This window comes from Triticum urartu, chromosome 4A (assembly GCF_056163025.1).
Source record: "Triticum urartu cultivar PI428250 chromosome 4A, HENAU_Tu73, whole genome shotgun sequence".
NCBI lineage: Eukaryota > Viridiplantae > Streptophyta > Magnoliopsida > Poales > Poaceae > Triticum > Triticum urartu.
Window position 1 is genome coordinate 462,584,846 of NC_141876.1, and position 72,089 is coordinate 462,656,934.

A 72,089-nucleotide genomic window follows, 5' to 3' on the forward strand; every position below is an offset into this window, starting at 1 on the left:
TGCCGAAGAAAACCCCCTCTAGCAAGATTTAGCACAAGAGGATGGAGAAACCAGCCCTCATGAGAGAGCGGTAGACAGAGAGGTCGAGGACGATAATTATATGCCTCCCTCCGAAGACGAGGCAAGCCTCGAGGACGACGAATTCGTCGTGCCAGAGGATCCCGTCGAGCAAGAGCGTTTTCAACGCAGGCTTATGGCCACGTCAAGAAGCCTCAAGAAAAAATAGCAACAGCTTAGAGCTGATCAAGATTTGCTAGTCGACAGATGGACTGAAGTCCTTGCGACCGAAGAACATAAACTTGAACGCCCCTCCAAGAGCTACCCAAAGCGCAGGTTGCTACCCCGATTAGAGGAGGAAGCACTTAAACCTACATCACCGGCACTCGATACGGCTGATCGGCCACCTCGCGGCCGCGACAGAGAGGCCTCTCGGCCCTCCACTCAAGCCGCACCCCGTACCAAGGCACGGGAAAATGCGCCGGACCTGCGAGATATGTTGGAGGACAAGGCAAGGCAAACAAGATCGATCTACGGATCGCGTGGGCGCCCCACGACTCGAGATGGTAACCGTCACGTCGGCCACAAATTCGGCAGGGCCGAACACATTAGACAAAGCTCATTGGAGCTACGTCGTGATATAGCCCAGTACAGAGGCGTCGCACACCCACTATGCTTCACAGACGAAATAATGGATCATCAAATCCCCGAGGGTTTCAAACCCGTAAACATCGAATCATATGATGGCACAACAGATCCTGCGGTATGGATCGAGGATTATCTCCTTCATATCCACATGGCCCGCGGTGATGATTTCCACGCCATCAAATACCTCCCACTCAAGCTTAATGGACCAGCTCGGCATTGGCTTAACAGCTTGCCAACAGGATCAATCAGTTGTTGGGAGGACCTGGAAGCCGCATTCCTCGACAATTTCCAGGGCACTTATGTGCGACCCCCAGACGCCGATGACCTAAGTCACGTAATTCAGCAACCAGAGGAATCGGCCAGGCAATTCTGGACACGGTTCCTAACAAAGAAAAATCAAATAGTCGACTGTCCGGACGCTGAGGCCCTAGCAGCCTTCAAGCACAATATCCGTGACGAGTGGCTTGCCCGGCACCTTGGACAGGAAAAGTCGAAGTCTATGGCAACACTCATGACACTCATGACCCGCTGTTGCGTGGGAGAAGACAGCTGGCTTGCTCGTAGCAACAATATGACCAAGAACCCTGGTAATTCGGATACCAGGGACAGTAGTGGCAGGTCACGTCACAACAAGCAGAAGTGCCGCATTAACATCGACAATGCTGAGGATACGGTAGTTAATGCCAGATTTAGAGGCTCTAAATCCGGTCAGTGGAAAAAGCCATTCAAAAGGAATCCTAGGGGCCCGTCCAGTTTGGACCGAATACTCGACCGCTTGTGCCAGATACATGGCACCCCCGAAAAGCCGGCCAATCACACCAACAGGGATTGTTGCGTGTTCAAGAAGGCAGGCAAGTTAAATGCCGAAAACGAAGACAAGGGGCTGCATAGCGATGACGACGAAGAGCCCCGGCCGCCGAACAATAGTGGACAGAAGGGTTTTCCCCCACAAGTGCGGACGGTGAACATGATATACGCAACCCACGTCCCCAAGAGGGAGCGGAAGCGCGCGTTAAGGGACGTATACGCGGTAGAGCCAGTCACCCCAAAGTTCAACCCATGGTCCTCCTGCCCGATCACCTTTGATCGAAGGGACCACCCCACTAGCATCCGTCATGGCGGATTCGCCGCATTGGTTCTAGACCCAATTATTGACGGATTTCATCTCACTAGAGTCCTTATGGACGGCGGCAGCAGCCTAAACCTGCTTTACCAGGATACAGTGTGGAAAATGGGCATAGATCCCTCGAGGATTATGCCCACCAAAACGACCTTTAAAGGCGTAATACCAGGTGTAGAGGCCAACTGTACAGGCTCAGTCACACTTGAAGTGGTCTTCGGATCTCCGGATAATTTCCGAAGCGAGGAGTTAATCTTCGACATAGTCCCATTCCGTAGTGGCTATCACGCACTGCTCGGGCGAACCGCATTTGCCAAGTTCAATGCAGTACCGCACTACGCATACCTTAAGCTCAAGATGCCAGGCCCTCGAGGAGTAATTACGGTCAATTGAAACACCAAACGCTCCCTCCGAACGGAGGAGCACACGGCGGCCCTTGCAATGGAAGTACAAAGCAGCCTCTCCAGGCAGTTCTCCAGTCCAGCCACTAAACGACCGGACACCGTCAAGCGCGCCTGGAGTAACCTACAACAAGACCGCTTGGCACGATCCGAGCAGGCGTAGCAATGCGGCCCCAACCCCAGCCCTAGCAAAAAGGCGACGCCAGTGCTTCGCATACATAACTACGCTCTAGAAATACCATGAGTACAGGGGGAGGGGCACCATCACGGCACGCCCGAAGCACGGCTTAAACCGCACCAGGGGCTGCCGATTTTTTAATTTTCTCTTACTTTCAGGACTACATTCTTCGGAAGGCCTGTTCGGCAGTTCAATTGCCGCACAAACGATGCAAGAACCAGGGAAGCAGACAAGCCACGCCGCATTACGGAACTCCCAGGTGGTCTCTATCACGAGCAGTATACCTGTTTCGCATACTATTCCACAGCTTGCCCCTGGAACGGACATGTTAAATAGTCCAACCTTTTGCTTATCGCATTATTTGTATCGTTCTGCTTTGATCGCAACCCTCTTTAATAAACAATGCATAGCTTTTGTCTATTTTTGCATTACTTTTTTTATATATGTTCCTTAACGACATGTTGCACCCGTACACTTTGGTACGGCCGAAATACGCCAGGGGCTTCAGTACCCCTCAACATGGTGTGAGAAGTCCGAACACTTTAACAAGTGCGGCACCCCGAACTTATAGCATTATATGCATCGGCTCCGAATCATGTCTTGGGTCAGTAGTTGGGTTTGCTCGGCTCCTATGTTTTGGTGCCTTACGTTCCGCTATATCGGCTAAGGTAGCACTAGGAGAACCACTGCGATTGTGCCCCAGTTGAGCTGGGTCAAGCACCTCAGTGGAGAAAGCTAAAACTGACTGTCATGATGAAGCGAGAGCTGGTCGCTGTTCGAGAGGTTTTTCGAGTCCCTAAAGACTTATGCCGCTTAGAGCGAGGAGTCGGCTTTGTCCAGCCAAGGCGTGGATAGCGCCTCGAACTCGGTCTTCTGAATACCAGGGGCTTCGCCGAAATTTAAAATTATAGAATTCTATGGCTAAGTGAGAGTGTTCACGCATTATAGTCCGATTGCCTTGTTCGTTGGGCTGAGCGCCTCCCTCGAAGGACCCAAACATGGGAAAAAGAGCGCTCAGCTTTATCCCCGAACACCCCAGCACTAGCGGCACGAGGGCAGAAGCCGATGACTCACCATCTCTCAGAATTGATAAACAGCCGCACAGAAGGTAATATTTTAAATTCCAACAGCATTGCTTAGCGCATATGAACAAGTTTTCAGCGCACAGGACAAAATGAGCAAGTTTCACTCAAAAATTACATCCCTAGAACATTCATCCGCCACAAGGCAGGCACCCTTCAGAACATCCTTATAATAATTCTCGGGCTTGCGATGCTCTTTCCTCAGCGGCGGGCCGTCCTTCACAAGCTTCTCAGCATCCAGCTTGCCCCAGTGCACCTTCGCACGGGCAAGGGCCCTACAGGCACCTTCAATGCAGACGGAGCGCTTGATGACTTTGAGCCTTGGACAGGCCTCCACCAGCCACCACCAGCCCGAAATAGCTCCCAGGCAGAGCCTCTCCAGGCCACAGCCGAACTATGAGGCCCTTCATGGCCTGTTCGGCCACCTTGTGGAGCTCGACCAGTTGCTTCAGCTGGTCGCTCAGGGGCACAGGGTGTCCGGCCTCAGCATACTGAGACCAGAACACCTTCTCTGTCGGGCTGCCCTCCTCGGCTCAATAGAATGCGGCAGCATCAGACACACTCCGGGGAAGATCTGCGAACGCTCCTGGAGACCTCCGGATTCGGGTAAGTAACAAGTAACTCACGTTTATGTGTTTGCTTTGCATAAAGAATGCCTTACCCGCCGCTATCTTCTTCACCTCATCCAACTCCTGGAGGGTCTTCTGGGATTAGGCCTTGGCAGACTTGGCATTTTCAATAGCCACCGCGAGCTCGGACGCTCGCGTCTTTGAGTCAAGCTCCAAACTCTCATGTTTTTCCATGAGAACCTGGAGCTCTTGTTGCACCTTGCCAGCCCGGGCCTCGTACTTCTCCCACTCGGTGCGCTCCGTGGCCGCCCTCTTCTCGGCCTCGACCAGCGCTTGCTTAAGGGTCGCCACCTCAGACGTGGCCCCTACAATAGCCACGATAATCCTGTCATTTTTTGCAATTACACCTTTTTATATATATTTAAACAAGGTATTTCTTACCTTCATTGTCCTCGAGCTGCTTCTTGGCACGCCTGAGCTCTTGCTCGGACCGCTCGAGGTTCTGCTTTAGCGTGTCCACTTCCGCAGTTAGTGCGGCAGACGCAAGCAGAGAAGCCTGCATACGCATATTGACTCCTTTTTGTTAGACTCCTGCGAATTTTATTTGATCCTCTATTCGGCTTTTCTTCCCGAACGCCAAACAGAGCATCAGGGGCTACTGTCTATGCGGTAATATTATTTACACATTCTTTACTTACCTCAAAGCCTGTTAAAAGGCTAGTACAAGGTTTAGTCAGTCCGCTCTTGGTGGATTGAACCTTCTGGACCACCGCACTCATAATGGTGCGGTGCTCCTCGTCGATGGAGGCACCTGGGAGCGCCTCCAACAGATTGTCCGGCGCCTCCGGTTGGACGGAGGTCACCGGCATGGTGGGCTTGCTCCTCTTGGAAGGAGGTGCCCCGCCGGACTCCGGAACCTTTGAAGGTTCCAGAGCGGTGTCTGGCCTAGGGCCGGACTTGGAGCCCTGGGGGTTTCATCCCCTTTACTCCTGGAGTCCGGGAGGTCGCCTCGCGGCGCCTCCAGGACCACCTCCTCCCGGCTTGGAACCTGTTGGGTCAACACTTCGGTGTCGTCCGTAGGGCAGGGGGAGGAAGCCGTCGGAAGTGAGTTCACATCCGACGAGTCTAGTGAGCCGCTCGACGATGCGTCGAGCCGGTCTTTGGGTGGGCTGCATTAACAAATTCGACATAAGGGAAAGCTGTGCAATAAACGAATAATATGAATTACTCTGTATCCGGATACTTACAATTTGGCAAGGGGCCTGGCCCTGGGCGGGCACTCCTCTCCACCGCCGTCGGCGTCGGTGGAGTAGTCCGGAGGAAGGGTTTTCCCCTTCTTGGACCCTTCGGCCTCCCCAGCTGGGGCGGCCTTCCTTTTCTTCTCTCCTCCCGCTGGAGGGGGAGAGGTCTATTCTTCTTCCTCCTCGTCTTCACGGGAGGAATGCGCCTTGGAACCGTCGGATGATGGATCCAACACCTCCTGGCGCCGGGCACTCTTTCGAGTCCCCGTGGCCTTTTTCGCGGCCTTCTTCTCCGGCACCACATAGGGTGCCGGAACTAGCAGCTTCGCCAAGCGAGCGTCCGCTGGGCCTTCGGGCAAAGGAGCCAGACAGTTGATCTGTCCGGACGTCACCTGCCAATCCTGTCAAAGGTAAGGGAGCTTAGATCCCGCATGGAGTCAAACTATGAAAAACTGATACCCTGTAAAAGGAAAAAATAGCTTAACGCATGAGCGTGACACTGCGTACTGAATCCGCGATCCTCAGTAGCGGATGCGGGGGCCTCGGTGCCCTTGAAAAGCACCTTCCAGGCATCTTCGTATGTCGTGTCGAAGAGCCTGCTCAGAGTTTGGTGCCACGCCGGGTCGAACTCCCACAGGTTGAAAGCCCGTTGTTGACACGGGAGGATCAGGCGGATGAGCATAACCTGGACTACGTTGACAAGTTTGAGCTTCTTATCCACCAGGGTTTGGACGCATGTTTGGAGTCCGGTCAGCTCTCCTTTTTTACCCCACGATAGGCTCGTCTCCTTCCAGGAGGTGAGCCGCATAGGGGGTCTGGATCGAAACTCGGGGGCTGTGACCCATTCGGGGTCGCGCGGCTCGATGATGTAAAACCACCCCGATTGCCACCCCTTCAGGGTCTCCACAAAGGAGCCCTCAAGCCATAAGACGTTGACCATCTTGCCCACCATGGCGCCTCCGCACTCCGCCTGGTTGCCGCGCACCACCTTCGGCTTGACATTGAAAGTCTTGAGCCATAGGCCGAAATGGGGGCGGATGCAGAGGAAAGCCTCGCACACGATGATAAACGCCGAGATGTTGAGGACAAAGTTCGGGGCCAGATCGTGGAAATCCAGGCCATAGTAGAAAATGAGCCCCCGGACAAATGGGTGAAGAGGGAAGCCCAGTCCGCGGAGGAAATGGGGGATGAACACCACCCTCTCATGGGGCCTAGGGGTGGGGATGAGCTGCCCCTTTTCGGGAAGCCGGTACGCAATGTCGTTAGACAAGTATCCGGCCTTCCTCAGTTTTTTGATGTGTCCCTCCGTGACGGAGGAGACCATCCACTTGCCTCCCGCTCCGGACATGGCTGGAGAAGGTTGAGGTGGGGAGTGCGGACTTGGGCGCTGGAGCTCGAGTGCGCGAGAATGGATAAGCAAGGGAGGAAGAAGGCGTAGGTGAAAAGGTGGATCCTTATCCCCTTATATGGGTGGACGCAACTACGTGTCCCCACCAGCCTGGTAAAACTCGCTTATCTCCAAGCGCCGTAATCAATGGCGCGGTTGGGTTACCCACGCCCGTATTGATGAGAATCCCGGAATAAGGGAACACGATCTCTGCTTTAACAAGACGTGCCAAGAAAACCGCCTCGCATGACGCGCTGAGGTGGGATAATGAAACGACTCGGATAAAGGCTTGGCCGTGGTGTGTCACACTACGGAATATGTTAGCATACTAGATTTGTGTAAATATTATTCTCTCTATGGCAATATGTGGAAACTTATTTTGCAGAGCCAGACACTATCTTTGTGTTCAAAATCTTCTATGAAGTACTTGGAGGAGGAACCCGCCTTGCAATGCCGAAGACAATCTGCGCGCCGGACTCGTCGTCATTGAAGCCTGGTTCAGGGGCTACTGAGGGAGTCCTCGATTAGGGGGTGTCCGGATGGCCGGACTATACCTTCAGCCGAACTCCTGGACTATGAAGATACAAGATTGAAGACTTCGTCCTGTGTCCGGAAGGGACTTTCCTTTGTGTGGAAGGCAAGCTTGGCGATACGGATATGCAGATCTCCTACCATTGTAACCGACTTTGTGTAACCCTAACCCTCTTCGGTGTCTATATAAACCGGAGGGTTTTAGTCCGTAGGACAACATACACAACAACAATCATACCATAGGCTAGCTTCTAGGGTTTAGCCTCTCCGATCTCGTGGTAGATCTACTCTTGTACTACCCATATCATCAATATTAATCAAGCAGGACATAGGGTTTTACCTCCATCGAGAGGGCCCGAACCTGGGTAAAACTTCGTGTCCCTTGCCTCATGTTACCATCTGGCCTAGATGCACAGTTCGGGACCCCTTACCCGAGATCCACCGGTTTTGACACCAACACATGCCTTTCCTTAACGGAAATTGGAATCTAATGTTTCCTACTTTCATATCAATAATTGCACCAATCGTTATATGGAAAGGTCTACCAAGAATAATAGGACATGTAGGATTGCAATCTATATCAAGAAAATGAAGTCTACGGGCACATAATTCCTATTTTCAACAATAAGAACATCATTAATCCTTCCCATAGGTTTCTTAATAGTGGAATCCGCAAGATGCAAATTTAAAGAACAATCATCAAATTCACGGAAACCTAACACATCACACAAAGTTTTTGGAATCGTGGAAACACTAGCACCCAAATCACATAAAGAAAAGCATTCATGATCTTTAATTTTAATTTTAATAGTAGGTTCCCACTCATAAAAAAGTTTTCTAGGGATAGAAACTTCTAATTCAAGTTTTTCTTCATAAGATTGCATTAAAGCATCAACGATATGTTTGGTAAAAGCTTTATTTTGATCATAAGCACGAGGAGAATTTAGCACGGATTGCAACAAGGGGATACAATCTATCAAAGAGCAATTATCATAATTAAATCCCTTGAAACCCAAAATAGTGGGTTCATTGATATGTAAAGTTTTGACTAAAGATCTAAAAACTCTGAATCATTGGGACGCCTTTTAGCTAAAGTTGACTCATCTCCAGTTCCATCATTATCAAGATTCATATTGCAAAATAAATATTTAATAGGAGACACATCAATCACTTTTATATCTTCATCCTTATTATCGTGAAAACTGGAAGAACACGCTTTTATAAAGCAATCTTTTTTAGCACGCATCCTAGCGGTTCTTTCTTTGCACTCATCAATGAAAATTCTCATGGCTTTGAGAGACTCATTGATATCATGCTTAGGAGGAATAGATCTAAGTTTCAAAGAATCAACATCAAGAGAAATTCCATCCACGTTCCTAGCCAACTCATCAATCTTAGGCAATTTTTCTTCAAGCAAAGCATTGAAATTCTTTTGCGAAATCATAAATTCTTTAACACTAGTCTCAAAATTAGAGGGCATATTATTAAAATTTCCATAAGAGTTGTTGTAGGAATTACCATAATTATTAGAGGAATTACTAGGAAATGGCCTAGGATTAAAATTTCCTCTATACGCGTTGTTACCAAAATTATTCCTACCAACAAAATTCACATCCATAGATTCATTATTATTCTCAATCAAAGTAGACAAAGGCATATCATTAGGATTAGAAGAAACACTCTTATTAGCAAACAATTTCATAAGTTCATCCATCTTTCCACTCAAAACATTAATTTCTTCTATAGCATGAACCTTTTTGCTAGTAGATCTTTCGGTGTGCCATTGAGAATAATTAACCATAATATTATCTAGGAGTTTAGTAGCTTCTCCTCAAGTGATTTCCATAAAAGTGCCTCCTGCGGCCGAATCTAAAATATTTCTAGAAGCAAAATCCAATCCAGCATAAAAAATTTGTATGATCATCCATAAATTTAGTCCATGAGTAGGGCAATTACATATCATTAATTTCATCCTCTCCCAAGCTTGTGCAACCTGCTCATGATCAAGTTGCTGAAAATTCATAATATCGTTTCTCAGAGAGATGATCTTAGCGGGAGGAAAATACTTAGAGATAAATGCATCTTTGCACTTATTCCATGAATCAATACTATTTTTAGGCAAAGACGAAAACCAAGTTTTAGCATGATCTCTAAGCGAAAACAGAAATAGCTTCAATTTAACAATATCATTAACCACACCTTTCTTATTTTGCATGTCACATAAATCGACAAAGCTGTTTAGATGGGTAGCGGCATCTTCACTAGGAAGGCCAGAAAACGGATCTTTCATGACAAGATTCAGCAAAGCAGTATTAATTTCACAAGATTCGGCATCAGTAAGAGGAGCAATCAGAGTGCTAATAAAATCATTATTGTTGGTATTGGAAAAATCACACAATTTAGTATTATCTTGAGCCATCGTGACAAACAATCCAACACACAAGCACACAAGAAGCAAGCAAGAAGAGGCGGACGAAAAAGAGGCGAGCGGAAAAGAGGGCGAATAAAACGGCAAGGGTGAAGTGAGGGAGAGGAAAACGAGAGGCAAATGGCAAATAATGTAATGCGAGGGATAAGAGTTTCTGATGGGTACTTGGTATGTCTTGACTTGTGCATAGATCTCCCCGGCAACGGCGCCAGAAATCCTTCTTACTACCTCTTGAGCTTGCGTTGGTTTTCCCTTGAAGAGGAAAGGGTGATGCAGCACAGCAGCGTAAGTATTTCCCTCAGTTTTGAGACCCAAGGTATCAATCTAGTAGGAGACTACACGCAAGTCCCTCGTACCTGCACAAACAAACAAGAACCTCGCAAGCAACACGATAAAGGGGTTGTCAATACCTTCACGGTCACGTACGAAAGTGAGATCTGATAGAGATAATAAGATAAATATTTTTGGTATTTTTGTTGTATAGATTGGAAAATAAAGATTGCAAAATAAAAATAGCAAGTTGATAGGAAAATAATATGATGGAAGATAGACCCGGGGGCCATATGTTTCACTAGTGGCTTCTCTCAAGATAGCAAATTCTACGGTGGGTGAACAAATTACTCTCGAGCAATTGGTAGAAAAGTGCATAGTTATGAGAATATCTACGCATGATCATGTATATAGGCATCACGTCCGCGACAAGTTGACCAAAACGATTCTGCATCTACTACTATTACTCCACACATCAACCGCTATCCAGCATGCATCTAGAGTATTAAGTTCATAAGAACAGAGTAACACATTATACAAGATGACATGATGTAGAGGGATAAACTCAAGCAATATGATATAAACCCCATCTTTTTAACCTCGATGGCAACAATACAATACGTGCCTTGCTGCCCCTGCTGTCACTGGGAAAGGACACCGCGAGATTGAACCCAAAGCTAAGCACTTCTCCCATTGCAAGAAAGATCAATCTAGTAGGCAAAACCAAACTGATAATTCAAAGAGAATTTCAAAGATATTTAAATCATGCATAAAATATTTCAGAGAAGAATAAAATATTGTTCATAGATAATATTGATCATAAACCCACAATTCATCGGATCTCGACAAACACACCGCAAAAAGAATTACATTGAATAGATCTCCAAGAGAATCGAGGAGAACTTTGTATTGAGATCCAAAGAGAGAGAAGAAGCCATCAAGCTAATAACTATGGACCCGAAGGTCTGTGGTAAACTACTCACGCATTATTGGAGAGGCTATGGTGTTGATGTAGAAGCCCTCCGTGATCGATTCCCCCTCCGGCGGAGCACCGGAAAAGGCCCCAAGATGGGATCTCGCGGGTACAGAAGGTTGCGGCGGTGGAAATAGGGTTTTGTGGTGCTCCTTGATGTTTTCGGGGTATATGGGTATATATAGGAGGAAGAAGTACGTCGGTGGAGCTGCGAGGGGCCCACGAGGGTGGGGGCGCGCTCCCTTGCCTCGTGGCCTCCTCGCTTCTTTCTTGATGACCACTCCAAGTCTCCTGGATAACGCTTGTTCCAAAAATAACTCACCCGAAGGTTTCATTCTGTTTGGATTCCGTTTAATATTCCTTTTCTGCGAAACACTAAAATAGGCAAAAAAACAGCAATTTGCACTAGGCCTTTGGTTAGTAGGTTAGTCCTAAAAATAATATAAAAAGGTATATTAAAGCCCATTAAACATCCAAAACAGATAATATAATAGCATGGAACAATCAAAAATTATAGATACGTTGAAGACGTATCATAGTTCAAATTTGAATTATGCACATGAATGCATTGAAAACTCAGTTAGTGCATAACAAAGTACAAACGAACCCCAAAAAATCACAAAAAATCACACAACACTCCTGTTGTTCTATGTTGACACGAGAAAAAATTGAAAGCAATAAGAGGCAATGGATATCGTTTCGTCCACAAAGGTGGGACGTTCCCTACCGAAAACCATCATACTTGTTGTGAGAAGCTCCGGTTTGTGAGAAGCATATACCCAAACCTGCCCCAAATGGGACAAAATTTGTACCATGGCATGTTGATGCCGCTCCATGATAGCATGCCAAGTTTCATGAATTTCAGACGAGTTTTGGATTTACTAGAATTTAAAAACCAGGCATCTCAATGTTTTGCCGGCAATCAACAGTGCCCCGGTGTTACAAATTCATTCCCATTTCTTGCATGGGACCTAAGCATGCACCCAAGGACACATATTTGATTTTTCAACCAATTTATATGCACTGGAGCATGTGCATGTAGTTCAAATTTGAATTATGCACATAAAATGCATTGAAAACTCAGTTAATGCATAAAATGTCCAAACGAACCCCAAAAAACTCACAAAAAAATCACACAACACACATGTTGTGCTATGTTGACACGAGAAAAAAAGTTGAAAGCAATAAGAGGCAATGGATATCGTTTCGTCCACAAAGGTGGGACGTTTCCTACCGAAAACCATCATGCTTGTTGTGAGAAGCTCCGGTTTGTAAGAAGCATATACCAAAACCAACCCCAAATGGGACAAAATTTGTACCACGGCATGTTGATGCCACTCCATGATAGTATGCCAAGTTTCATGAATTTCAGACGAGTTTTGGATTTACTAGAATTTAAAAATCAGGCATCTCAATGTTTTGATGGCAATCAACGGTGCCCCGGTGTTTCAAATTCATTCCCATTTCTTGCATGGGACCTAAGCATGCACCCAAGGACACATATTTGATTTTTCAACCAATTTATATGCACTGGAGCATGTGCATGTAGTTCAAATTTGAATTATGCACATAAAATGCATTCAAAACTCAGTTAATGCATAAAAATGTCCAAACGAACCCCGAAAAATCACACAACACTCCTGTTGTTCTATGTTGACACGAGAAAAAATTTCGAAAGCAATAAGAGGCAATGTATATAGTTTCGTCCCCACAGGTGGGACGTTCCCTACCGAAAACCATCATGCTTGTTGTGAGAAGCTCCGGTTTGTGAGAAGCATATACCCAAACCTGCCCCAAATGGGACAAAATTTGTACCACGGCATATTGATGCCGCTCCATGATAGCATGCCAAGTTTCATGAATTTCAGACGAGTTTTGGATTTACTAGAATTTAAAAACCAGGCATCTCAATGTTTTGTCGGCAATCAACGGTGCCCTGGTGTTTGAAATTCATTCCCATGTCTTGCATGGGACCTAAGCATGCACCCAAGGACACATATTTGATTTTTCAACCAATTTATATGCACTGGAGCATGTGCATGTAGTTCAAATTTGAATTGTTCACCTGAAATGGCTGGAAAACCAATTTAATGTATAAAATGTTCAAACGAACCCTTAATATATTCCAATTATTTTACGACACACATATAATTGCATGTTCACTCCAGATAAAAGGTCTAGTAATTAAAACACCGTCCATTGCCACTGTGACCCCATTATGTAATTCAAATCAAGATGAAAAATCAAGTAGATTGCACACAGTTTATTATCAGCAACCGTGTGAGATGTAGTACAAAATATCTTGGAGCACCGTCGATGTATAGTATGCCTATGGCTTACGCGAGAAGGTGCGTCAGCTACAGTCCACAACTGGCGTCTCAAGCACACTAGCTCGCTCCCCAAATATCATTTCACTGTTCAATCATCGCCGGTGAAAGATGGGCATGTGGACCCGCATCGTGAGGGCAACTTCAGTGGCCCACTCCGGCGAGAACGCAGCCGTTGCCGCCATGCGCGTGCTAACAAGGTGCATGAGTGCGGACGCAATTTGCGACTGGGCGGCAAAGGCAGCCCAAACGGCCATTGTTGCTTCTCAGGTGGCGGCAGCAACATCTGCCTCGGGGATAGCAACTGGCAAGAGCGGCACAGCAGCTGCCCGTTCCGCAGGGGCGGCCTTAGCCCTGATGGAGGCCGCCCACGACCATGTCGAGGCCACCCACGCCCAGCTCCTGGCAGTCACCACACAAATTGAATGAAGCTTCTCCGACAACGGTCGGCAACCCACGACCGAAGAGCTAGCAATCGCCGAGAGCATTCGAGCAGCCATCCGTTCCTCCGCCGCATACCTTGCGACGATGGAGCCCGTCTAAGCCCAGATCGTGTCCGCCCATGCCTAGCTCATGGCGGCCTTTTCCAAAGAGATGGAGGATGCGGATGGTGATATGCTTGCTGAGTATGGTGCGATGGATGCCATGGAGCCCCTTCCCCAGGAGACTGTCGGGCGCGAGCTGGACATGGAGGCGGTGGCGGAGATCGACGAGCACCAGCCGTAGTAGTACTCTATGTTTTGTTTAATTAAGAGTGCCAGTCTTTAATTTGTTAGAGTAATATTTAGGTCAGCTAGCTCTGTTTAATTGCTGAACTTGCTCGATTAAGAAGTGTGGGTATGCTGTAGTCTCCTTTGTGTACCCAAATTATGCAATGACGTGGATGACCACTGTAACCATTGAAATTCAAACAAAAACTTTTTGACATTCAAACTCATCACACACGGGTTAAGCTATCTGAGTCGTTTGTGATGTCCACATATTGTACACCGTTTTGAATAAGGGACCGTGTCTCATGACACTTTGCGCGCCAGTTTTTTGGCTGAAGCGATTCCAAATTTTCGGCTTCTGTGGAAATATCTACCTCCCCGCCCCCTCCCCCTTACCAAAAGACACATTTCCCCTCTTTCCGCCTTCCTTTCCAAGTTGAAACCTTCACTCCTTGCTTGCAGCGCCGCCGCCTCCTCACCGACGACCCTCCATCATGCTGCTCGGCCTCCTCTATCCAGGCAGGTAATCCACACCCGACCCCCATCCTCCTCCTCCTTCCACATCCCACATGCCCTGACCGCCAGCGCGAGCGCGACACCTTCCACCCAAATCACCAACCACGCCACCAAATAAGCGCCGGACTAAGCCATGGTGCACGCAGTATAGCCAGGACCTCAAGAAGCATTTGGCAGTGGAGCAGCAAATCGCGGTCGCACGCGTGGATGAGGTCGCGATGGCTGCCATTCGTGTCGACCCCCAGATCTTGGAGGAGCACCTTGCCAATTGCTAGCTACGTCGGTTAAGCATGCTCGGTTTACCCGTTGCATGTGCTGCTCCTGCCTTTCCTTCACACAATCTAGTGAATTGTGCTATCTAATTTCACCATGCAATCTGTTGATCTAGTGTATATGTTCTATACATCGTGCAGTGTGGTGCTCACTTATTAACTATTTTGTTAATTAGTTGTCGTCTTCAGTTAACTGTTTGGTTCAATTCTGCAAATGTGATGTCCAATTCTTCGGGCTGCAATTTCGTATTGTCTTCCATCTGAGAAATAAATCAAATTTATCTTTACAAAATTGTGGGTGCATTCTGTTATTGTATACCATGTGAGGAATAAATTGAATTTTGTTGTACTAAATACATGAGAAACAAATATAATTGCTACAATTGGCTTTATTTAACTATTTGGTTAACTCTCTGATCTTCTATTAGGAGTATGTTATATTGTGCAATGTGGTGCTCAGTTAATGTTTGGTTCATTTGTTGTGGTGTTTAGTTAACTGCTTGGTTCAATGTTATATTGTGCAATATGGTGCTCATTTAATGTTTGGTTCATTTGTTGTGGTGTTTAGTTAACTGCTTGGTTCAATTCTGCAATGCGATGTCCAATTGTCGTGGGTAGAATTTTGTATTGTTGTGCATGTGAGGAGTAAATCGAGTTTGGCTGCGCTTAATACATGAGAAACATATACAAGTGCTATATTTCCTAGTTCTTAATCATGCTTGGTTTAGGTAAATGGGTTTTCCGTGTGGCTTCAATTAATCTGATGAGTCTGCAATGTGCTTATTTTTCATCAACATATTTTACTGATAGCATGCGAACCCTTACTTAACCTGATGACTAACTACCTTATATGTGTTGCATGGAAACAATGGGAAGCACTGAGGTTTACAATCGAGGTTAGCACGTGCATGGTCCGTTGTCTAATAGCACATTATTGTGCAATTGCAGGAACCATTCTAATATTTTGGTTTTTAACAATTTGGTCTTGCACATGTAGGTCCTGCTATTAGAGGTTTGGACCCACTGTTTGACCCTTTTTGCATATGGGGAAATGAGTTGTCCATGAATATCAATCAAATCAAGAAACTTAGAAAGATTGTTAGGATAAAGAAATTAGTGACAAAAAACAACAAGATCTTTGTCTGCATAATGAAGAAGACATCAGTTCACTACAAGATGGTACTAACTATTATACCTTGCCTTTTTTTATTCCTTTGCCCCATTTCCAATATAGAGAAGATATTTATGCACATCCTTGTTTTCAGGCCTTTCCAAAGCAGTTCACTGATGATTACCTCTCAGACCACCTCTATGGTTAGGAGGCGAGGAAGGTTTTCATAAGGTTCAATATTGAAGTGTTCCTGAAGAGGTCGAAGGACGGACGGTCAATCATCCACAGGCATTGGCCTAAAGTTGCAAAGACCTTCAACATGAATGAAGGCTCAATATCCGCCTTCCGCTTCAGTAGGTTTCCAGATGAGATGCATCTGTCTATATACCGTCTATGATGCTAATTTCGAAAGGTTCTACATGTTGCATGTGGAACTTGCTGCTGGTGCAGTTGTGTAATGGGGTAGCTAAGTGCTGAAGCTATATCATGTTGTACTCTAATGTATTTCAATTATGAAATTCCGCTTCCTTAATATGGAAATGAAATATATTGTGTGCTTAATATGAATGTCAATTAGATTAATAAATGGATTATTAATAATAGGGCAATTAGCCTGCTAATTGGGTTTTGATATTGCAAACGGTTGTTGAAAAAATACCGTGGGCGATGACCTCAGGCAACGCACACAGTTTCTAGGAATAAACCATGTTGGATCAATGAACAATCACACATGACTTTCTCTTGAAAACGGTTTGTGTTAGGCCACCTTGCGCAAACGCTTACCACATAAAAAATGTGTGTCATGGACAGCCTTTGCCACACATTTTCTTCTTCGGACCGTGTGTGCTACATTCAATAATGCAAACGATTTAATGGGAAAATTTGTGTGTGATGTACCTGTGAACGGAAACGTTTTCCTTGGAGCGACTGTGTGGGATGTGCATACGAATGGAAACATTTAGCAAAGACTGACTGTGTGGGATGTACTTGCGACCGGAAACAATTTCGCCGTATAATTGTATTTTTTAGTGCTACTGTATGTATTTCCGTATTTGAGTGCTCGCCGGTCGCACACGACCTCATTTTGCCGAACGTGTGTGCCAGGAGGGCATATCCCCGGCGGTTTCTGGGTCGTGTGGGAAGGACCCCCCCCCTATCACCCACACTCACTTGGCGACGGTTCCAAATGCCGTCGTGGGAAGGGGTAAAAAACCGTTTGTTTAGGACTGACGCGCACCAGTGTGGGGTTGTCTTCTTTTATTTTGGTTCCGTAGTCGGACCTTGATTGTACTCTGGATGGTGTATGTTTAACTTATTATTTGAGTGAAGTGGCGATTGTAACCCAACTCTTTATCCCTTTCTTATTTAGTACATGGGATTGTGTGAAGATTACCCCTCTTGCGACAAAACCACCATGCGGTTATGCCTCTAAGCCGTGCCTCGACACGTAGGAGATATAGCCGCATCTGGGCGTTACATTCTTGGGCATTTGGTTTGTATTTAGTGTCCTGCTTTGTCCAATTCAGTTTGGCTGTGTGGGTGTGATCTTTATATACGGTCACAAGGGATTCAAAAAGGTATTCAATCACAATCATTTTGAAAGTTTTATAAAACTATTAAAAAAGTATCATATCAAAATTTTGTAATCATGCAAGTCATCAAAATTTTATTATAGATGTTAAATTTCATGGAGTAGATAGATATTTTGTCTGACGCTCCTGGACAGGTATATTTTGCTATATAGGATGATCCATTGACAACCATAGAAAGGTTTTGTTTTTAATTTTTCTCAAGTTCAGTTCAATTTTAATTGTACTTAAATTTTCTCCAGCATTATTTTTGTCATTAATTTTGAAATTTATGCCATGATTTTTCTTCTTCAATTTTACAAGTATTGTTAAGAAATCTAAACACTTCTATGTTTGGTGGTGAGTGTTTTTGAAAGTGTCAAGGGTCATTGGTAAATATTTTATGATAGTAACGCTTGGATAGGATTATTTAACCCAGACACTTTTGTAACATTTTTTACTCTTTACAAGACCCAGGTGGCAACAAAAATGGGAAGAGAAAACAATGAAATCCTTGTGGAGGACCTCCAATTCCTAAAAGAGCGACCTCCTTGCTGGATGATACTGGGGAATTGGACATTTGAGTTAAAGATATGAAAATTGAATCGACAAAACTAAAATGCGTGTGATACTATTCTATCGTTATCATTTACCTCTCCTGCTACTTTGGAACGTTATTGGCTGCTTATGTAATTTCAATATGTTACATGCACTTTCTAAGTTGTGAATTACTATGTTATGCAATTGAATTGTAATGTTATATTGTGATTCCGGAATGACTGTGCAGATGATACTTTTCTGCCCGACGTGCACACGACAAGCTAATCAATGGCTGTGAGCCGCATACACACCCTGATGGATGGCTACCACAGCTTGTCGTTCAACCATCGTGCAGAAAAGGTCGTGCACCAAGCAGCGCTCTTGTGATTTATGCCTTGCCTTGCATGTTTGGAATGGTCATAAATAGATGAATTAAATGAGATTTTTGCTTCCATGCGTTTATTTTAACGGTAAAAAGACAATATTATTTGATGTGCATGAGGTATATGTTATTTAGAATACAATATGTATGTTATGCATCACAAGATACGTGTGTTGCACGTGCATGCTTACTAGTGTATAAAAAAGGCCAAACGAACCCGGAATAATTCCAAAATTTAGAACGACACTTCTATTTGGTGTAATCTGCCTGTGTAAAAAAATTAAGGCGGGAGAAGCCAGTGTATGTATCTTGTTTTGCACACGAAGGTGACACGTTCCCTCTCGGAACCGCGAGCCTTCTTGAGGGAAGCTCCGGTTTGCAAGAAGCTTACACCAAAGCGTGTCCCAATTCGGCCAAAAAATTTACCGCAGCATGTTGGTGCCATGTCATGAAACCATGCAAAGTTTCATGATTTTCAGGCATGTTTTGGATTTACATGAATTTAAAAACCAAGTTTCTCAATCTTTCTGGCCGAGCCACGATGCCCAGATGTTTGAATTTCATTCCCATTTCTTGCATGGGACCTATAAATACACCCATGGACACACATGTGATTTTTCAACCAACTTTGGTGCACTGGAGCATGTCCTTGTAGTTCAAATTTGAATTATGCACATTAAATGTGCAGAAACTCAATTAATGTATAAAAAAGGTCAAACGAACCCGGAATAATTCCAAAATTTAGCACGATACTTCTATTTGGTGTAATCTGCGTGTGTAAAAAAATTAAGGCGGGAGAAGGCAGTGTACGTATCTCGTTTCGCACACAGAGGTGACACGTTCCCTCTCGGAACCACGAGCCTTCTTGAGGGAAGCTCCGGTTTGCAAGAAGTTTACACCAAAGCTTGTCCCAATTTGGCCAAAAAAATTACCGCAGCATGTTGGTTCCATGTCATGACACCATGCCAAGTTTCATGATATTCAGGCGTGTTTTGGATTTACAGGAATTTAATAACCAAGTTTCTAAATCTTTTCGGCCGAGCCACGACACCCAAATGTTTGAATTTCATTCCTATTTCTTGCATGGGACCTATAAATACACCCAAGGACACACATGTGATTTTTCAACCAACTTTGGTGCAGTGGAGCATGTGCTTGTAGTTCAAATTTGAATTATGCACATTAAATGCGCAGAAACTCAATTAATGTATAAAAAGGCCAGACGAACCCGGAATAATTCCAAATTTTAGCATGATAATTCTATTTTGTGTAATCTACCTGTGTAAAAAATTAAGGCGACAGAAGGCAGTATACGTATCTCGTTTCGCACACGGAGGTGACACGTTCCCTCTCGGAACCACGAGCCTTCTTGAGGGAAGTTATAGTTTGCAAGAAGCTTACACCAAAGCTTGTCCCAATTCGGCCAAAAAATTTACCGCAGCATGTTGGTGCCATGTCATGACACCATGTCAAGTTTCATGATTTTCAGGCGTGTTTTGTATTTACAGAAATTTAAAAACCAAGTTTCTAGTTCTTTCCGGCCGAGCCACGACGCCCAGATGTTTGAATTTCATTCCCATTTCTTGCATGGGATATATAAATTCACCCGAAGACACACATGTGATTTTTCAACCAACTTTGGTGCATTGGAGCATGTGCTTGTAGTTCAAATTTGAATTATGCACATTAAATGCCCAAAAACTCAATTAATGCATAAAAATGCCAAACGAACCCGGAATAATTCCAAATTTAAACACGACACTCATGTACTAGTTGCATGTTCACTGTACGTAAATGTTCTAGCAATTCAAACAACATCCTTTCCCTCCGTAACACCATTTTGTCTTTCAAAATAATGAAAAAATCAGGTATACCACAAACAGTTTACTAGAAAGAATCGTGTGGATGCGATATAAAATATCCTGGCGCACCGTCTTATCTGGCTTACGCAGGAAGCTTCATCGTCTACAGTCCACCGCCCCCGCTTGAACCACACTTGCGCGCCAGTTTCTTGTGGCACTGAGCGAAATTGTTTTGCCACCGCGGAAATATCTATCTCCCCGCCCCCTCCCTCCTACCAAAAGCCACATTTCCACTGTTCCTCCTTGCTTTCCAAGTTCAAACCTTCATTGCTACTTACTGGAAGCTCAGCCTCCTCGCCGGCGACCCTTCTTCTTGCAGCACCGGCTCCTCGCCGGCTACCCTTCTTCTTGCAGCGCCGCCTCCTCGCCGGTGACCCTTCTTCTTGCAGCGCCGCCTCCTTGCCGGCGACCCTTCTTCTTGCTGCGCGGCCTCCTCACCGTTGACCCTTCTTCTTGCTACTCGGCCTCATCGATATGGTCAGGTAATCCACACCCCACCACACCATCCTCCTCCTTTCCCGTCCCACATGCCCCGATTGACGGCGCGACACCTTCCACCGAAATCATTGCCCCCTCCTCCAATTAAGTGCCGCCCATAGCCATTTTGCATGCAGTATAACGTGTAGCTCAGTAGCATGTGGCCTCTATGTCTGCCATGCGTGTCGACCGCCAGATCTTGGAGGAGCACCTCATCTTCGAGGCCACCATCGACACTGCCACGTGGTTGTCTACTTTAAAATACAGTTCGTGCTATTTTCTCGAGTCCACCGCCAGTGCCTTCTAGTGATTTGACCTCTGTAATGTTAATATGCAATCTGATGTTTAGTTAATAGTTTGGTCCTCTGAAATGTAATGTTCCGTTAACAATTTGGTCCAACAATTGCTACATTTCATAGTACTGTTTTCAAGCATTCTTTGGTTTGTTAACTGTCTTATCTTCTAGTACATGTTTCTATTCTGCAATGTCGTGCTCAGTTAACTATTTTGGTTCATTTGGTCTGCTGTCCATTTAACTGTTTGGTTCAGTTCTGCAATTTGATTATCATTTGCTGTGGGTACAATTTTGTATTGTTATGCATGTGACACCAATCGAATTTGGCTGTACTCAATACATATTCTACTGATAATGTGGCAACTCTCAGTTAACCTGATCAAGATCTTCCTTATGTGTGTTGTAGGGAAACAATGGGAGACACTACGGTTTACCATTGAGGTTTGTTCAAGCAGGGTCCTTTGGCTAATAACACATTATTGTAAAGTTGCAGGAATCATTCTAATATTTAGGTTTCTTACAATTTGGTCTTTCACATGTAGGTCCTGCTGTTAGAGGCTTAGACCCACTGTTCGACCCATTTTGCATATGGGGAAATGAGATGTCCATGAATATCAGTCAAGTCAACAAACTCAGAAAGATTGTTAGGATGAAGAAACTTGCGACGAATAACAACAAGATCTTTGTTTGCACAATGAAGAAGACATCAGTCAACTATAGGATGGTACCAACTCTTTTACCTTGTTTTTACCCCTTGTGCCATTTGAAAATTTACAACAACGATTTATGCATAGCTTTGTTTTCAGTACTTTTCAAAGCAGTTCACCGATGATTACCTCTCAAACCACCTGCATGGTCGAGAGGCGAGGAAGGTATTCATTCAACACCCACAGTACAATATTGAACTGTTGCTGAAGAGGACGAAGGTTCAGCGGGCAATTATCCATAGCCACTAGCCTAAAGTTGCAAGGACATTCAACATCACTGAAGGCTCAATATTTGCCTTCCCCTTCTGCAGTTTTCCAAATGAGATTCATCTGTCTATTTACCATGTATGATGCTACTTTCCAAAGGTTTTTGATGCTGCATGTGAAACTTGGTGCTGTTGTGTAATGGTGTAACTAAGTGCCGAAGCTATATGATGTAATTCGATTATGAAATCCTGGTTGTTTTTATACAGATATGAAATATCTGGCGTGTTTTATAAGAAATATTTGTTTGATTAGTACATGGATTATCAATAATAGGCTAATTACCCTGCTTATTGGGGTTTTCTATTGCAGACGGTTACTCAGACAGCACCGTGGGCGATGAACTCAAACAACCCACACGGTTTCTATAAAGTAGGCATGTTCAATCAACTAACAATCACACACGGCTTCCGGCAGCGAACTGTTTCCGTTAGGCCACCTTGCACAAACGTTTCCACACAAAGAACTATGTGTGATATACATACCTACGGAAATGTTTTTCTAGGATTCACCGTGTGGGATGTACATACCTACAGAAGTGATTTTCTGGGATTCACCCTGTGGGATGTACATACCTACGGAAATGATTTTCTGGGATTCACCGTGAGGGATGTAGATACCTACGGAAATGTTTTTCTCGGATTACCGTGTGGGATGTACATACCTACGGAAATGATTGGGTTTCGATGCCTTGCCTGATCGCACACGGCCCCAGCCTGTGTCCCAGGAGGGCCTATCCCTGACGATTTCTGAGTCGTGTGGGAAGGAGCCCCCCTATCGCCCACACTCACTTGGTGATGGTTCCAAATGCCTTCGCGGAAAGGGGTTAAAAACCGTTTGTATAGCACCAACGCGCACCAGTGTTAGCATCATACTTGCAATTGTTAGGCTCACTTTCATATTCCGCATTATTGCCTAAAATTTCTAAGTAATAGTTAAAATTTGTAATTGTACCTATTCACCCCCCCTCTAGGTCCATCTTGATCCTTTCACATGTGTTGTCATTTGATGAACGGTATCACATCATTAGAGAATGATGTGATGGACAAGACCCATCCATTAGCTTAGCATAATTATCGTTTAGTTTTATTGCTATTGCTTTCTTCATGACTTATACATATTCCTCTGACTATGAGATTATGCAACTCCCGAATACCGGAGGAACACCTTGTGTGCTATCAAACGCCACAACGTAACTGAGTGATTATAAAGATGATCTGTAGGTGTCTCCGAAGGTATTTGTTGAGTTGGCATAGATCGAGATTAGCATTTGTCACTTTGTGTATCGGAGAGGTATCTCTGGGCCCTCTCGGTAATGCACATCACTATGAGCCTTGCATGCAATGTGACTAATGAGTTAGTTACGGGATGATGCATTATGGAACGAGTAAAGAGACTTGCCGGTAACGAGATTGAACTAGGTATGAAGACACCACGATCAAATCTCGGGCAAGTAACATACCGATGACAAAGGGAATGCCATATGTTGTTATGCGGTTTGACCGATAAATATCTTCGTAGAATATGTAGGATCCAATATGAGCATCCAAGTTCCGCTATTGGTTATTGACCAGAGATGTGTCTCGGCCATGTCTACATAGTTCTCAAACCCGTAGGGTCCGCATGCTTAACGTTCGATGACGATTTGTATTATGAGTTATGTGTTTTTGATGACCGAAGTTTGTTCGAAGTCCCAGATTAGATCACGGACATGACGAGGAGTCTTGAAATGGTCGAGACATAAAAATGATATATTGGACGATGTTATTCAGACACCGGAAGAGTTTCGAGAAGTACCGGGTAAAAACGGAGTGCCAGAGGGGTTACCGGAACCTCCCGAGGAAGTAATGGGCCAAGATGGGCCTTAGGGGAGAGAGAGGGAAGGCCATGAGGAGGTGGCGCCCCCCCCCCATGGGGAGTCCAAATATGACTAGGGGAGGGGGCGCCCCCCCCCCTTTCCCTTTCCCTCTCCCTTCCTTCTTCCCCCTTCCACCAGGTGGAATCCTACTAGGACTTGGAGTCCTAGTAGGACTCCTCTCTCCTGGCGCGCCCTACAGGGGTCGGCCGGCCTCCCCCTCTCCTCCTTTATATACGGAGGTAGGGGGCACCCTAGAACACACAAGGTCAATTGTCTTAGCCATGTGCGGTGCCCCTCCACAGTTTACCACCTCGGTCATATTGTCGTAGTGCTTAGGCGAAACCCTGCGCAGATAACATCATCAACACCGTCACCACGCCATCATGCTGATGGAACTCTCCCTCGGCCTCAACTAGATCAAGAGCTCGAGGGACGTCATCGTGTTGAACGTGTGCTGAACACGGAGGTACCGTACGTTCGGTGCTTGGATCGGTTGTATCGTGAAGACGTTCGACTACATCAACCGCGTTACTAAACGCTTCCGCTTTCGGTCTATGAGGGTACGTGGACACACGCTCCCCGTCTCTTTGTTATGCATCTCCTAGATAGATCTTGTGTGCGTAGGAATTTTTTTGAAATACTGCGTTCCCCAAAAAATCCTACCACCACTTTTCCACACTCGCTATACTAATTTAGTTGTACTTTTATTAGAACATCACATAACTTTTATTTTCACATTCTTTATTATCTTGCAAACCTATCCCTTTACACCTACAAAGTACTTCTAGTTTTATTCTTGTTCTAGGTAAAGCGAACGTTAAGTGTGCATAGAGTTGTGTCAATGGTCGATAGAACTTGATGGGAATATTAATTCTACCTTCAGTTCCTCATTGGGTTCAGCACTCTTACTTAACAAGAAAGGATACAATTGATCCCCTATACATATGGGTTATTAAGACCTTTTTCTGGCACCGTTGCCGGGGAAAAATAGCGTGGGGTTGATATTCTCGTTTGTGCTTATTTGCTTTAGCACTAAGTAGATTTTATTCTCATGTGTGCTTATTTTCTTTAGCACTAAGTAGATTTTATTCTCGTGTGTGCTTATTTGCTTTCGCACTAACAAGACCACTAGTTTCAAGAAAAAAGGCAAAGGGAAGAAGGGGAACTTCAAGAAGAACGACAAGCAAGTTGCTACTCAAGTGAAGAAGCCCAACTCTGGACCTAAGCCTGAGACTGAGTGCTTCTACTGCAAAGGGTGTGGTCACCGGAAGCAAAACTGCCCCAAGTATTTGGCGGATAAGAAGGATGGCAAAGTGAAAGGTATATTTGATATACATGTTATTGATGTGTACCTTACTAATGCTCGTAGTAGCGCCTGGTATTTGATATTGGTTCTGTTGCTCATATTTGTAACTCAAAACAAGGGCTACAAATTAAATGAAGATTGGCTAAGGACGAGGTGACGACGCGCGTGGGAAATGTTTCCAAAGTTGATGTGATCACCGTCGGCACGTTACCTCTACATCTACCGTCGGGATTAGTTTTAGACCTAAGTAATTGTTATTTGGTGCCAGCTTTGAGGATGAACATTATATCTGGATCTTGTTTGATGTGAGACGGTTATTCATTTAAATCAGAGAATAATGGTTGTTCTATTTATATGAGGAATATCTTTTATGGCCATGCACCCTTGATGAGTGGTTTATTTTTGTTGAATCTCGATTGTAGTGATACACATCCTATATACCTAAGAAGTTCATCCCCACTACTCTATTTATCTTCACATGCAGCGTATCCACATCATCAAGTAGGCCCATGTGTGCCACACAAGCAACTCTTATAACATGCATAATACCACATGTGTTTGGTTAGCACCTTAAAATGAAGCATCTCCGCACCTATCGTCTCCTCAATTACTCCCCATCGATTGGTTCTGCTGGTCTCTACGTCTTACTATTCATCAAATCATTTTCCTTTTCATCTCCTCCACTATCTCTATTTCCCCTATTCATCTTATCCCTGATAGGCCTCCTTTTAAGCCATGGGTACATTCCCGTCGCCTGCACCAAAGCTTAACCCATATCCCTCTAAAGATTTGCTAGGTTTACCCACGGAATCAATTGCTTGAGGTGAGAAATTTGAAGCCAACACATGTCGTAACACATTGGACACTCGCACTCAACGAAGAGGCTCTGGCGGAGGACGGGCTTGCGTCCTCTCAGCTTGTGTGTGCCAAGGTGAGGAGCCACCATGATGGTCGATCTGCCGACCTTCCCTGACCCTTCGCCAATGTGTGGCGCCATGAGTTCCCATGCTTCGTGTTGTGCTGGCAGCAGAGAGGACGGTCAATGTCTGGTTGCATGGTGCGGTGGCTTGCCACGGGATTCAACAGCACAGTCGCTGGTGTTCTGCGCCTTCCACTGGTGTCTCATGTACGTGCAATGCTCCCTTTATCTGGCCGCCCCTATCCCTGCTACACCCAATGGACCTCCACATATCGAACAACGAGGGTACCGACGACTATGGTCAGTGTCGTGCCGCCAGGCCTCTCTGACCTCTTCCGGTGGCTTTCTGCTGCCCCTACAAGTGGAGCTCAACACGGAGGGACTCGTCGTGGCCCAAGCATCGTTCTGGGCATGCCCACCTCCTTGCACATCGACTACTCGAATGCCCACCAAGTGTTCTGCGTAATGTCGGAACGGCTGTTGGTAAAGAAACAACAAATTTCCGTTCAGTCTAGAAATTGTGTTGCTATACCCTTATTTTGTGTTCTTCCACAAGATTATATTCGACTTTACCATTAACCTATCGAATGTATTTAATCTAAAGATCGATACCAAAATGAATTAATGACTTACCTGAATTTGTGAGTCATCTCCTATGACTATTTCCAAGAATTTGTAGTGAAGGTATAAGCACTAAAGGTGATGGATGGCTTCATGTTGTAATCCTGATATGCGCACTTCCTTCCCAAATTAATTTGTGAAGCAGCTTTATCAGTTGTACAATCTTTTGGTGTTGCTCATTGGTTGAATATTTATCTGCTTGCTTAGCCCCAGAATTAGGCCATTGTAGACTATTATTTTTCTTAGTCGCATTAAACTGATGTATATCCTGGTGTGTTAGTTCATTTGCAAATTAATTTTTAAAGTGGACTTATTAGGTTCACTTACACAACCTCTGGGTGTTCTCCTTAGTCCAATATTTGTCTGCTTGCTTACTAAGTAATGTTCTCCAAAACTAGGCTATATGATTAGTTCCACATAATAAATTATTGTTATTCTACTTTTTTGGCGGCTAGACGAGGATCAGTTTGTCATAGCATGTCAAAATGAGTTTATTTACTATTTCTTTTATTTGTCAGATAATCAAAGATGTTTGCGAAACAGTAAATTAAGCAGTGCAGTGAAGGTTGCCGAGAACCTGGATGGAGAAACCCAAAAGGTTCATTTCATTCATTTCTGTTGTTGCCCATTCTGAAATGTTGTGATCATTAGATGGTTCTGCTTCGTAGAAATCAGAAAAGGTAGAGATGGAGGTTTTTCCTTCTGTGACACTGTTTTCGAGGTATGGATTTCATTATAACCTTGCGTTTGAATTTTGTAGCTTCAACCACCCAACGGATTTGAATACTGAATGCCATGCGGTGGTCGAGGTGTTGTTGATGCTTTCCTGCGACATGACCAACACGCTGGAACAACTCAAACTCTTTCTGGCTTCCCATGCTCGGGTTTGTGGTGCTAGATTGAATTGGTCGTCATTAACATTGTTACTTTTGAGTTGAACTGTTCATCAGGTGAAGCTGCTGGAGATTGTGGTGTGGGTTCAAGATGGGTCTCATGGATGAACGACGGGGCCTCCATGTCAGATACACTGCTGCCGATTATTTGTCGACGGCACCGAGGAATTTGCATGTGAGCAGGTAGCTAACCACATATCCATGATTAAATCTCCTAATTAGCAACGCCATTTGGTTGGCTTCAGTTCCAGCATCGTATTACTCTGCTCCTACAACTCTACAACTGGCGATGGGCAGGACAAATTTGTATCTCCTTTGCCTGTTGGTATCTATCTCACGACATCATGCTAGCAGTTTGGATTCAGCCCGCCCGTTTCAATCCTCTCAATGTATTAAGTTTTTGATTCCTCCATGTCTCCATCCTTCTCAAACTTGCTTCACCGGCAGGTTATCATATATACATGACTGAATGTTCACCGATGAGTGAATGTTCGTAATACTTGCCATGTCACAAAGCATGCTTATTTATTGGTCTTTTAGATTGTTGGAAAAATGTGCTATCTGATTTCTGATACGTCTCCAATGTATCTATAATTTTTGATTGTTTAATGCTATTATATTATCAACCTTGGATGTTTTATATGCATTTATATGCTATTTTATATGATTTTTGGGACTAACCTATTAACCTGAGCCCAGTACCAGTTTCTGTTTTTTTCTTTGTTTTTAACTATCACAGAAAAGGAAAATCAAACGGAGTCCAATTGACCTGAAACTTCATGAAAATCATTTTTGGACCAGAAGAAGCCCACGGAGTACCGGAGGTGGCCAGAAGAGTCTCGAGGCCACCACGAGGGTGGGGGCACGCCCTACACCCCTGGGAGCGCCCCCCTACCTCGTGGCCCCCCTGACCGATTTCTTCCGCCTATATATATCCATATACCCTAGAAACATCGAAGAATAGAATAGATCGGGAGTTCCGCCGCCAAAAGCCTCTGTAGCCACTGAAAACCAATCTAGACCCGTTTCGGCACCCTGCCGAAGGGGTATCCCTCTCCGGTGACCATCTTCATCATCCCGGCGCTCTCCATGACGAGGAGGGAGTAGTTCTCCCTCGGGGCTGAGGGTATGTACTAGTAGCTATGTGTTTGATCTCTCTCTCTCTCATGTTCTTGAGGTGATACGATTTTGATGTATCGCGAGCTTTGCTATTATAGTTGGATGTTATGATGTTTCTCCCCCTCTACTCTCTTGTAATGGATTGAGTTTTCCCTTTGAAGTTATCTTATCGGATTGAGTCTTTAAGGATTTGAGAACACTTGATGTACGTCTTGCATGTGCTTATCTGTGGTGACAATGGGATATCATGTGATCCACTTGATGTATGTTTTGGTGATCAACTTGCGAGTTCCGTGAACTTATGCATGGGGGTTGGCACACGTTTTCGTCTTGACTCTCCGGTAGAAACTTTGGGGCACTCTTTGAAGTTCTTTGTGTTGGTTGAATAGATGAATCTGAGATTGTGTGATGCATATCGTATAATCATACCCACAGATACTTGAGGTGACATTGGAGTATCTAGGTGACATTAGGGTTTTGGTTGATTTGTGTCTTAAGGTGTTATTCTAGTATGAACTCTATGATATATTGGACGGAAAGAATAGCTTCGTGTTATTTTACTACGGACTCTTGAAGATATTGATCAGAAAGGATAACTTTGAGGTGGTTTTGTACCCTACCATAATCTCTTCATTTGTTCTCCGCTATTAGTGACTTTGGAGTGACTCTTTGTTGCATGTTGAGGGATAGTTATATGATCCAATTATGTTATTATTGTTGAGAGAACTTGCACTAGTGAAAGTATGAACCCTAGGCCTTGTTTCAACACATTGCAATATTGTTTGTGCTCACTTTTATCTTTAGTTACCTTGCTGTTTTTATATTTTCAGATTACAAAAACCTATTATATACCTTCCATATTGCACTTGTATCACCATCTCTTCGCTGAACTAGTGCACCTATACAATTTACCATTGTACTGGGTGTGTTGGGGACACAAGAGACTCTTTGTTATTTGGTTGCAGGGTTGTTTGAGAGAGACCATCTTCATCCTGCGCCTCCCACGGATTGATAAACCTTAGGTCATCCACTTGAGGGAAATATGCTACTGACCTACAAACCTCTACACTTGGAGGCCCAACAATGTCTACAAGAAGAAGGTTGTGTAGTAGACATCAAGATCTTTTCTGGCGCCGTTGCCGGGGAGGTTAGGCTTGAAGGTATATCTTTAGATCTTGCAATCGAATCTTTTTGTTTCTTGTTTTATCACTAGTTTAGTTTATAAAAGAAAACTACAAAAAATGGAATTGAGTTTGTCTCATATGCTTCATCTTTTTTATATCTTTCGTGAGAATGATGGAAAGGAAAATTGTGCTCAAGTGCTAGGAGAATAATTCTATAAAATGTTTGGCACTAAATCTTTGAATGATGAGCATGATTTCAATGTTATTAGTATGAACTCTTTGAATATCCATAGTACTAATGATGATTGCACTAGTCATGATGAAAATATCTCTTATAAGCATGTCGATTTTTGTGGAGTGCATAGAGTTTACAATTACATACCAAACAGGGAAGATAGATTTTGCAAGAGGAATAAGTATTTGGAAACTAAATGGTTGCAAGAAAGGCTAGATGTTTGTGCTGAAAATTTAAACTTTCTTGGCCCTACTTGTGAACTTTGCAATGAACATGATCATTTCAGTACCCAATGCAAATTGTTTCATGATCGTATCGTGTTCGAAAATTGTGATGACTTGATTTCCCTTGCACATCATAATGAACTTAGTTTTCTCTTGGGTTATGAAGAAATGAAACGTATATCTAAGGTTATTCCAAAATTTGCCCTTCATAGAGTTCTTAATTTTGATCTAGAGAAAATTTATATGTATTGTGCGGTGAATTGCATTGAAAATCCTTATATTGCCAATTACATAAAGAAAAGAAAACAAATAGAGGATGAAGAGAATAGTAACGAAAGGGAATAGACTTCCCAATATTCTCCTATTATTTCTTATGATGAATCAGGTAACGAGGAGGAGCCTTATATTCAACCAATCTCATTAATAAGGAGCTCCAAAAAGAGGATTGAACCCACACATGATGTGAAGAAGAAAAAGAAAAGACGGAGAAGTAAAGGTAGAAAGGTATCTCTCCCAAATGATATTGCTCCTATTTCTCATTGTGATGATGATAATTGCTATACTATTGGTGCTATCCATACTATTAACAATGAGAGTGTTCATGCTTATGATATGAAAAGGCCCAAGCATGGGGATGCTATGTTTGATGAAGATGATGTTTTTGAGAATATATTTTCTGCAAGTAATGTTTTTGAGAATATATTTTCATTTTTTACCAGAGAGCGATAAAATACCAATTCCACTTGCAGCAGATTAATAAACAATTTCCTAGGACTTCCTAATTTCTCAGGATTTTGGGGGTTCCAGAAGTTTGCGTTAGTTACAGATTACTTCAGACTGTTCTGTTTTTGACAGATTTTGTTCTCTATGTGTTGTTTGCTTATTTTGATGAATCTGTGAGTAGTATCAAAGGGTATGAACCATAGAGAAGTTGGAATACAGTAGATATTACACCAATATGAATTTATAATGAGTTCACAACAGTACCTAAGTGGTGATTTATTTTCATATACTAACGGAGCTTACGAGTTTTCTGTTAAGTTTTGTGTTGTGAAGTTTTCAAGTTTTGGGTGAAGATTCGATGGACTATGGAATAAGGAGTGGCAAGAGCCTAAGCTTGGGGATGCCCAAGGCACCCCAAGGTAATATCCAAGGACACCAAAAAGCCTAAGCTTGGGGATGCCCCGGAAGGCATGCCCTCTTTCGTCTTCATTCATCGGTAACTTTACTTGGAGCTATATTTTTATTCACCACATGATATGTGTTTTACTTGGAGCGTCATTTTATTTTATTTTGATTTTCTTGCTGTTTGAATAAAATACCAAGATCTGAAATTCTTAAATGTTAGAGAGTCTTCACATAGTTGCCTAATTATTCGAGTACTCATTGATCTTCACTTATATCTTTTGGAGTAGTGTGTCATTTGCTCTAGTGCTTCACTTATATCCTTTTAGAGCACGGTGGTGGTTTTATTTTATAGAAATAGATGAACTATCATGCTTCACTTATATAATTTTGAGAGTCTCTAAACAGCATGGTAGTTTGCTTTGGTTATGAATCTAGTCCTAATATGATGGGCTTCCAAGAGGGATATAATAAAAACTTTCATATAAAGTGCATTGAATGCTATGAGAAGTTTGATACTTGATGATTGTTTTGAGATATGAAGATGGTGATATTAGAGTCATGCTAGTTGAGTAGTTTTGAATTTGAGAAATACTTGTGTTAAAGTTTGTGATTCCCATAGCATGCACGTATGGTGAACCGTTATTTGATGAAGTCGGAGCATGATTTATTTATTGATCGCCTTCCTTATGAGTGGCGGTCGGGGACGAGCGATGGTCTTTTCCTACCAATCTATCCCCCTAGGAGCATGTGTGTAGTACTTTGTTTTGATAACTAATAGATTTTTGCAACAAGTATGTGAGTTCTTTATGACTAATGTTGAGTCCATGGATTATACGCACTCTCACCTTTCCACCATTGCTAGCCTCTCTAGTACCGCGCAACTTTCGCCGGTACCATAAACCCACCATATACCTTCCTCAAAACAGCCACCATACCTACCTATTATGGCATTTCCATAGCCATTCCGAGATATATTGCCATGCAACTTTCCACCGTTCCGTTTATTATGACATGCTCCATCATTGTCATATTGCTTTGCATGATCATGCAGTTGACATCGTATTTGTGGCAAAGCCACCATTCATAATTCTTTCATACATGTTACTCATGAGTCATTGCACATCCCGGTACACCGCCGGAGGCATTCATATAGAGTCATATCTTGTTCTAAGTATCGAGTTGTAATCCTTGAGTTGTAAGTAAATAAAAGTGTGATGATCACCATTATTAGAGCATTGTCCCGGTGAGGAAAGGATGATGGAGACTATGATTCCCCCACAAGTCGGGATGAGACTCCGGACGAATAAAAAAAAGAAGAAAAAATGAGAGAAAAAGAGAGAAGGGACAATGTTACTATCCTTTTACCACACGTGTGCTTCAAAGTAGCACCATGATCTTCACGATAGAGTCTCCTATGTTGTCACTTCCATATACTAGTGGGAATCTTTCATTATAGAACTTGGCTTGCATATTCCAATGATGGGCTTCCTCAAAATTGCCCTAGGTCTTCATGAGCAAGTAAGTTGGATGCACACCCACTAGTTTCTTTTGTTGAGCTTTCATACACTTATAGCTCTAGTGCATCCGTTGCATGGCAATCCCTACTCACTCACATTGATATCTATTGATGGGCATCTCCATAGCATGTTGATACGCCTAGTTGATGTGAGACTATCTTCTCCTTTTTGTCTTCTCCACAACCACCATTCTATTCCACATATAGTGATATGTCCATGGCTCACGCTCATGTATTGCGTGAAGATTGAAAAAGTTTGAGAACATCAAAAGTATGAAACAATTGCTTGGCTTGTCATCGGGGTTGTGCATGATTTAAATATTTTGTGTGATGAAGATAGAGCATAGCCAGACTATATGATTTTGTAGGGATAGCTTTCTTTGGCCATGTTATTTTGAGAAGACATAATTGCTTGGTTAGTATGCTTGAAATATTATTATTTTTATGTCAATATTAAACTTTTGTCTTGAACCTTATGGATCTGAATATTCTTGCCACAATAAAGAGAATTACATGGATAAATATGTTAGGTAGCATTCCACATCAAAAATTCTGTTTTTATCAATTACCTACTCGAGGACGAGCAGGAATTAAGCTTGGGGATACTGATACGTCTCCAATGTATCTATAATTTTTTATTGTTCCATGTTATTATATTATCAACCTTGGATGTTTCATATCAATTTATATGCTATTTTATATGATTTTTGGGACTAACCTATTAACCTAGAGCCTGGTGCCAGTTTCTGTTTTTCCTTCTTTTTAACTATTGCAGAAAAGGAAAATCAAACGGAGTCCAATTGACCTGAAACTTCACAAAGATCATTTTTGGACCAAAAGAAGCCCACGGAGTACCGGAGGTGGGCCAGAAGAGTCCCGAGGCCACCACGAGGGTGGGGGCGCACCCTACCCCTTGGGTGCGCCCCTGCCTCGTGGCCGCCTCGTGGACCCCCTGACCAACTTCTTTCGCCTATATATATCCATATACCCTAGAAACATCGAAGAACAGAATAGATCGGGAGTTCCGCCGCCAGAAGCCTCTGTAGCCACCGAAAACCAATCTAGACCCGTTCCGGCACCCTGTCGGAGGGGGGATCCCTCTCAAGTGGCCATCTTCATCATCCTGGCGCTCTCCATGACGAGGAGGGAGTAGTTCTCCCTCGGGGCTGGGGGTATGTACCAGTAGCTATGTGTTTGATCTCTCTCTCTCCCTTGTTCTTGAGGTGATACGATCTTGATGTATCACGAGCTTTGCTATTATAGTTGGATGTTATGATGTTTCTCCCCCTCTACTCTCTTGTAATGTATTGAGTTTTCCCTTTGAAGTTATCTTATCGGATTGAGTCTTTAAGGATTTGAGAACACTTGATGTACGTCTTGCATGTGCTTATCTGTGGTGACAATGGGATATCATGTGATCCACTTGATGTATGTTTTGGTGATCAACTTGCGAGTTCCGTGAACTTATGCATAGGGGTTGGCACACGTTTTCGTCTTGACTCTCCGGTAAAAATTTGGGGCACTCTTTAAGTTCTTTGTGTTGGTTGAATAGATGAATCTGAGATTGTGTGATGCATATCGTATAATCATAACCACGGATACTTGAGGTGACATTGGAGTATCTAGGTGACATTAGGGTTTTGGTTGATTTGTGTCTTAACGTGTTATTCTAGTACGAACTGTATGATAGATTGAACGGAAAGAATAGCTTTGTGTTATTTTACTACGGACTCTTGAATAGATTGATCAGAAAGGATAACTTTGAGGTGGTTTCGTACCCTACCATAATCTCTTCATTTGTTCTCCGCTATTAGTGACTTTGGAGTGACTCTTTGTTGCCTATTGAGGGATAGTTATATGATCCAATTATGTTATTATTGTTGAGAGAACTTGCACTAGTGAAAGTATGAACCCTAGTCCTTGTTTCAACACATTGCAATACCGTTTGTGCTCGCTTTTATCATTAGTTACCTTGATGTTTTTATATTTCAGATTACAAGAACCTTTATCTACCTTCCATATTGCACTTGTATCACCATCTCTTCGCTGAACTAGTGCACCTATACAATTTACCATTGTATTGGATGTGTTGGGGACACAAGAGACTCTTTGTTATTTGGTTGCAGGGTTGTTTGAGAGAGACCATCTTCATACTATGGCTCCCACGGATTGATAAACCTTAGGTCATCCACTTGAGGGAAATTTGCTACTGTCCTACAAACCTCTGCACTTGGAAGCCCAACAACGTCTACAAGAAGAAGGTTGTGTAGTAGACATCAATTTCCTATATCAGAACAATGATACATACTTTTTTATGGTACATGGATTTAACTTGCTAAAACTGTAGGAAATCTTCGTACTCAAGATAAAGGAGATAACAACTCGCTGCTCACTTTAATTACTTCTCCTTTCATATTGCCATGTATTATTCTTTAATAGCCATTTTTTATTTTCATTCTATCACACTTTTCCTTGATGCTAAGACAAAAAATTCCGCAGCAACACGCGAGGCATCATCTAGTATTCATAATATTGAAGCCAAAAGATGCAAGGTTAATAATGATAGTGCAACTTATTTGTGGCACTGCCGTTTAGGTCATATTGGTGTAAAGTGCATGAAGAAACTCCATGCTGATGGGCTTTTGGAATCACTTGATGCTTGCGAACCATGCCTCATGGGCAAGATGACTAAGACTCCATTCTCCGAAACAATGGAGCGAGCAACTGACTTATTGGAAATAATACATACTGATGTATGCGGTCCAATGAGTGTTGAGGCTCATGGCGGGTATCATTATTTTCTGGCATTCATAGATGATTTGAGCAGATATGGGTATATCTACTTGATGAAACATAAGTCTGAAACATTTGAAAAGTTCAAAGAATTTCAGAGTGAAGTGGAAAATCATCGTAACAAGAAAATAAATTTTCTACGATCTGATCGTGGAGGTGAATATTTGAGTTATGAGTTTGGTCTTCATTTGAAACAATGTGGAATAGTTTCGCAACTCACGCCACCTAGAACACCAAAGCGTAATGGTGTGTCCGAATGTTGTAACTGTACTTTATTAGATATGGTGCGATCTATGATGTCTCTTACTAATTTACCACTATTGTTTTGGGGTTATGCTTTAGAGACCACTGCATTCACGTTAAATAGGGCACCTTCTAAATCCGTTGAGACGGCACCATATGAACTGTGGTTTGGCAAGAAACCTAAGTTGTCATTTCTTAAAGTTTGGGGCAGCGATGCTTATGTGAAAAAGGTTCAACCTGATAAGCTCGAACTCAAATCGGAGAAATGTGTCTTCATAGGATACCCAAAGGAAACTGTTGGGTACACCTTCTATCACAGATCTGAAGGCGAGATATTCGTTGCTAAGAATGGATCCTTTCTAGAGAAGGAGTTTCTCTCGAAAGAAGTGAGTGGGAGGAAAGTAGAACTTGATGAGGTAATTGTACCTTCTCTTGAATTGGAAAGTAGTTCATCACAGAAATCAGTTCTGGTGATTCCTACACCAATTAGTGAGGAAGTTAATGATGATGATCATGAAACTTCAGATCAAATTACTACTGAACCTGGTAGGTCAACCAGAGTACGATCCGCACCAGAATGGTACGGTAATCCTGTTCTGGAGGTCATGTTACTTGACCATGATGAACCTATGAACTATGAGGAAGCAATGATTGATACGTCCATTTTGCATCATGCTTTTATATCGACATTTATTGCATTATGGGCTGTTATTACACATTATGTCACAATACTTATGCCTATTCTCTCTTATTTTACAAGGTTTACATGAAGAGGGGGAATGCCGGCAGCTGGAATTCTGGTCTGGAAAAGGAGCAAATATTAGAGACCTATTATGCACATCTCCAAAAGTCCTAAAACTCCACGGGAATTATTTTCAGAATATATAAAAAATATTTGGCAAAAGAAGTACTAGAGGGGGGCCACCCACCATCCATAAGGGTGGGGGCGCGCCCTACCCCCCTGGGCGCGCCCCCTACCTTGTGGGCCCCCAGGTGGCCCTCTGATGCCAATCTTTGGCTATATGGAGTCTTTTGTCGAGGAAAAAATCAGAAGCAAGCTTTCAGGAAGAAACTCCGCCGCCACGAGGCGGAACCAATCTAGGGCTCCGGCGGAGCTGTTCTGCCAGGGAAACTTCCCTCCGGGAGGGGGAAATCATCACCATCGTCATCACCAACGATCCTCTCATTAGGAGGGGGTCAATCTCCATCAACATCTTCACCAACACCATCTCATCTCAAACCCTAGTTCATCTCTTGTATCCAATCTTTGTATCCAAACCTCAGATTGGTACCTATGGGATGCTAGTAGTGTTGATTACTCCTTGTAGTTGATGCTAGTTGGTTTACTTGGTGGAAGATCATATGTTCAGATCCATTATGCATATTAATACCCCTCTGATTATGAACATTAATATGCTTTGTGAGTAGTTACGTTTGTTCCCGAAGACATGGGAGAAGTCTTGCTATAAGTAGTCATGTGAATTTGGTATTCGTTCGATATTTTGATGAGATGTATGTTGCCATCCCTCTAGTGGTGTCATGTGAATGTCGACTACATGACACTTCACCATTGTTTGGGCCTAGAGGGAGGCATTGGTAAGTAATAAGTAGATGATGGGTTACTAGAGTGACAGAAACTTAAACCCTAGTTTATGCGTTGCTTCGTAAGGGGCTGATTTGGATCCATATGTTTCATGCTATGGTTAGGTTTACCTTAATGCTTCTGTTGTAGTTGCGGATGCTTGCAATAGGGGTTAATCATAAGTGGGATGCTTGTCCAAGTAAGGACAGTACCCAAGCACCGGTCCACCCACATATCAAATTATCAAAGTACCGAACGTGAATCATATGAACGTGATGAAAACTAGCTTGACGATAATTCCCATGTGTCCTCCGGAGCGCTTTCCTTTATATAAGATTTTGTCCAGGCTTGTCCTTTGCTACAAAAAGGATTGGGCCATATTGCTGCACCTTATTTACTTTTACTACTTGTTACCCATTACCAAATACCTTATCACAAAACTATTTGTTACCGATAATTTCAGTGCTCGCAGAGAATACCTTACTGAAAACTGCTTATCATTTCCTTCTGCTCCTCGATGGGTTCGACACTCTTACCTATCAAAAGGACTAGATAGACCCCCTACACTTGTGGGTCATCAATGATGAGCCCAAATTCGGCGAAATGGCTTGAGGCCATGAAATCTGAGATAGGATCCATGTATGAGAACAAAGTGTGGACTTTCATTGACTTGCCCGATGATCGACAAGCAATAGAGAATAAATGGATCTTCAAGAAGAAGACTGACACTGACGGTAATGTTACTGTCTACAAAGCTCGACTTGTTGCAAAAGGTTTTCGACAAGTTCAAGGAGTTGACTACGATGAGACCTTCTTACCCGTAGCAATGCTTAAGTCTGTCCGAATCATGTTAGCAATTGCCGCATTTTATGATTGTGAAATTTGGCAAATGGATGTCAAAAATGCATTCCTTAATGGATATCTTAAAGAAGAGTTGTATATGATGCAACCAGAAGGTTTTGTCGATCCAAAAGGTGCTAACAAAGTGTGCAAGCTCCAGCGATCCATTTATGGAATGGTGCAAGCCTCTCGGAGTTGGAATATACGTTTTGATAGTGTGATCGAAGCATATGGTTTTATACAGACTTTTGGAGAAGCTTGTATTTACAAGAAAGTGAGTGGGATCTCTATAGAATTTCTAATATTATACGAGCTAGTCAAGTAGATGCATATAATATCAAAAATGCTACAGAGCTCCCACTCACTTTCTTGTAAATACAGGCTTCTCCAAAAGTCTGTATAAAATCATATGCTTTGATCACACTATCAAAGCGTATATTCCAACTCCGAGAGGCTTGCACCAGTCCATAAATGGATCGCTAGAGCTTGCACACTTTGTTAGCACCTTTTGGATCGACAAAACCTTCTGGTTGCATCATATACAACTCTTCCTTAAGATATCCATTAAGGAATGCAGTTTTGACATCCATTTGCCAAATTGCATAATCATAAAATGCGGCAATTGCTAACATGATTCGGACGGACTTAAGCATCGCTACGGGTGAGAAAGTCTCATCATAGTCAACTCCTTGAACTTGTCAAAAACTTTTTGCAACAAGTCGAGCTTTGTAGACAGTAATATTACTGTCAGCGTCAGTCTTCTTCTTGAAGATCCAATTATTCTCTATGGCCTGCCGATCATCGAGCAAGTCAACCAAAGTTCACACTTTGTTCCCATACATGGATCCCATCTCAGATTTCATGGCCTCAAGCCATTTTGCAGAATCTGGGTTCATCATCGCTTCCTCATAGTTCGTAGGTTCGTCATGGTCAAGTAACATGACTTCCAGAATAGGATTACCGTACCACTCTGGTGCGGATCTTACTCTTGTTGACCTACGAGGTTCGGTAGTAACTTGATCGGAAGTTTCACGATCATCATCATTAGATTCCTCACTTACTGGTGTAGAAATCACTAGAACTGATTTCAGTGATGAACTACTTTCCAATAAGGGAGTAGGTATAATTACCTCGTCAAGTTCTACTTTCCTCCCACTCACTTCTTTCGAGAGAAACTCCTTCTCTAGAAAGGATCCATTCTTAGCAACGAATGTGTTGCCTTCGGATCTGTGATAGAAGGTGTACCCAACAGTCTCCTTTGGGTATCCTATGAAGACACATTTCTCCGATTTGGGTTCGAGCTTATCAGGTTGAAACTTTTTTCACATAAGCATCGCAGTCCCAAACTTTAAGAATCGACAACTTGGGCTTCTTACCAAACCACAGTTCATAAGGTGTCGTCTCAACGGATTTTGATGGTGCCCTATTTAACATGAATGCAGCTGTCTCTAAAGCATGACCCCAAAACGATAGCGGTAAATCAGTGAGAGACATCATAGATCGTGCCATATCTAATAAAGTGCGGTTACGACATTCAGACACACCATTACGTTGTGGTGTTCCAGGTGGCGTGAGTTGCGAAACTATTCCGCATTGTTTCAAATGAAGACCAAACTCATAACTCAAATATTCACCTCCACGATCAGATCGAAGAAACTTAATTTTCTTATTACGATGATTTTCCACTTCACTCTGAAATTATTTGAACTTTTCAAATGTTTCAAATTCATCTTTCATCAAGTAGATATACCCATATCTGCTCAAATCATCTGTGATGGTAAGAAAATAATGATACCCGCCGCGAGCATCAACACTCATCGGACCGCATACATCAGTATGTATTATTTCCAATAAGTCTGTTGCTCGCTCCATTGTTCAGGAGAACGGAGTCTTAGTCATCTTGCGCATGAGGCATGGTTCGCAGGCATCAAGTGATTCCAAAATCCCATCATCATGGAGTTTCTTCATGCGCTTTACACCAATATGACGTAAACGGCAGTGCCACAAATAAGTTGCACTATCATTATTAAACTTATATCTTTTGGCTTCAATACTAGGAATATGTGTATCACTACTATCAAGATTTAGTAAAAATAGACCACTCATCAAGGGTGCAAGACCATAAAAGATATTATTCATATAAATAGAACAACCATTATTCTTTGATTTAAATGAATAACCGTCTCTCATCAAACAAGATCCAGATATAATGTTCATGCTCAACACTGGCACCAAATAACAATTATTTAGGTCTAAAACTAATCCCAAAGGTAGATCTAGAGGTAGCGTGCCGACGGCGATCACATCGACTTTGGAACCATTTCCCACACGCACCGTCACCTCATCCTTAGCCAATCTTCGCTTAATCCGTAGCCCTATTTCGAGTTGCAAATATTAGCAACAGAACCAGTATCAAATACCCAGGCGCTACTTTGGGCATTAGTAAGGTACACATCAATAACATGTATATCAAATATACCTTTCACTTTGCCATCTTCTTCTCCGCAAAATACTTTGGGCAGTTCCGCTTCCAGTGAGCAGTCCCTTTGTAGTAGAAGCACTTAGTCTCAGGTTTAGGTCCAGACTTGGGATTCTTCACTTGAGCAGCAACTTTCTTGCTGTTCTTCTTGAAATTCCCCTTCTTCCCTTTACCCTTTTTCTTGAAACTGGTGGTCTTGTTGACCATCAACACTTGATGCTATTTCTTGATTTCTACCTCCGCAGCCTTTAGCATTGCGAAGAGCTCGGGAATCGTCTTATCCATCCCTTGCATATTATAGTTCATCACGAAGCTCTTCTAGCTTGGTGGCGGTGATTGAAGAACTCTGTCAATGACACTATCATCAGGAAGATTAACTCCCAGCTGAGTCAAGTGGTTGTGGTACCCAGACATTCTGAGTATATGTTCACTGGCAGAACTATTCTCCTCCATTTTGCAGCTGTAGAACTTATTGGAGACTTCATATCTCTCAATCCGGGCATTTGCTTGAAATATTAACTTCAACTCCTGGAACATCTCATATGCTCCATACCGTTCAAAACGTCGTTGAAGTCCCGGTTCTAAGACGTAAAGCATGGCACACTGAACTATCGAGTAGTCATCAACTTTGCTTTGCCAGACGTTCATAACATCTGGCGTTGCTCCTGCAGCGGGTTTGGCACCTAACGGTGCTTCCAGGACGTAATTCTTCTGTGCAGAAATGAGGATAGTCCTCAAGTTACGGACCCAATCCGTGTAATTGCTACCATCATCTTTCAACTTAGCTTTCTCTAGGAACGCATTAAAATTCAATGGAACAACAGCACGGGCCATCTATCTACAACAACATAGACATGCAAAATACTATCAGGTACTAAGTTCATGATAAATTAAAGTTCAATTAATCAAATTACTTAAGAACTCCCACTTAGATAGACATCCCTTTAATCATCTAAGTGATCACGTGATCCATATCAACTAAACCATGTCCGATCATCACGTGAGATGGAGTAGTTTTCAATGGTGAACATCACTATGTTGATCATATCTACTATATGATTCACGCTCGACCTTTCGGTCTCAGTGTTCCGAGGCCATATCTACATATGCTAGGATCTTCAAGTTTAACCCGAGTATTCCGGGTGTGCAAAACTGGCTTGCACCCGCTGTATGTGAACGTAGAGCTTATCACAGCCGATCATCATGTGGTGTCTCGGCACAACAAACTTTCGCAACGGTGCATACTCAGGGAGAACACTTGTACCTTGAAATTTAGTGAGAGATCATCTTATAATGCTACCGCCGAACTAAGCAAAATAAGATGCATAAATGCTAAACATCACATGTAATCATTATAAGTCATATGATATGGCCATCATCATCTTGTGCCTTTGATCTCCATCTCCAAAGCACCCTCATGATCACCATCACCACCGGCTTGACACCTTGATCTCCATCGAAGCATCATTGTCGTCTCGCCAACTATTCCTTCTACGACTATCGCTACCGCTTAGTGAGAAAGTAAAGCAATTACATGGTGATTGCATTTCATATAATAAAGCAGCAACCATATGGCTCCTGCCAATTGCTGATAACTCTGTTACAAAACATGATCATCTCATACAATAAAATTTACCATCATGTCTTGACCATATCACATCACAACATGCCCTGCAAAAACAAGTTAGACGTCCTCTACTTTATTGTTGCAAGTTTTACGTGGCTGCTACGGGCTGAGCAAGAACTGTTCTTACCTACGCATCAAAAACCACAATGTGGCATAGTTATTGCTTTTTGATCTTTAGAAAGAACCCTGTTCATTGAATCCGATTCAACTAAAGCTGGAGAAACAGACACCCACTAGCCACCTGTGTGTGAAGCACGTCGGTAGAACCAGTCTCGTGTAAGCGTACGCGTAATGTCAGTCTGGGCCTCTTCATCCAACAATGCCGCCGAATCAAGAATCAACTAGTGACGGCAAGCAATATGTATATACCCACACCCACAACTCCTTTGTGTTCTACTCATGCATATAACATCTATGCATAGACCTGGCTCGGATGCCATTGTTGGGGAACGCAGTAATTTCAAAAAAATCCTACGCACACGCAAGATCTATCATGGTGATGCATAACAACGAGAGGGGAAGAGTGTTGTCCACGTACCCTCGTAGACCGTAAGCGGAAGCGTTATGACAACGCGGTTGAGGTAGTCGAACGTCTTCACGATCTGACCGATCCTAGCACCGAAGGTATGACAACTCCGTGATCTGCACACGTTCAGCTCGGTGACATCCCGCAAACTCTAGCACCAGCTGAGTGTCGAGGGAGAGTTTCATCAGCACGACGGTGTGATGACGGTGATGATGAAGCTACCGGAACAGGGCTTCGCCTAAGCACTGCAACGATATGACCAAGGTGGATTATGGTAGAGGGGGGCACCGCACATGACTAAACAATGTCAACTTGTGTGTTCTAGGGTGCCCCCTGCCCCCGTATATAAAGGAGCAAGGGGGAGGCCGGCTGGCCCTAGGGCGCGCCAAGGAGGGGAGGAATCCTCCTCCTAGTAGGAGTAGGATTCCTCCTTTCCTAGTCCTACTAGGAGGGGGAAGGAAGGAGTGGAAGAGAGGAAGGAAAGGGGGGCGCCACCCCCCTCCTAGTCCAATTCGGACCCAAGGGGGAGGGGGCTCGCGGCCTGCCCTAGCAGCCCCTAGTTCCCCCGGGGATGTTCCGGTAAATCTCCGGCACTCCGGTTTTCTCCGAAATCACCCGGAACACTTCCAGAGTCTGAATATAGCCGTCCAATATATCAATCTTAATGTGTCAACCATTTCGAGACTCCTTGTCATGTCTGCGATCATATCCGGGACTCTGAACTACCTTTGGTACATCAATACACATAAACTCATAATACAGATCGTCACCAAACATTAAGCGTGCGGACCCTACGGGTTCGAGAACTATGTAGACATGACCGAGACTCATCTCCGGTCAATAAACAATAGCGGAACATGGATGCTCATATTGGTTCCTACATATTCTAGGAAGATCTTTATCGTTCAAACCGCATAACAATATATGTTGTTCCCTTTGTCATCGGTATGTTACTTGCCCGAGATTCGATCGTCGGTATCTCAATACCTAGTTCAACCTCGTTACCGGAAAGTCTCTTTACTCGTTCCATAATGCAACATCCATAACTAACTCATTAGTCACATTGCTTGCAAGGCTTAAAGTGATGTCCATTACCGAGAGGGCCCAGAGATACCTCTCCGATACACGGAGTGACAAATCCTAATCTCGATCTATGCCAACTCAACAAACACCATAGGAGACACTTGCAGAGCATCTTTATAGCCACCCAGTTACGTTGTGATGTTTGATAGCACAGTAAGTGTTCCTCCAGTATTCGGGAGTTGCATAATCTCATAGTCATAGGAGCATGTATAAGTTATGGAGAAAGCAATAGCAGTAAACTAAACGATCATCGTGCTAAGCTAATGGATGGGTCAAGTCAATCACATCATTCTCTAATGATGTGATCCCGTACATCAAATGACAACTCTTTGTCCATGGCTAGGAAACTTAACCATCTTTGATTAACGAGCTAGTCAAGTAGAGGCATACTAGTGACACTCTGTTTGTCTATGTATTCACACATGTACTAAGTTTCCGGTTAATACAATTCTAGCATGAATAATAAACATTTATCATGATATAAGGCATATTTCCTTCAATATGTGGATGACATATTGTTAATTGGAAATAATACAGAATTTCTGGATAGCATAAAAGGATACTTGAATAAGAATTTTTCAATGAAAGACCTCGGTGAAGCTGCTTATATATTGGGCATCAAGATCTATAGAGATAGATCAAGACGCTTAATTAGACTTTCACAAAACACATACCTTGATGAAGTTTTGAAGAAGTTCAAAATGTATCAGTCAAAGAAAGGGTTCTTGCCTGTGTTACAAGGTGTGAAGTTGAGTCAGACTCAATGCCCGACCACTGCAGAAGATAGAGAGAAAATGAAAGTCATTCCCTATGCCTCAGCCATAGGTTCTATCATGTATGCAATGCTGTGTACCAGACCTGATGTGTGCCTTGCTATAAGTTTAGCAGGGAGGTACCAAAATAATCTAGGAGTGGATCACTGGACAGCGGTCAAGAACATCCTAAAATACCTGAAAAGGACTAAGGATATATTTCTCGTTTATGGAGGTGACAAAGAGCTCATCATAAATGCTTACGTTGATGCAAGCTTTGGCACTGATCCGGATGACACTAAGTCACAAACCGGATACGTATTTATATTGAATGGTGGAGCTGTCAGTTGGTGTAGTTCCAAGCAGAGCGTCGTGGCGGGATCTATGTGTGAAGCAGAGTACATAGCTGCTTCGGAAGCAACAAATGAAGGATTATGGATGAAGGAGTTCATATCCGATCTAGGTGTAATACCTAGTGCATCGGGTCCAATGAAAATCTTTTGTGACAATACTAGAGAAATTGCCTTGGCGAAGGAATCCAGATTTCACAAGAGAACCAAACACATCAAGAGACGCTTCAATTCCATCCGCGATCAAGTCAAGGAGGGAGACATAGAGATTTTCAAGATACATACGGATCTGAATGTTGCAGACCCATTGACTAAGCCTCTCTCACGAGCAAAACATGATCAGCTCCAAGACTCCATGGGTGTTAGAATCATTACTATGTAATCTAGATTATTGACTCTAGTGCAAGTGGGAGACTGAAGGAAATATGCCCTAGAGGCAATAATAAAGTTGTTATTTATATTTCCTTATATCATGATAAATGTTTATTATTCATGCTAGAATTGTATTAACCGGAAACTTAGTACATGTGTGAATACATAGACAAATAGTGTGTCCCTAGTATGCCTCTACTTGACTAGCTCGTTAATCAAAGATGGTTAAGTTTCCTAACCATAGACATGTGTTGTCATTTGATGAACGGGATCACATCATTAGAGAATGATGTGATAGACAAGACTCATCCATTAGCTTAGCATAATATATCGTTTAGTTTTATTGCTATTGCTTTCTTCATGACTTATACATATTCCTCTAACTATGAGATTATGCGACCCCCGGATATCGGAGGAACACCTTGTGTGCTATCAAATGTCACAACGCAACTGAGTGATTATAAAGATGCTCTATAGGTGTCTCTGAAGGTATTTGTTGAGTTGGCATAGATCGAGATTAGGATTTGTCACTCCGTGTATCGGAGAGGTATCTGTGGGCCCTCTCGGTAATGCACATCACTATGAGCCTTGCAAGCAATGTGACAAATGAGTTAGTTACGGGATGATGCATTACGAAACATAGCTCCCATGTGTCGAGGCACGACTTAGAGACATAATTGCATTGAAGGCATATGTCGCAAGTTAGGCAATCTTCACAAACATCCCATGTAATATAATAATAAAAGGGGAGATAACATAGTTGGCTTACACTCGCCACGTCAATCAAGTACATAAATAACATTACATCATCCAAAAGCTCATGGCCCGACTACGGCGCCAAAATAAAAGAGAACCCAACATGCGACAACGGTCCCGTTCACCCCCAACTGGGCACCACTACTGATCATCGGGAAAGGAAACATAGTAACGTTGAGAGTCCTCGTCGAACTCCCACTTGAGCTCATACGCGTCTCCTGGAGCGGAATCATCAGGCCCTGCATCTGGTGTAATAGTAATCTGTGAGCCACAGGGACTCAGCAATCTCGCACCCTCGCGATCAAGACTATTTAAGCTTGTAGGTAAGGCAAGGTAAATATAGGTGGAGCTGCAGCAAGCGACTAGCAAATATGGTGGCTAACTTATTCGCAAAAGAGAGCGAGAAGAGGAGGCAAAGCACGAGCGAGAAACTAGAGAACAACCTGCGCAAACATTACTCCAACACCATGTCCACTTCCCGGACTCTGCCGAGAAGAGGCCATCACGGTAACACACTCAGTTGATTCATTTTAATTAATTAAGGTTCATGTTATCTACAACCGGACATTAACAAATTCCCATCTGCCCATAACCGCGGGCACGGCTTTCAAAAGTTCAAATCCCTGCAGGGGAGTCCCAACTTAGCCCATGACAAGCTCTCACGGTCAACGAAGGAATAGACCTCCTCCCAAGACATTCCGATCAGACTCGGTATCTCAGTTACTCAAGACAACTCCGACAATGGTAAAACAAGTCCAGCAACACCGCCCGCTGCGCCGACAAATCCCGATAGGAGCTGCACATATCTCGTTCTCAGGGCACACCGGATAAGCTAAGCGTACGGGAGCCAACGTAACCCAAGTTGCCAAGGGACGGCCCCGCACGGTGCTCTAGGTTGGACCAACACTCAGAGGAGCACAGGCCCGGGGGGGTTAAAATAAGATGACCCTTGGGTCCGCGAAACCCAAGGGAAAAGGCTAGGTGGCAAATGGTAAAACCAAGGTTGGGCATTGCTGGAGAAGTTTTATTCAAGGCGGACTGTCAAGGGGTTCCCATTATAACCCAACCGCGTAAGGAACGCAAAATCCGGGAACATAACACCGATATGACGGAAACTAGGGCGGCAAGAGTGGAACAAAACACTAGGCGAGAGGCCGAGCCTTCCACCCTTTACCAAGTATATAGATGCATTAAGATAACAAAGTAATATAATGATATCCCAACAAGTAAATAAATGTTCCAACAAGGAATGGCCTCCAATCTTCACCTGCAACTAGCAACGCTATAAGAGGGGCTGAGCAAAGCGGTAACATAGCCAATCAATGGTTTGCTAGGACATGGTGGGTTAGAGGTTTGACCTGGGAATTTGGGAGGCTTGCAAGCAAGTGGTAGGCATCGTAGCAATGGCATAGCAAAAGAGCGAGCAAACTAGCATAGCAAAGATAGTAGTGATATCGAGGGTATGATCATCTTGCCTGCACAGTTGTCAGAGTTGACTGGATCCTCGAAAGAAAACTCAATGGGCTCCTCGTTAGTGAACTCGTCTCCCGGCTCTACCCAAACAAGACAAACAAGCAACAAGGATGCAATCAACCACGTGCAAACTCAAACAACATGATGCAAAGATGATATGCTATGTGGGATGCGATGCGGGATGCAAAATGCAAGATATGACAGGAAATGCATGAACCTGGCCTCAACTTGGAATTCCAAGTGTGCCACTGGAAATATGAGATGAAATCGCTTGAAAACGATATAAAGAACGCCGGAATTGGAGTTACGGTTTGGAAATGGCAAGCGATTCAAAAATGACACCGGTCTGCGATTTACAGCAAGTAGGCATCTAAATGCAATGAGATGAACACGTATGCAAATGCAATGCACATGATGACATGATATGAGATGCATGACAACGACAACAACACACGGAGACAAAAACCCGAACCCGAGGAAATAAATATAACTTAACGCCGGAAACGGCAAGAGTTGGAGTACAAATAGGGAAAGTTACATCCGGGGTGTTACAACACTCCACCACTATGAAAGGATCTCGTCCCGAGATCTAGGACTGAAAGAACGCCGGGTACTCAGAACGGAGGTGATCCTCGCGTTCCCAGGTAGCTTCACGGTCAGAATGGTGTGACCACTTGACTTTGAGAAATTTGATCGACTTGTTGCGAGTCTTGCATTCAGTCTCTTCAAGAATAGCAACTGGGTGCTCACGATAAGAGAGATCTTCTTGGAGCTCAATGTCCTCGAAGTTGATGGTGCGGTCAGGAGTCTTGAAGCACTTTCGAAGCTGAGAGACATGGAACACGTCATGAACATTTGCAAAATTTGAAGGAAGCTCGAGTTGATAGGCAAGGTCGCCTCTCTTGCTGACAATCTTGAAAGGTCCCACGTATCTAGGGGCAAGCTTCCCTTTGATACTGAAGCGACGAGTACCTTTCATAGGAGAGACACGGAGGTAAACATGATCTCCGATCTCGAAAGCCAAATCGCGGTGCTTGCTATCATAATAGCTCTTCTGGCGGGATTGGGCTGCTTTGAGGTTATCACAGATGACTTTGCACATTTCTTCTGCTTCTGTGATTAAGTCATTACCCAAAAGCTAACGTTCACCGGTTTCAGACCAGTTGAGAGGGGTACGGCACTTCCTGCCATACAGAATTTTGAATGGGGCCTTGCCTGAACTTGCTTGAAAACTGTTGTTGTAGGAGAATTCAGCATAAGGAAGACAATCCTCCCACTTCATGCCGAAAGAGATCACACAAGCCCTGAGCATATCTTCAAGAATCTGGTTGACATGCTCGACTTGACCGCTAGTTTGAGGATGGAAAGCTGTGCTGAAGTGGATGTTCGTGCCCATGGCCTTCTGAAAAGAATCCCAAAACTTCGAGGTAAAGATGTTGCCACGGTCTGAAGAGATCACTTGAGGAATACCGTGCAGAGAGACAATACGAGAGGTATAGAGTTCCGCCAATTGAGCTGCAGTGATCGACTCTTTCATAGGCAGGAAATGATCCACTTTGGTGAGTTTGTCAATGACAACGAATATAGCATCATTGCCACGCTTGGACTTTGGAAAGGCAGTCACGAAGTCCATTTCAATGTGGTCAAACTTCCATTCTGGAATGGCAAGAGGTTGGAGGAGACCAGCTGGCCTTTGGTGTTCTGCCTTCACTCTTCTGCAGACATCACATTCATTCACGAATTGAGCGATTTCGCGCTTCATTCGAGTCCACCAATAAGCTTGCTTGAGGTCCTGATACATCTTCGTGCTCCCAGGGTGGATGGAGAGAAGAGAATTGTGAGCCTCATTCAAGATCACTTTACGAAGGTCACCTTTGGGTACAACAATATGATCCTCGAAGAAGAGAGTATCCTTGTCATCAAGGTGGAAGCACTTGTACTTGGACTGACTCTTGGCAATCCCAATCTTCACCTTTTTCACCATAGCATCGAGAAGTTGGGCTTGGCGAATCTGGTCTTCCAAGGTAGGAGAGACTTGAAGGTTGGCAAGGAAACCTTGAGGAACAACTTGCAGATTAAGTTTGCGGAAAGCTTCACAAAGCTCGGGTTGATAAGGTTTGAGAATCAGACTGTTACAATAAGCTTTCCTGCTCAAAGCGTCAGCAATCACATTGGCCTTGCCTGGAGTATACTCGATACTCGGATTATACTCTTGAATCATTTCGACCCATCGAGTTTACCTGAGGTTGAGATTAGGCTGAGTGAAGATGTACTTGAGACTCTTGTGATCAGTGAAAATGTCCACTTTTCTTCCCAATAGAAGATGTCTCCAACTCAAAAGAGCATGCACAACTGCCGCCAACTCGAGATCATGAGTGGGGTAGTTCTTCTCATTAGGCTTCAACTGGCGAGAGGTATAAGCAACAACTTTCTTCTCTTGCATCAATACTGCGCCAAGACCTTGGAGAGAGGCATCACAAAAGACCTCGTACGGCTTGGATTCATCAGGCGGAGTCAGAACTGGTGCAGTGATCAATTTCTCTTTCAAAGTGTTGAAAGCAATATCACACTCCGGAGACCAAACATACTTGACGTGCTTCTGGAGAAGATTAGAGAGAGGCTTCGCGATCTTAGAAAAGTTTTCAACGAATCTTCGGCAATAGCTTGCGAGACCAAGAAAACTGCGGAGTTGCTTCACGTTCTGAGGAGGTTCCCAATTCACAATTGCAGACACCTTCTCAGGATTCACGGCAATGCCCTTGGCAAAGATGATATGACCAAGATAAAGAACCTCATCGAGCCAAAATTCACATTTGGAGAACTTGGCGTAGAACTTGTGTTCTCTGAGCTTATCAAGAACCAAACGCAAATGCTTGGCATGATCTTCCTTATTCTTGGAGAAAACCAGAATGTCGTCGAGATAGACCAAAACGAAGTCATTGGTGTAGGCGTTGAAGATGAAGTTCATCATGCGAGAGAACGTCGGAGGAGCGTTGCGAGACCAAAAGACATGACAGTGTATTCATATGAACCAAAGCTTGTCCTAAAAGCCATCTTGGGAATATCTTGCTCACGGATTCGAATCTGATGATAACCCATACGGAGATCAAGCTTGGAGAATACTTGGGCACCTTTGAGTTGTTCGAACAGCTCATTGATGTTGGGAAGTGGATATTTGTTCTTGATGGTCTTCTTGTTCACTGGACGGTAATCAACACAAAGTCGGTCCGTTCCATCCTTCTTCTTCAGAAAAAGAACACCACAACCCCACGGATAAGAACTAGGCCGGATGAGACCCATTTTCTCTTGAATATCGAGTTGCTTCTTCAGCTCCTTCTACTCTTCAGGTCCGAGCTTGTAAGGACGTTTGCACATAGGTTCCGTACCAGGCTCAAGATCAATAACGAATTCAACTGGCCGGTGCGGAGGCATTCCTGGGAGCTCTTCTGGAAAGACGTCTTGATATTCGCAAATGACTGGAATTTGCGAGATAGCATCGAGTTAACCCTTCTCATTGAGAGAAAACAGACGGATGGTATCGTCATTCGCGGCAAAGACAATTACATCCTCAGATGAATGAGTTAATTGAATCTGCCTGGCTGCACAATCAAGCTGAGCCTTGTGCTTAGAAAGCCAATCCATCCCGAGAATAAGATCAATATCCGAGTTACCAAGAACCATTGGAGAAGCCAGAAACTTGAAATCACCCATCATGATAGAAACATCCGGGACTATTGAAGTAGCCCTCATAGACTTAGCCGGAGAAACCACTCCCATAGGTTTACCCAACATTTGTGAAACGAAGTCATGCTTGGAAACAAATGATCTTGACATGAAACAATGCGATGCACCAGTGTCAAAAAGAACTTTTGCTGGAAAAGAGTTAACTGGAAAGTTACCCATGATGACATCTGATGATTCCTCTGCCTGAGCTGCATTCAGCAAGTTGACCTTGGCATGCTTGGGGTTATGCTTGACCACAGCTGTACTTGCCGATCTGACAGGAGGAGGAGGAGGAAGATGCCTCTGGTTGAAACACTTGTTGGCATAGTGACCCTTCTGTTGGCACTTGTTGCACGTGACCTCTGAAAGAGGACGGTGATACGGAGCACTCGATCTTGGAGCTTGAGACGAAGTCTTGTTCTGAAAGCCAGGGTTGGGTGGGTGGGAAGAACCACTGCCACCTTTGCTCTTCTGCTGATACGGCTGACGGAACGGAGGAGGAGGAAGCCAATACTTCTGCTACTTGGCCACTTGAGTAGAGGAAGGAGGAGTAACATCTCTGACTCGCTTCTTGGAAGCATCACACCTCAACTGAGCAGCCTCTTGCTTCAGTGCCATGTTGTAGAACTCATCGTATCTCAAGGGCTCAAAGAGGACAAGAGCGAGCTGAATATCTTCTCTGAGACCACCCCTAAACTGATATATCATGCTCTTCTCATCAGGGACGTCCTGCTTGGCAAAGCGGGCGAGCTTCTGGAACAACTTGTTGTAGTCATAGACAGACAAAGAGCCTTGCTTCAGACTGCGGAATTCCTCACGCTTGCTTTCAACCACGCTCTGGGGAATATGATGAGCCCTGAAATCTCGACGGAAATCATCCCAAGTGATAACACGTCCACCTCTGGAGTCCTTGTACTGCTGGAACCATTCTGCAGCTTGATCTTTGAGTTGGAAGGAAGTGAACTTAACAAAGTCCTCAGGCCTGACATTACTGCACTTGAAATGCTTGCACAGATCCACAAGCCAATCGTCAGCATCGGTTGCCTCAACACAATTGCTGAAAGTCTTTCGCCTGTTAGCAAGGAACTGGTTGAGTGTAGCAAAGTGACTCTGATTGCTGCCTTGATTCCCTTGACTGCCTTGATTGCGCTCTTGAAGAATTTGCATGATCAACTGTGTGTTTGCATTGGTTGCGGCCATCACAGCTTGCCATGCCTCCGGAGGAGGGGGAGGTGGTGGCGGATCAGGATTCGGAGTCGTGCGCGTTGGAGGAGCCATCCTGAAGAGGTTGACCACCATTAGCACATTGATAGACAAATATTGAAGCTGAATCCAATGGAATGAAAATTGCAACATATAGTCTTCACATCCGAACAAAATGAACGAATGCATTCCTCTTGAAATGGTCACATATCCATAAATTGAGAAGCCACGTAGAATTAAGGTAGAGAAATAAATCAACAAGGTACGGATCAAGAAGAATAATCGGTAAGAAATCCCAATCTCAAACCAATATGCGTGGAAGAAGAACTAGAGCTACTAGAATTCCCACCTATGAAACTCCCGAACCTTTCCGGTTATGCAATCAGGTGTTGGGGATACAGGGGAAGCATAATATCTCACCCAAACTAGCAATTCCTACATCCAGCTATATCCATCCTTCAACACATAACCAAGAAACCTTCGGAAACCATCTACCTCAACCTTCGAAAAGCATCCGTTATACAAGTTATGGCGATACTCCCGAACTCCCACCCCAGTACTGGGTGGCGTCGAGGTTATCTCACCAACGAACTGCATAAAAGAGATTTTCGATGTCGGCGTACTAAACTCAGGTATTCCAGAACTGCAACGATAAAATTATGATGACAACACCTCAGAGCTCAACTCCCCGGGACACTTCCACTAAACCCCTGACAGGAGGCACCAAGACAATGTTCTCATAATAAAACCATCGGAACGATTCTAAGATACCCGCGTGATCCTAAAAAAAATTTAGTGAAATTTGAGAAGAGAAGAGTCAAAACTCTGCGTCAGGATGCCTTACCAGAGCGATGAGGAGACTGGGAAGTAAAAAGAATTCCTAATCTCTCCGATATATAATTCCTAATGACTCAAAACATTTTTCTAGACACAACTCGGCCGCTAAAACGATCAAGCAATGGGGCTCCTAAGGTCGGGGAAGGCTCTGATTACCAACTTTTAACACCCTCGATGCGACTATAGCTCCCACGTGTCGAGGCACGACTTAGAGACATAATCGCATTGAAGGCATATGTCGCAAGTTAGGCAATCTTCACAAACATCCCATGTAATATAATAATAAAAGGGGAGATAACATAGTTGGCTTACACTCGCCACGTCAATCAAGTACATAAATAACATTACATCATCCAAACACTCATGGCCCGACTACGGCGCCAAAATAAAAGAGAACCCAACATGCGACAACGGTCCCGTTCACCCCCAACTGGGCACCACTACTGATCATCAGGAAAGGAAACATAGTAACGTTGAGAGTCCTCGTCGAACTCCCACTTGAGCTCATACGCGTCTCCTGGAGCGGAATCATCAGGCCCTGCATCTGGTGTAATAGTAATCTGTGAGCCACAGGGACTCAGCAATCTCGCACCCTCGCGATCAAGACTATTTAAGCTTGTAGGTAAGGCAAGGTAAATATAGGTGGAGCTGCAGCAAGCGACTAGCAAATATGGTGGCTAACTTATTCGCAAAAGAGAGCGAGAAGAGGAGGCAAAGCACGAGCGAGAAACTAGAGAACAACCTGCGCAAACATTACTCCAACACCGTGTCCACTTCCCGGACTCCGCCGAGAAGAGGCCATCACGGTAACACACTCAGTTGATTCATTTTAATTAATTAAGGTTCAAGTTATCTACAACCGGACATTAACAAATTCCCATCTGCCCATAACCGCGGGCACGGCTTTCAAAAGTTCAAATCCCTGCAGGGGAGTCCCAACTTAGCCCATGACAAGCTCTCACGGTCAACGAAGGAATAGACCTCCTCCCAAGACGTTCCGATCAGACTCGGTATCTCGGTTACTCAAGACAACTCCGACAATGGTAAAACAAGTCCAGCAACACCGCCCGCTGTGCCGACAAATCCCGATAGGAGCTGCACATATCTCGTTCTCAGGGCAAACCGGATAAGCTAAGCGTATGGGAGCCAACATAACCCAAGTTGCCAAGGGACGGCCCCGCACGGTGCTCTAGGTTGGACCAACACTCAGAGGAGCACTGGCCCGGGGGGGTTAAAATAAGATGACCCTTGAGTCTGCGAAACCCAAGGGAAAAGGCTAGGTGGCAAATGGTAAAACCAATGCTGGGCATTGCTGGAGAAGTTTTATTCAAGGCGGCTGTCAAGGGGTTCCCATTATAACCCAACCGCGTAAGGAACGCAAAATCCAGGAACATAACACCGATATGACGGAAACTAGGGCGGCAAGAGTGGAACAAAACACTAGGCGAGAGGCCGAGCCTTCCACCCTTTACCAAGTATATAGATGCATTAAGATAACAAAGTAATATAATGATATCCCAACAAATAAATAAATGTTCCAACAAGGAACGGCCTCCAATCTTCACCTGCAACTAGCAACGCTATAAGAGGGGCTGAGCAAAGCGGTAACATAGCCAATCAACGGTTTGCTAGGACATGGTGGGTTAGAGGTTTGACCTGGCAATTTGGGAGGCTTGCAAGAAAGTGGTAGGCATCGTAGCAATGGCATAGCAAAAGAGCAAGCAAACTAGCATAGCAAAGATAGTAGTGATATTGAGGGTATGATCATCTTGCCTGCACAGTTGTCAGAGTTGACTGGATCCTCGAAAGCAAACTCAACGGGCTCCTCGTTAGCGAACTCGTCTCCCGGCTCTACCCAAACAAGACAAACAAGAAACAAGGATACAATCAACCACGTGCAAACTCAAACAACACGATGCAAAGATGATATGCTATGCGGGATGCAAAATGCAAGATATGACAGGAAATGCATGAACCTGGCCTCAACTTGGAATTCCAAGTGTGCCACTGGAAATATGAGATGAAATCGCTTGAAAGCGATATAAAGAACGCCGGAATCGGAGTTACGGTTTGGAAATGGCAAGCGATTCAAAAATGACACCGGTCTACGAATTACAGCAAGTAGGCATCTAAATGCAATGAGATGAACATGTATGCAAATGCAATGCACATGATGACATGATATGAGATGCATGACAACGACAACAACACACGGAGACAAAAACCCAAACCCGAGGAAATAAATATAACTTAATGCCGGAAACGGCAAGAGTTGGAGTACAAATAGGGAAAGTTACATCCGGGGTGTTACATTCTACCTCATCAACTACTTCCCAACCCACATGTTAATGACATCCTAACCATGCAATGTTTGAGGATTGGAACTAATGCATAAAAACTGGGTATGAGAAGAGTATGATCAATGTGTTACTTGCCTTGCTGACGATCTGCAAAACCTAGGGACTCGTAGTAGCACGCTTCGCACTTCGGGTGTTCTATCACAAACATACAATAACATACATAAGCAACATGCAAAGGGTGCAAGCAAAACTCAAATAAAAGAGATTGACCAGAAAGTTTAACTTAAGAACTCCGGTTAGCAAAAAGAATCAAATCAAACGGAGCAACGAAACTCAAACGGCGAAAGAGAAAAGCTTCGTTTTACTAATCTGAACATAGGTCAAATTTTACAGTAGCAAAAACTTATTTAAGTTGGTTAAGCGGAAAGAGGGTTTCGAGACGAAACTCTAGGCGCTTGAATCGCCTGATTCCAACTAACGAGCGAGAAGAAAAACAGAAACTAAGATCGGATTAGAAATCGCGATCAGAGAAATCGCGGAATAAATCCGATAAAAGAAAACTGACGAACAGACTAACTAACAAGCGTTCATTAGCTGTATCTAACGGGCAAAGAACCGTTCGTTAAAACGAACGTGCGGACAAACGTCCGCTAACTAGAAGAACCGAGAAAAACCGGTGAATCTGAAAAAAAACGGATCCAGGGTTTCTAAAAAAAGAAAACCGAATGGTTTTTATAAAAAAAAACTAGCGGCGGAGTCCGGTGGCTACCTCCAGCGAGGGCTCCGGCGGGGCGGGGTGCAGTCGGCGGGGCGGCGACTCACGGGGGCGGCGGCGGCGGCGGCTGGCACGGCGCGGGGCGGCGGCGGCTGCAGGCGGCGCGAGCGGCGGTAGTGGGGTGGTGTTGGGGGGGGTGGCGGCGGTATTTAAAGGGGAGGGGGGTGGCGGCTGCTTGGGGGAGGGGGCAAGGCAGCGGCGGCGGGGGGGAGTCCGGCTCGGACTTGAAGTCCGGGTCGGCGGCGGCGCACGCGCGCAGGGAGGCGGCGGCGGCTGCGGGCGGCCTGGCTTGGCTGGGCCTTAGGCCCAGTCGGGCGCGGAACTCTTTTTTTTTAAATAATTACGCCGACCGAAATAAAATCCTAAAAAAATAAATAAAAACCTAAAAATGCCAAAACAAATTTTCACCATCTAAATAAAATATTTAGAACGGGATAAACATTTTCTTGGCCGTAAAATGCAATTTTGAAAACGTGCAATTTTTCTAATGCAAATAAAATCCAAATAAAATCAAATAGAAACAAATAAATGATTTTAATATTTTCCCTCCTTATTTCAATTATTTTGGAGAAGTCATATTATCTCCTCTCATATATTTTAATATGAAATATTTTCCGGAGGGAAAAATAATTAAAATCACAATCCTCGTTTCATTTTTTGATAAAAATCAAATATGAAAACCGGGAAATCCCCAACTCTCTCCGAAGGTCCTTGAGTTGCTTAGGATTTCGAGAATTGCGGAGCGAAAATGCAATAAAATATGATATGCATGGATGACTTATGTATAACATTCCAAATTGAAAATTTGGGATGTTACAAACCTACCCCCCTTAAGATGAATCTCGCCCTCGAGATTCGGGTTGGGTAGAAAATAGGTGCGGGTGGTCTTTGCGGAGATCATCCTCTCGTTCCCAGGTGGCTTCATCCTCGGTATGGTGGCTCCACTGAACTTTGCAAAACTTGATAACTTTACTGCGAGTGACTCTGCTGGCAAACTCAAGATTCTTTACTGGCTTTTCCTCGTAAGTCAAATCATTGTCCAACTGAATTGCCTCCAAGGGTACTGTATCCCTTAACGGTATATCGACCATATCAGCATGACACTTCTTCAGCTGTGAAACATGGAACACATCATGAACTCCTGACAATCCTTCGGGTAATTCCAACTTGTAGGCAACTTCTCCCATCCGTTCCAAAACACGATACGGTCCTACAAATCTCGGAGCTAGTTTCCCCTTAACTCCAAAACATTTCACTCCTCGCAAGGGAGATACTCGCAGATATACTCTGTCTCCAATTTCATAAGTTACCTCTTTGCGTTTTGAGTCCGCATAACTCTTCTGTCTGGACTGCGCAATCTTCAGTCTATCGCGAATCAATTTAACCTTTTCCTCAGACTCCTTGATCAAGTCTGGTCCAAACAATTGTCGGTCTCCTACCTCGTCCCACATCAACGGTGTTCTGCACCTGCGTCCATACAGGGCTTCAAACGGTGCCATCTTCAAACTGGCTTCGTAGCTATTGTTGTACGAGAATTCTGCGTAAGGCACATTGTCATCCCAACTTGATCCATAATCTAGCGCACAGGCTCTCAACATGTCCTCCAGAATTTGGTTCACTCTCTCAGTCTGTCCATCTGTCTATGGGTGAAAAGTTGTACTGAACTCTAACCTTGTTCCCAAAGTCTGATGTAACTGATGCCAGAACTATGAAGTAAACTGTGTTCCTCTATCTAATACGATGGTTCTCGGAACTCCATGCAGACATACGATCCTGGACATATAAATCTTGGCCAACTTTACACTAGTATAAGTGGTTTTCACTGGGATGAAGTGAGCCACTTTGGTCAAGCGATCAACTACTACCCATATGGAATCATATCCTGCTTTGGTCCTAGGCAATCCAGTGATAAAGTCCATGCCCAGTTTATCCCACTTCCATTCGGGTATCGGCATAGGCTGTAACAGTCTTGCTGGCTTTTGATGTTCTGCCTTCACTCTCTGACATACATCACATATGGCTACATACTCGGCAATATCCTTCTTCATACCGGTCCACCAGAAATGTTCTTTCAAATCCAGATACATCTTGGTGTTTCCTTGGTGTATCGAGTATGGTGAGTCATGAGCCTCTTGAAGTATTAACTTCCTGATCTCCTGGTTATTGGGCACATAAACTCGATCCTCAAACCATAAGGTATCGTTCTCATCTTCACGAAAACCTTTGGCATTTCCTTTGCCCATCTTCTCCTTTATTTCAGCAATCTCCTTGTCATCCTTCTGAGCTTCCCAAATCTTGTCCAGCAATGTCGACTGGACCTCCATTGCTGCAACGAAACCTCTAGGAACAATCTCTAATCGAAGTTCCATGATATCCTCTGCTAACTCCTTCGGCAATCCCTTACCTTCAAGGATATTAGCATAACTCTTCCTGCTCAAGGCATCTGCTACAACATTAGCCTTTCCTGGGTGATAGTGTAGCTTCATATCATAATCCTTTATAAGCTCCAACCATCTCCTCTGCCTAAGGTTCAGTTCCTTCTGGGTGAAAATGTACTTCAAACTCTTGTGGTCCGTGTATACATCACATCGGTTTCCAATAAGGTAATGTCTCCACGTCTTCAATGCATGCACTACGGCTGCTAACTCCAAATCATGCGTGGTACAGTTCAACTCATGAGGTTTTAGTTGTCGTGAGGCATACGAAACAACTCTTCCATCCTGCATAAGTACACATCCAAGTCCTAAGCGAGAGGCATCGCAATACACTTGGAATTCCTTATGTATATCCGGCAGTGTTAGCACTGGTGCCGTAGTCAACCGTTCCTTCAACTCCTGGAAACTTGCCTCGCAATCTTCTGTCCATTTAAACTTAGTATCCTTCTTTAACAGTTCAGTCATTGGCTTCGCAATCTTGGAAAAGTTCTCAATGAATCTCCGATAGTAACCTGCGAGTCCAAGGAAACTGCGGACCTCGCCAACTGAGGTGGGTGCCAACCATTCAGTGACTGACTGAATTTTGCTGGGGTCTAGTGCTATACCTTCTCCCGATATAACATGTCCAAGGAACCCGACTTCCTTCAACCAAAACTCGAATTTGCTAAACTTAGCATACAACTGGTGTTCCCTAAGTTTCTCGAGAACTAAATGCAAATGCTCCTTATGCTCCTCTTCATTCTTCGAGTATACCATAATATCATCAATAAACACCACAACAAACTTGTCCAAATACTCCATGAACACCTTGTTCATCATGCTCATGAAATAAGCAGCGGCATTAGTCAGTCCAAATGACATGACCGTGTACTCGTATAATCCATACCATGTTGTGAACGCTGTCTTTGGTATATCCTTCTCACGTATCTTCAACTGATGGTATCCCGATCTCAAATCGATCTTCGAGAACACTTTAGCTCCTTGTAACTGATCGAACAGATCATTGATCATCGACAGTGGGTACTTGTTCTTAATCGTCACTTCATTCAAGGCTCGATAATCAACAACCATCCTTAGGGATTTATCCTTCTTTTCCACCAAAAGCACAGGGGCTCCCCAAGGTGATGAACTTCTTCGAATGTATCCTTTTTCCAATAACTCCTTGATCTATTTCTTAATTTCCTCCAGATCATTTGCGGGCATCCGATAGGGTCTCTTGGATATTGGTCCTATTCCTGGCAACAGCTCTATCAAAAACTCAATGTCTCTATCCGGTGGCATGCCTGGTAACTCCTCAGGAAAAACATCCCGATAATCCTTCACTACAGGCACTTCCTCCTGAACAACTCCCATAAGGGCATTCACTTGGCTCCTCCTAGGCACATGCCTAGATAGATACTTAATCCTTTTTCCCTCCGGGGTGGTGAGATAAATCGACTTACTAGCACAGTCAATGCTTCCTCCATACTTTGACATCCAGTCCATACCTAATATCACATCCAATCCTTGTGACTCCAAGATAATTAGGTCAGACAGAAAAACATGTGTGCCAATGGTTAGGGGTATCTGGTCGCACCATCGACTAGCCATATATTCTGCTCCAGGTGAGCTTACTAACAGAGGGGTCCTAAGGGTTTGGGTTGGTAGTTTAAACTTATCCACAAATCCCCTTGATATATATGAATGCGATGCACCAGTATCGAAAAGAACAAGGGCGGTAAATGACTTAACCAAAAACTTACCTATTACCGCGTCCGGCTGCTCTTCAACCTCCTCCACATTAATGTGGTTCACCTGTCCTTTGTTGAATGGATTAGGCTTCTTCCCAGCACTACCATTTCCGTTTCCATTATTTCCTTCAGGGCACTCCGTGGAGTAGTGTCCAGTCTTCCCGCACTTGAAGCAAGTAACATGACTTAGGTCTCTTTTGGTGGGTGTGGCTGGATTGGGGCGGTTCTGGTTATTGTTGGTTCCGTTCCCATTCTTAGAACCATTGTGATTATGCATTCCACCTCCTGTGTGGTTGTGGCCTCCATGGTTATGAACAAGTCCTCCTGAATTCGGGGTTAGGCGTGGCTTCTGCTGGGCTCCTGAGTTATACTTCCCTTGTCCATACTTTCTCTTGCGGCTCTCAATCTGCTGCTGCTTCCCTTCAATCATAAGAGCCTTATCTACCAACTCGTGGTAGTTGTTGAAGGTTGCTACCATCAACTGCATGCTCATCTCATCATTCAGCCCTTCCATAAACTTCTCCTGCTTCGTGGTGTCTGTGGCCACATCATCAGGGGCATAGCGAGATAACTTGCTAAACTCATCCACGTACTGAGCCACAGTACGGTTCCCCTGGCGTAGGTTACGGAACTCCCGCTTCTTCATCTGCATAGCTCCAGTTGAGACATGGGCCGTGCAGAAAGCTTGCTGAAACTGGTCCCAAGTCACCGTGGCTATGGGGAAAGTGGCCGTGTAATTCTCCCACCATGATGCTGCTGGTCCATCCAACTGATGTGCAGAAAAATGCACCTTCTCAGCATCAGTGCATCCCGCAGTGGTAAACTCCCTTCCAATCCTGCGGAGCCAATCATCTGCAACTATAGGCTCGGTGCTACTAGAAAACACCGGCGGTTGTAACCTTAGAAAACGGGCTAGGTTGTCCACTGGCGGCGGGTTGTTGTTGTTGTTGCCCTGGTTTTGAACTAGCAATTGCATCAAAGTGTTCTGGTGCTGGATCAACTGGGTGAGCTCCGGTGGGAAAACAAAACCGGTGTCACGTCTCGGAGGCATTTGATGGGTTTAGATGGAAGAGATCAGAATATAAAAGAGGTCTAATGGGAAAACACTACCCATATGCACATGAGACAAACACAAAAATTTCACTCAATCAATCAAGCAAGGGCATACAAACGGTCTAGAACTATCGCAAAAGTGCTCATCTACTACTAATTACATGGGAAAATACTACTAATATTGGGTGGTCATCTAGAAATTTTGATCGGTGGAAGACTCCATGATGTCTGCTCCAGCTTCGTCTTCAAAGTCATCATCACTAGGATCGGAATCGGTGTCGTCGATGATGATGTAGTCCTCGGGGCGTATCTCCTTGGGTTCTTCTTCTTCTATTGGTGCTGGTCCTCCCATGAATACTCCGATCTTCTTGACTAGGTCGTCATTCTTCTCCAGTAGTGTCCTGATTTCCTCCTCATATCCATCGCATGTAAACTTGAGTTCTTCCTCTAGCTCGATGATTCTAGTCTTCGCCTTCTTCAAGTCCATCATGTCCGCACACATCTGGTTCTCCTGACGTCGAATGTGCTAGTTTAACTCCTAGATGAAAGCTGCAATGGATCTATCCTTCCTGGTGCTGATTACTTCCCATTGCTCATCTCGGCGCCCACATATTTGGTAGATAGTGTCCTTAAGCTCCCTGTCGTAGACTTCTCCAATGCGTCCCATGGTAATGTGGGCTGCCATGCTCTTGCCTAGACTCCAGGTGGGTGCTTCGAAAGAAAATTCTATGGGTTTAGAAGTTGGCGAGAACGTTCTTCCTGGAACTTGTACTTGAATCATCTAGCGCTCCTCTTCAGGTAAAGTTGTGTTGTACATTTCGGTGAAGCTTGGTATTCCAATGTTCAAGTACCTAGTGACTTCCTTCGAGTGGCGTCCAAAAGGTGTGTCTTCATCCGGTTGTGCAAACTTGTTCTTCATCTCCGCCATCCTAAAGAGTAGAAAATGGAGAGGAGTCAGAAATGAGTAGAGAAGTGTGGCCTAGGGTTTATCTTAGTGGTCGTGTCCTACACTCAGCGTGTGCTCTGATACCATCTTGTAGCGACCCGACCTCATATGGCCAAGTCTCTGTGCTTTAGTGTCATCCCTGGATCGGTAATGCTGACACACACAGTACTCGAAGGATTTATAACAGAGTGGCAATCACACACTTATTACATTGAATGTCTCAAGAGAGAACTTATTACAATAATATGGCTTAAGGCCATCTAATACAATAACAGCGGAAGGCTTGGAAGATAAAGTGAGTCCATCAACTCCAACGGCATAGCTGAGCTGCACGGCAACGACCTAACGACCTTACTCCTCGTCTGAAAGGTCTGCAACATAATACGTTGCAGCCTGAAAACGGGTCAGCACATGGAATATGCTGGCAAAATAACACAGTAGAGCAAGAACAAAGTAATGCTAACACTACATGCATATTTGGCTGGTGGAAATCTCTATGGTCATAGTTTTTGCGTAAAGCCAATTTTTCCCTACAACAAAGGAATAGATTTTGATTTAACTATCATGGTAGTTGAAACATCATTGAGAAGGTTCCTCCAACTCAATCCCAATTAAAGTGATTAACATCCCAACAATATTAATTAAGAATGAGGAGATACATGTGATAACCCAAATACTAGATACTCAAGATTTGTCCATAACCAGGGACACGGCTAACCATGATTAGATTATACACTCTGCAGAGGTTTGCGCACTTTTCCCCACAAGACTCGATCGTCTCCGTTGGATTTCTCGTACTACAAGGTGTTTGAGAAACGGATGACCGAGACACAGTCTTTCAGAAACATTAACTCTCTACTCCGGACAGACCATACCAAACCTACATCCCACTACCTGCTGATCTACCTCATCAAGAGCTTCACGTAACTTACTCAACTATGCTAGAGCCCATAGTAGCTTGTGGCTGCACACGGAAGTTTCTAGCATGAATCATCTCAGTTCCCTTTGAATCTGGGTGGCGGTCCATAGGAAGATCACACGGTTACTCCGGGATTTCCAAAAATACAAGCAACACTGGGTACTCCAGGTGCCTCAATCCACCCAGATGTTAATTTAAATTGCCACCTTAAGTTGAACCATTAATTAACAATCTCACATCTGTTATGCATTTCACTCAAACCCAAACCACATCTACGAGCATAGCATAGCAATATAAGCAACCGTAGAAGTAACTCCCAAAGGTTTGAATGTAACAGGGTAATAGGTTCTACCTCATCAACTACTTCCCAACCCACATGTTAATGACATCCTAACCATGCAATGTTTGAGGATTGGAACTAATGCATAAAAACTGGGTATGAGAAGAGTATGATCAATGTGTTACTTGCCTTGCTGACGATCTGCAAAACCTAGGGACTCGTAGTAGCACGCTTCGCACTCCGGGTGTTCTATCGCAAACATACAATAACATACATAAGCAACAAGAAAAGGGCACAAGCAAAACTCAAATAAAAGAGATTGACCAGAAATTTCAACTTAAGAACTCCGTTTAGCAAAAAGAATCAAATCAAACGGAGCAACAAAACTCAAACGGTGAAAGAGAAAAGCTTCATTTTACTAATCTGAACCTAGGTCAAATTTTACAGTAGCAAAAACTTATTTAAGTTGGTTAAGCGGAAAGAGGGTTTCGAGATGAAACTCTAGGCACTTGAATCGCCTGATTCCGACTAACGAGCGAGAAGAAAAACAGAAACTAAGATCGGATCAGAAATCACGATCAGAGATATCGCGGAATAAATCCAATAAAAGAAAACTAACGAACAAACTAACGAACGAGCGTTCGTTAGCTGTATCTAACGGGCGAAGAACCGTTTGTTAAGACGAACGTACGGACGAACGTCCGCTAACTAGAAGAACCGAGAAAAACCGGCGAATCCGGAAAAAAAACGAATCCAGGGTTTCTAAAAAAAGAAAACCGGCTGCGGAGTCCGGTGGCTACCTCCGGCGAGGGCTCCGGCGGGGCGGGGTGCAGGCGGCGGGGCGGCGGCTCGTGGGGTCGGCAGCGGCGGCGGCAGCAGGCGCGGCACGGCGGCGGCAGCTGCAGGCGGGGGCGGCTGGCGCGGCGCGGGGCGGCGGCGGCTGCAGGTGGCGCAGGCGGCGGTGGTGGGGTGGTGTTGGGGGGGTGGCGGCGGTATTTAAAGGGGAGGGGGCAGCGGCTGCTTTGGGGAGGGGGCAAGGCAGCGGCGGTGGAGGGGAGTCCGGGTCGGCAGCGGCGGCGCGCGCGCAGGGAGGCGGCGGCGGCTGCGGGCGGCCTGGCTCGGCTTGGCCTTAGGCCCAGTCGGGCGCGGAACTCTTTTTTTTAAATAATTACCTCGACCGAAATAAAATACTAAAAAAATAAATAAAAACCTAAAAATGCCAAAACAAATTTTCTCCGTCTAAATAAAATATTTAGAACGGGATGAACATTTTCTTGGCCCTAAAATGCAATTTTGAAAACATGTAATTTTTCTAATGCAAATAAAATCTAAATAAAATCAAATAAAAACAAATAAATGATTTTAATATTTTTCCTCCGATATTTCAATTATTTTGGAGAAGTCATATTATCTCCTCTCATATATTTTAATATGAAATATTTTTCGGAGGGAAAAATAATTAAAATCACAATCCTCGTTTCATGTTTTGATAAAAATCAAATATGAAAACCGGGAAATCCCCAACTCTCTCCGAAGGTCCTTGAGTTGCTTAGGATTTCGAGGATTGCGGAGCGAAAATGCAATAAAATATGATATGCATGGATGACTTATGTATAACATTCCAAATTGAAAATTTGGGATGTTACACAATATGAGCATACAGGTTCTGCTATTGGTTATTGATCGGAGATGTGTCTCGGTCATGTCTACATAGTTCTCGAACCCGTAGGGTCCGCATGCTTAACGTTCGATGATGATTTGTATTATGAGTTATGTGTTTTTGATTACCGAATTTTGTTCGGAGTCCCGGATGAGATCACGAACATGACGAGGAGTCTCGAAATGGTCGAGACATAAAAATGATATATTCGACAATGTTATTCAGACACCGGAAGAGTTCCGAGAAGTACCGGGTAAAAACGGATTGCCGGAGGGGTTACCGGAACCCCCTGGGGAAGTAATGGGCCAACATGGGCCTTAGGGGAGAGAGAGGGAAGGCCACAAGGAGGTGGCGCCCCCCATGGGGAGTCCGAATAGGACTAGGGGAGGGGGCACAGCGCCCCTTTCCCTCTCCCTCTCCCTTCCTTCTTCCCCCTTCCACCAAGTGGAATCCTACTAGGACTTGGAGTCCTAGTAGGACTCCTCTCTCCTAGCGCGCCCTACAAGGGCCGACCGGCCTCCCCCTCTCCTCCTTTATATACGGAGGTAGGGGCACCCTAGAACACACAAGATCAATTGTCTTAGCCGTGTGTGGTGGCCCCCTCCACAGTTTACCACCTCGGTCATATTGTCGTAGTGCTTAGGCGAAGCCCTGCGCAGATCACATCATCAACACCGTCACCACGTTGTTGTGCGGACAGAACTCTCCCTCGGCCTCAATTGGATCAAGAGCTTGAAGGAGGTCATCGTGTTGAACATGTGCTGAACACGGGGGTGCCGTACGTTCGGTGATTGGATCGTGAAGACGTTCGACCACATCAACCGCGTTACTAAACGTTTCCGCTTTGGGTCTATGAGGGTATGTGTACACACTCTCCCTTCTCGTTGTTATGCATCTCCTAGATAGATCTTGCATGATCGTAGGATTTTTTTTGAAATACTGCGTTCCCCAACAAATCCTACCACCACTTTTCCACACTCGCTCTACTAATTTAGTTGTACTTTTATTACAACATCACATAACTTTCATTTTCACATTCTTTATTATCTTGCAAACCTGTCCCTTAGCACCTACAAAGTACTTCTAGTTTCATTCTTGTTCTAGGTAAAGCAAATGTTAAGTGTGCATAGAGTTGTGTTAGTGGTCGATAAGACTTGTAGGGAATATTAATTCTACCTTTAGCTCCTCGTTGGGTTCGACACTCTTACTTAACGAGAAAGGCTACAATTGATCCCCTATACTTGTGGGTTATCAAGAACTTTTTCTGGCGCCGTTGCCGGGGAGCAATAGCATGGGGTTGATATTCTCGTGTGTGCTTATTTGCTTTAGCACTAAGTAGATTTTATTTTCTGTTATAAGTTGTTCTCTATCTTTAGTTATGGATATGGAACACAAAATACAAAAAAAATATGTGTACTTGCTACTCATGGAGACGGGGAACCTCTAAAACCCTCTGTGTTCACTGGTGCAAAGACGTGCTATGTAAACGTTTTTAACCCCCTTCCGCGATGAAGTTTTAAACCGTCGCCTTGCTAGTGTGCGCCATAAGGGGGGTCCTTCCCACACGACCCAGAAACCACCGGGGGTAGGTCCTCCAGTCACACACACTGGGCAAAATGAGCTCGTGTGCGATCGGGTGAGGCATCAGAGACAATTATGCAGGCCCAATCGTTTCTGTTTGTATGTACACCCCACACAGTGAATCCCAGAAAAACGTTTTCGTTCCTCTGTATATCACACACGATTTTTTTATGAGGAAACGTTTGTGCAAGTTGGCCTAATGCAAAGAGTTCTTTGGTCGAAGTCGTGTGTGATTTTTCATTGATCTGATAGCCTACTTTCTAGAAACCATGTGGGTTGTTTGATTTCATCACCCACGATGTTGTCTGAGAAACCGTCTGCAATAGAAAACCCCAATAAACAGGCTAATTCGTCTATTACTGATAATCCATTTAGTAATCAAATTGATATTTCTTATAAAACACACCATGTATTTCATATCTGTATTACGACAACCAGGATTTCATAATTGAATCACATATGATAGTTTCAGCGCCCAGTTACACCATATAGGCATATAGCTAGCTATGCCATTACACAACAGCACCAAGTTTCACACGAAACATTGAAAATCTTTGGAAAGTAGCAACATACACGGTAAATAGACACATGAATCTCATCTGGGAAACTGCAGAAGCGGAAGGCGAATATTGAGCCTTCAGTGAAGTTCAATGTCCTTGCAACTTTAGGCCAGTGGCTATGGATAATTGCCCCCCCCCAACCTTCGTCCTCTTGAGGAAGATTTCAATATTATACCATGGGTGTTGAATTTATACCTTCCTCATCTCTTGACCATGCAGGTGGTTTGAGAGGTAGTGATAACTCACAAGTATATGGGATTGTTGGGAAACATAGTATTTTCAAAAAAAATCCTACGCACACACAAGATCATGGTGATGCATAGCAACGAGAGGGGAGAGTGTCGTCCACGTACCCTCGTAGACCGTAAGCAGAAGCATTATGACAACGCGGTTGATGTAGTCGTACGTCTTCACGATCGACCGATCCTAGTACCGAATGTACGACACCTCCGTGATTTGCACCACGTTCAGCTCGGTGACGTCCCACGAACTCACGATCCAGTAGAGCTTCGAGGGAGAGTTCTGTCAGCACGACGGCGTGATGACGGTGTTGATGAAGCTACCGACGTAGGGTTTCGCCTAAGCACCGCTATGATATGACCAAGGTGTATTATGGTGGAGGGGGCACCGCACATGGCTAAAAGATAAATGATCAACTTGTGTGTCATGGGGTGCCCCCTGCCCCCATATATAAAGGAGCAAGGGGGGAGGCCGGTCGGCCCTAGGAGGGCGTGCCAAGAGGAGGAGTCCTCCTCCTAGTGGGAGTAGGACTCCCCTTTCCTAGTCCCACTAGGAGGGGGAAGGAAGGAGTGGGAGAGGGGAAAGGCAAGGGGGCGCCCCCCTCCTTGTCCTATTCGGACTCAAGGGGAGGGGGCACGCGGCTTGCCCTGGCCGGCCCCTCTCTCTCTCCACTAGGGCCCATCAAGGCCCATTTAGCCCCCGGGGGGTTCCGGTAACCCCTCCGGCACTCCGGTTTTCTTCGAAATCACCCGAAACCACCCCGGTGTCCGAATATAGCCATCCAATATAGCAATCTTTATGTCTCGACAATTTCGAGACTCCTCGTCATGTCCTTGATCACATCCGGGACTCCGAACTACCTTCGGTACATCAAAACACATAAACTCATAATACCAATCGTCACCGAATGTTAAGCGTGCGGACCCTACGGGTTCAAGAACTATGTATACATGACCGAGACTCATCTCCGGTCAATAACCAATAGTGGAACCTGGATGCTCATATTGGTTCCTACATATTATACAAAGATCTCTATCAGTCAAACCGCATAACAACATAAGTTGTTCCCTTTGTCATCGGTATGTTACTTGCCCGAGATTCGATCGTCGGTATCTCAATACCTAGTTCAATCTCGTTACCGGGAAGTCTCTTTACTCGTTCCGTAATACATCATCCCGCAACTAACTCATTAGTTGCATTGCTTGCAAGGCTTATAGTGATGTGCATTACCGAGAGGGCCCAGAGATACCTCTCCGACAATCGGAGTGACAAATCCTAATCTTGATCTATGCCAACTCAACAAGTACCATCGGAGACACCTGTAGAGCACCTTTATAATCACCCAGTTACGTTGTGACGTTTGGTAGCACACAAAGTGTTCCTCCAGTATTCAGGAGTTGCAAAATCTCATAGTCATAGGAACATGTATAAGTCATGAAGAAAGCAATAGCAATATACTAAACGATCAAATGCTAAGCTAACGGAATGGGTCAAGTCAATCCCATCATTCTATAATGATGTGATCCCGTTAATCAAATGACAACTCATGTCTATGGTTAGGAAACTCAACCATCTTTGATTCAATGAGCTAGTCAATTAGAGGCATACTAGTGACACTTTGTTCGTCTATGTATTCACACATATACTAAGTTTCCGGTTAATACGATTATAGCATGAATAATAAACATTGATCATGATATAAGGAAATATAAATAACAACTTTATTATTGCCTCTAGGGCATATTTCCTTCAGTCTCCCACTTGCACTAGAGTCAATAATCTAGATTACACAGTAATGATTCTAACACTCATGGAGTCTTGGTGATGATCATGTTTTTCTCGTAGAGAGGCTTAGTCAATGGGTCTACAACATTCAGATCCATATGTATCTTCCAAATCTCTATGTCTCCCTCCTTGACTTGATCGCGGATGGAATTGAAGCGTCTCTTGATGTGCTTGGTTCTCTTGTGAAATATGGATTCCTTTGCCAAGGCAATCGCACCAGTATTGTCACAAAAGATTTTCATTGGACCCGATGCACTAGGTATGACACCTAGATCGGATATGAACTCCTTCATCCAGACTCCTTCATTTGCTGCTTCCGAAGCAGCTATGTACTCCGCTTCGCATGTAGATCCCGCCACGACGATTTGCTTAGAACTGCACCAACTGACAGCTCCACCGTTTAATCTAAACACGTATCCGGTTTGTGACTTAGAGTCATCCGGATCAGTGTCAAAGCTTGCATCGACATAACCATTTACGACGAGCTCTTTGTCACCTCCATAAACGAGAAACATATCCTTAGTCCTTTTCAGGTATTTCAGGATGTTCTTGACCGCTGTCCCGTGATCCACTCCTGGATTACTTTGGTACCTCCCTGCTAAACTAATAGCAAGGCACACATCAGGTCTGGTACATAGCATTGCATACATGATAGAGCCTATGGCTCAAGCATAGGGAACACCTTTCATTTTCTCTCTATCTTCTGAAGTGGTCGGGCATTGAGTCTGACTCAACTTCACACCTTGTAACACAAGCAAGAACCCTTTCTTTGCTTGATCCATTTTGAACTTCTTCAAAACTTTATCAAGGTATGTGCTTTGTGAAAGTCCAATTAAGCGTCTTTATCTATCTCTATAGATCTTGATGCCCAATATATAAGCAGCTTCACCGAGGTCTTTCATTGAAAAACTCTTATTCAAGTATCCTTTTATGCTATCCAGAAATTCTATATCATTTCCAATCAACAATATGTCATCCACATATAATATTAGAAATGCTACAAAGCTCCCACTCACTTTCTTGTAAATACAGGCTTCTCCAAAAGTCTGTATTAAACCATATGCTTTGATCACACTATCAAAATGTTTATTCCAACTCCGAGATGCTTGCACTAGTCCATAGATGGATCACTGGAGCTTGCACACTTTGTTAGCATCCTTTGGATCGATAAAACCTTCAGGTTGCATCATATACAACTCTTCTTCCAGAAATCCATTCAGGAATGTAGTCTTTACATCCATTTGCCAAATTTCATAATCATAAAATGCGGCAATTGCTAACATGATTCAGACGAACTTAAGCATCGCTACGGGTGAGAAAGTCTCATTGTAGTCAACTCCTTGAACTTGTCGAAAACCTTTCGCAACAAGTCGAGCTTTGTAGACAGTAACATTACCGTCAGTGTCAGTCTTCTTCTTGAGGATCCATTTATTCTCGATGGATTGCCAATCATTGGGCAAGTCAACCAAAGTCCACACTTTGTTCTCATACATGGATCCCATCTCAGATTTCATGGCCTCAAGCCATTTTGCGGAATCTAGGCTCATCATCGCTTCCTCATAGTTCGTAGGTTCGTCATGGTCAAGTAACATGACCTCCAGAACAAGATTACTGTACCACTCTAGTGCGAATATTATTCCGGTTGACCTACGAGGTTCGGTAGTAACTTGATCTAAAGTTATATGATCATCATCATTAGCTTCCTCACTAGTTGGTGTAGGAGTCACAGGAACAGATTTCTGTGATGAACTACTTTTCAATAAGGGAGCAGGTACAGTTACCTCATGTAACGCCCTCGATGCGGCTATATCTCCCACGTGTCGAAGCACGACTTAGAGGCATAACCGCATTGAAAGCAATGTCGCAAATGAGGTAATCTTCACACAACCCATGTAATACAATAGGGGAAAAGATACATAGTTGGCTTACAATCGCCACTTCACACAATTACATGAATAAAGCATTACATCAACCAGATACAATCAAGGTCCGACTACGAAACCAAAATAAAAGAAGACTACCCCAAATGCTACACAGATCCCTGATCGACCCCCAACTGGGCTCCACTACTGATCAACTGGAAAAGGAACAACATAAAGAACGAGATCTCATCGAGCTCCTCCTTGAGCTTGGTTGCGTCACCTGTACGGTATAATCGGCACCTGCAAGCTGGTTTTGGAAGTATCTGTGAGTCACGGGGACTCAGCAATCTCACACCCTCGCGATCAAGACTATTTAAGCTTATGGGTAAGGTAAAAGGTATGAGGTGGAGCTGCAGCAAGCGACTAGCATATATGGTGGCTAACATACGCAAATGAGAGCGAGAAGAGAAGGCAAAAGCACGGTCGAAGAACTATGATTAAGAAGTGATCCTAGAACAACCTACG